We start from the raw sequence: 72089 nt of genomic DNA, 5'->3' as shown, positions 1-72089 counted from the left end.
GGACCATGCTAGATATATTCTATGATGGTTTCTTTGAATTGTCCAAGATGGCATTGGACCACTCTGCTGGTGGATCACTCCACTTGAAGAAAATGCCTGAAGAGGCACAGGAACTCATTAATATGGTTGCCAACAACCAATTCATGTACACTTCTGAGAGGAACCCTTTGAACAATGGGGTAGCCCAGAAGAGAGGAGTCCTGGAGGTTGACACTCTGAATGCCATATTGGCTCAGAATAAGATCCTGACCCAACAGGTCAACATGATCTCTCAGCATCTGACTGGATTGCAAGCTGCAGCTGGCAGCACTCAAGAAGCATCCTATGAAGGAGATGCCTATGATCCAGATCAATCCATGATGGAGGAGGTTAATTATATGGAAAATTCCTTAGGGAATTCCAACACTGAACCTTATGGAAACACCTACAACTCATCATGGAGGAATCAACCCAACTTTTCATAGAGGGATCAACAGAAGCATCAGCAAGGCTTCAATAACAATCAAGTTGGAAGAAACCAGAATAGGTTCCATAATAGACCATTTCTACCTTCTCAGTAACAGATGGAGACTTCTAAGCAGAGCCTTTCTGACTTAGCCATTATAGTCTCTGATCTCTCTAAGACTACTCACAATTTCATGACAGAGACTAAGTCCTCCATCAGGAATCTGGAGGTACAGATTGGTCAGCTGAGTAAGAGGATCCCTGAGATCCCTTCTAATACTCTTCCAAGTAACACTAAAGTAAACCCAAGAGAAGAGTGCAAGGCCCTCACTATAGGAGCTGAGGCCAAATCTGAAGGGGAGCTTCTGGCGTTGAACGCCAGCAAGGGAGTAGCTGGGCATTCAACGCCCAATGAGGAGCAAGTTGTGGCATTGAATGCCATAATGGGAGAGGATGGGTGTTCAACACCCACTAAGGACCCTCCTGTTGAAGAACTGAAGGAAATCAGAGCTCATAAGGAGACCATAAAGGTCCCCCTGAATGCCCTGTTGTAGATTATGGAGTCTAAAGAATACTCCTCCTCTGATGAGGAAGAGGAAACTAGAGAAGAGCAAGTTGTTTGGTACTTGGGAATCCTCATAAAGCTGAATGCAAAATTCTGTGGAATAGAGGCATTGAAAGAAGAACCCTCAGTATTTACCCAAGAATACAGTGCCCTAGTTCAGAGGAAGCTGCCTTAGAAGAGGCCAGACCCTGGAAGCTTCCTGATTTTCTATACCATAGGCATAATCACATTTGAGAAGGCCTTGTGTGACCTTGGGTCAAGCATTAACCTCATGCCTCTCTTTGTGATGAAGAGGCTGGGAATTCTAGAGGTGCAAGCTACCAACATTTCATTAGAGATGGTAGACATGTCACTGAAAAAGGTATATGGCGTGGTGAAGGATGTCCTAGTAAAGGTTGAAAGCCTTTATCCCCCAGCTGATTTTTAATTCTTGGCACTAGGGAGGACAGAGATGAGTTTATCATCCTTGGAAGGCCATTCCTTGCCATTGGAAGAGCCTTGATAGATGTAGAAAGAGGAGAACTAGTCCTGCAAATGAATAAGGACTGTCTTGTGTTTAAGGTTCATAAACCTCACTCTACATTAGTTGGAGAAGGCACAATTGACAAGAACTTAGTGCTTCCACCACTCCTCTCAGTACAAAGCCTAACAGAGCCCCCAAACACCAACTCTAAGATCCCTACTGAAGGCTTCTCACTTGGAATGAGAGTGGTCTTCATGGACAGTCCAGTCATTCCACACACTGTGAACAAGATCCTATCTCTAAAACATATGGAGCTCATCCATGAGAGCACAAGAAGGAAGTTCACTGTAAGGGGTGAAATTCTGAGCCCCTATCATTCTCCGTAAAGGAGCTGACCGTCAAGCTAGTGATAGTAAAGAAGCGCTTGTTGGGAGGTAACCCAACCATGAGTAGAGTATTTCTATTTTTCTTTTAGTTGTTTTCATTTGAGTTTTATTAGTTTATTTTCATAGTTGTTTCCCTTTGCTTTCTAATGATTGTGATAATGTACAATACTAAGAACAAGGACAAAAACAGAGGAAGAGAACGAGCAGAACACCCTGGGGAGACCCCTAATTGGCGTTGAACGCCACCCAGAGGGTAACAAGGGCATTCAACGCCCTACAAGGACTAGAAACCTGGCGTTGAACGCCACCCAGGGGGCATCAAGGGCGTTCAACGCCCCACAGGGAGCAGAGACCTGGCGTTGAACGCCAGGAAGGGAGTCCCTGGGCGTTGAAACGCCCCATGGGGAGTAGAAGCTGGCATTGAATGCCAGCCAGGGAGTAAGGCTGGGTGCTCAATGCCCACAAGGGGCAGGGAATTTGAATTTTCTAGCCTCTCAGGACCAGTGAGCCCCACAGAATATCTACCTACACCACCTACCCCACCCTCTCTCTCATCTTTCTATACCTTGAAACCCTCACCCCACTTTCCCTCTTCCCAATCCACACACTTTCCTAGCGCATCATAATTCCCACCAACCCCCACCCACTTTAAATTCAAAACTTTCCCACCCATATTCCTCACCCCCATAACCGAACCCTAACCTATCCTCCCCTATAAATACCTCCTCAATCACCACTTCTTACCCACACAAACACAAACCTCATACACCATAAACTCCCACTTGGCCGAATCCATCTCTCTCTATCTCTACTATTCTTTTCTTCTTCGACTCTCTTCTTCCTTTTCGCTTATATTTGCTCGAGGACGAGCAAAGTTCTTAAATTTAGTATTGAAAAAGCTTTGATTTTTGCTTTTCATTCACACTCATGGTACCCAAAGTTGGAGAGTCCTCTAGAAAGAGGTAAGGAAAAGCCATAGCTTCTGCCTCCGAACCTTGGGAAATTAAGAGATTTCTCACCAAGGCTCATCAGGACCACTTCTATGATGTAGTGGCAAAAAAAAGGGTGATTGACGGAGGAAAAATGTCGGTAAATATTTTTATAAAAATATAGCGTTGCAAGTATAGTTCTAAACTAACAAATTATCCTCGGTTAATGTTTAAATTATTTGTCACAAATACAAACCCAATAAAATTAACCGAAGTATTTAAACCTCGAGTCATCTCTCAAGGAATTGCAGGGAAGTGTAGTTTATTATTGGTTATGGGAAAGTATATTTTTGGGGTTTTCGAAATAAGGAACAAGAAAGTAAAATGGCAAAAAAAAAAAAAAACTAATAACCAAGAAAGCGCTTAGCAAGGAAAGAGAATTAGAAGTCCTATCCTCATTATCATCGTCAATTGTGATGGTAAATATAAATTGTCTTCACTTAGTTAACCTCTAACTAAAGGAGGAAGGTCAAGTGTATACAATCAACTTGAGTTCACAAGTCCTAGTCACATCATAGTGAGAGACTAGATTTAGTGAAGCTCAAGCTAACCAACAATCTTCAATCACTAATCAACAAAAGACTTTTGATAACTCAAGAGTCTCTAATTAATCAATCCAAGTCAAGAACATAAAAATATAATTTAAAATCCAACCAAACTTTTTGTCAAACACTTGGAAGGCGTAAAATAAAAACATAAAAAACTAACAAGACATAGCAAAATATAAGACTAACAATTACAAGAGAAAACAATAACAACAAATTAAAGAAAGCAATCATAAACATGGAAACATAAATTGCATTAATATGGATTAAAGGAAAGAAGAAGAATTCATAAACTAAATTGGCAACATAAAGGAATCAACGAGAGAAATAGATAAACTAAAGTACTAGAACAAATAAAAGTAGAAGAGAAACTAAATTAAAGTAAGGTAGAAATCTGAATTTGAGAAGGAACAAGACTAAAAACCCTAAAACCTAGACTCTAGAAAACTACATCTAAAACCTAATAATTGTGAATGAAAGTTGAATTCCTCTTCCAGCTCCACTCTACAGCCTCTAATCTGTATTTTCAGGCCTGAAACTGGGTCAAAAGTAGCCCAGAAATCGCCCCCAGTGAATTCTGTTAATTGCAGCACGTGACGATCGTCACGCGTACGCGTCAGCCACCCGTACACGTCGCTGGACTTTTCCTGGTCACGCGTAGGCGTCAGCCACGCGTGCGCGTCATATATCTGTTGCACCGGTAATGCGTACGCATTGCCCATGCGTGCGCGTCGCTTCCAGATTCTGAAATCCTTAATTTCTTGTGTTTCTTCCACTTTTGCATGCTTCTTTTTCATCCTCTAAGCCATTCCTGCCCTATAAACTCTGAAAATACTTAACAAACATATCATGACATCGAATGGTAATAAGAAAAGATTAAAATTAGTGAATTTAAGGCCAAAGAAGCATGTTTTCAATCATAGCACAAAATTAGGAAGGAAAATGTAAAACATGCGAATTATATGAATAAGTGTGAGAATAATAGATAAAATCCACTCAATTCAATACAACATAAACTATAAAATAGTGGTTTATCAATCTCCCCAGGCTTTAACATTAGCATGTCCGCATGCTAAGCTCAAGAGAAGCTATAAAGGCGGTGAAGAGGAATGGTAGAATTCATGAAATGCAACCTATCTATATGAATGCAACTAAATGCAAAATACTTTTACATACTTGGTTAAAAGTAAATCAACCTTCCAAAAACAAATATAAACTGGATTCCACTAATTCAAATCTCAAAATAAAGTACAAGTAGACTTGCAAGAAGAAAGCTCGTGAAAGCCGGGAACAAAGAATCGAGCATCGAACCCTCACTGGAAGTGTATACACTCTAATTACTCTAGTATTTAAGGTTCGATTCTCTCAATTTTCTACTAATCTTACTTTCTAAAGCTTGCTCTTCTACCAATAAACAAAAATTTAATGCACGAATACACATATCAAGAGGTCTTTTAAGGGTTGTAATGGGTTAGGGTCAAGGTAGGATTGTATTTGGTCAAGTGGACTAAAATCTGAATCCTTGATTAATCTAAATTTTCCACCTAACTTAAGACAATTCATGTAATCAGAATATAAAATTTAACTACCCATTAGCTATGTTTTCCACCTATTCATGCATCCCAATTTTGAGTATAGTACATATGCAATGCTATCACCATTTACTTTGGGACATTTTGTCCCCTTTTTTATTTGCTCTTTTTCTGTTCTTTTTCTCTCTCTTTTTTTTTCTTTTCTTTTTTTTTCTTTATGCATATGATTAAGGTATTGAATGCATGAACATGTCCTCAACAATATTTTCACATTTTCACAAAAATATACAATACCCAATTCTCAAACCAAATGTTCCCAAACCCAATTTCTCCACACTTAAATTGTGCACTTCCACTAGTCTAAGCTATCCAAGGATTCAAATTAAGGTCATTCATTATTTTTCACTTAGGGTTAATGATGTGCTAAAGTAAAGAACAGATGGGGTGAAATAGGCTCAACATTGGGTAGCAAAGGATGATGAAAGGTTAAGGCCATATGGGTATGTGAGCTATAGTGAAACAAAGGCCTCAATCACATAAGTGCATGCATACATCAAACAATGAAAATATAGAATCAAGCAAGACAAAGATCACAATTTTAGAGAGAACAACACACACCAAAATAAAACATTGGTTGATAAAATGTAACCAATCAAATAGGTTCAAAATCTTACTGGTTTTGTGTGTTCGAGCTCTAAATCATGTTCCAAAATAAATTTCTTCAAGCAAGTTTAGCAAAAATTTTAATTCAAATTAGTGAAATGCTCTAAAACAGTTTCTTGGAAAAGAATTCATCACTTCAACCAAGTAGTACATACATACAAGCAACTAACTACACATGCAATCTATTATGCAATGCAACAACTAACTACAAAGAAAACTAAGAATTGGTGTTGAAAAGAAAGTAACTAACCCACGGAAGTCGGTCTCGACCTCATCACACTTAAAGATTGCACCGTCCTCGGTGCATGCAAAGACGTGCAAGTGAACTAGGGTTGCTACTACTGATGCACTTTCTCCAAAGATTGTGTGGCGGCTTGATGAGAAGACTTTTGCATGGTCTAGAATTCACAATTGAAATCTCGTTGCAAGTATAGTTTCTAAACCAATAATAGTCCTTTCATACAAAAATTTGGTTGTCACAAGTAACAAACTCCTAAATTTATAAACCAAAGTATTGAACCTCAGGTCGTTCTCCCTAGGAATTGCAACAAAGTGTCCTTGTTATTGGTTATGAAGTATCTTTGGGGATTTTTGAGGTAGGAGACAAGTAATGTAAAATGCAATGAAAATAAACTAACAACTATGAAAAGCTCTTGGCAAGATATGAGAATTGGAAGTCCTATCCTAGTTATCCTCCTCAATTGTGATGAGAATTGTCCATTGCTACCACTTCGTTAACCTCTAACCATGGAGGAAAGTCAAGTGGATGAATCAACTTGATTCCACAAGTCCTAGCCAACTCCCAAGGGAAAGACTAGCTTTAGTGGTATCCAAATCAATTAGCAACTTTTAATTATCAATCGACAAGGAAATTAGATAACTCAAGCGTCACTAATTACTCTACCTAGGCCAAGAGGAACAAAATCTACACTAAAATTCAACCAAGCATTTCATCAAACACTTGGAGGGTAATAACGGAAAGCAAGGTAAATTGATCAACAACAATGAAATCTAACAACTACTTATTGCAAGGAATTAATAACAACAATCAAAGGAAACAAGATCTACATGAATTACCTCAAATTGCATTAAAAGAAAATATAATAAACAAGAGTAGATCTACAAGCAAAATAGAAGAGAGAAATAACAACAATAGAAGAATGATGAATGTAACAACATAAAATTGAAAGGTAGAAGAAGAGGAAAGCATGAATTGAAACCTAGATCTAAATTATTGAACTAAACCTAATCCTAATTCTAATCCTAGAGAGAAGTGAGAGCTTTTCTCTCTAAAAACTAAAACTAAACTAGCCTAATGTGTATGAATGAGCAAAAGATGTGTTCCCCCTCAATCCTTGGTCCTTTTAAAGCATTTTGGGCGCCAAAGTTGGTTGCAAAATGGGCCCCACAGCTCCTCAAAATCGCTAGGCACATTTTCTTTTAAAATATCATGTGCGGCCACTGACGCGTACACGTACAGCACACATGCACGTCCCTTGCCTTTTGATGTTTCTCAAATCTTTGGCTTTTCCATGATTTCTCTACTTTGCATGCTTTCCTCTTCACTCCTTTGATCCATTCCTAGCCCTTTTCAACCTGAAATCACTTAACAAACAAATCAAGGCATCTAGTGGAATCAAAGGTGAATTAAATTTAGCTAATTAAAGACCTAGAAAGCATGTTTTCACACTTAAGCACAAATTGGGAGACAATCATGAAACCATGCTATTTCATTGAATAAATGTGGATAAAAGGTCATAAAATCTCCCAAATCAAGCACAAGATAAACCCTAAATATGGGGTTTATCAACCTCCCCACACTTAAACCAAGCATGTCCTCATGCTTAAACCAAGAATGAAGTAAAGGGTATGACATTTATTCAATGTGAACCAATCTAAATGTACCTAAACTATATGTAACTATCTAAATGCAATTGCTTTGGTCAAAATAAATCAATCATCAAGAATACATATATAAGCACAAGGGCCAAAGGTATTAACAACCATACCAAACCATAATTGAATTGAGCTATTAAATATCTTTACAAACTTGCATGAAGAGTGATGATCATAGGTGCGCGCACGTGATATTTTAATAGAAAATGTGCCCAGCGATTTTGAGGAGCTGTGGGGCCCAGTTTGCAACCAACTTTGGCGCCCAAAATGCTTTAAAAGGACCAAGGATTGAGGGAGAACACATCTTTTGCTCATTCATACACATTAGGCTAGTTTAGTTTTAGTTTTTAGAGAGAGAGAAGCTCTCACTTTTCTCTAGGATTAGAATTAGGATTAGGTTTAGTTCAATAATTTAGATCTAGGTTTCAATTCATGCTTTCCTCTTCTTCTACCTTTCAATTTTATGTTGTTACATTCATCATTCTTCTATTGTTGTTATTTCTCTCTTCTATTTTGTTTGTAGATCTACTCTTGTTCATTATATTTTCTTTTAATGCAATTTGAGGTAATTCATATAGATCTTGTTTCCTTTGATTGTTGTTATTAATTCCTTACAATAAGTAGTTGTTAGATTTCATTGTTGTTGATCAATTTACCTTGCTTTCCTTTATTACCCTCCAAGTGTTTGATGAAATGTTTGGTTGGATTTTAGTGTAGATTTTGTTCCTCTTGGCCTAGGTAGAGTAATTAGTGACGATTGAGTTATCTAATTCCCTTGTCGATTGATAATTAGAAGTTGCTAATTGATTTGGATACCACTAAAGCTAGTCTTTCCCTTGGGAGTTGGCTAGGACTTGTGGAATCAAGTTGATTCATCCACTTGACTTTCCTCCATGGTTAGAGGTTAACGAAGTGGTAGCAATGGACAATTCTCATCACAATGGAGGAGGATAACTAGGATAGGACTTCCAATTCTCATATCTTGCCAAGAGTTTTCATAGTTGTTAGTTTATTTTCATTGCATTTTACATTACTTGTCTCCTACCTCAAAAACCCCCAAAGATACTTCATAACCAATAACAAGGACACTTTGTTGCAATTCCTAGGGAGAACAACCCGAGGTTCAATACTTCGGTTTAAAAATTTAGGGGTTGGTTACTTGTGACAACCAAATTTTTGTATGAAAGGACTATTGTTGGTTTAGAAACTATACTTGCAATGAGATTTCAATTGTGAATTCTAGACCACGCAAAAGTCACTACAAGAAAAAAGGCCTATGGCCACGCTTTTTTTGCCATGCTTTAAAAGCGTGGCCAAAAGTGGTCAATGGCCACGCTTTTGTGAGGGTGGCGATTGAAAAGAGATTTGGCCACGTTTTTTCTTGCCACGCTTCAAAAATGTGGCGAAAAGGGTCAACGGCCACACTTTTGGAAGGTGGCAATTGATTAGAGAAACGGCCACGTTTTTTTCTGCCACGCTTCAAAAGCGTGGCCATAGAGAGAAACAGGGACATTTTAGAAGCGTGGCGACAGAGTTTCATTACGACCACACTTACAAAATGTGGCCATATCGTAGTACTCTTTTGGCACGCTTTAAAAGCGTGGCCAAAATCTTTTTTTAAAAAAAACCCTAAAGACCCCCAACCCAGTCCCCAACCCAATTGACGTTCTTTCAACCCATCCCTAACCCTTATCGAGCTACCCTCATCGAGCTCATCACATCCCTTGGTCACTCTTTCACCCTTGCTACCCTATTCGAGCTCACATCCTCGCCGTCTCCAGCACCACCCTCGCTGCGCCGTTAGCCTCCGCTCCCTCTCTACCTCGTCTCCTCGTCGCCGTTACCAGCATCCTTACTGTCAGCGTCAGCGCCAATGGCTTTCCGTGTCTCTTGCTCGGTGTCGGAGCTCGGAGGCGGCAACTGTTTTCTGCGTCTCTTGCTCGGTGTCGATGTCGGTCTTGCCCTTGTTGAAGGAATAGTTGCTTCGTTGCGTTGTTTCAGGTTCTTCTCCTCTTTCTTTCATGTTTCAATTCGTGCCGGCAGTGCATTTGCAAATTTTAGGGGTTTTTTTAGTGTTGTGCACAATTTGGGGGAGGTTTTGGTGGGGAACGGGAATTGAAAAATAACGATGAAATAAAGGACGGTTTGTTTATGAGTTCAAGCCTCTGGAAATTTTGAATTCCATCTGCTTATAAATGCATTCATGAGCCAATTTTTTGGGGGTTCTTTAATATGATAACCTTGTTTATAGAATATTTTGTTGTTGTTTTGTGTGTTTGCACATATGGTTACATGTTTGTACCCGTGATTCTTTTTTTAAGTTCTGTATTCCTCTTTTCTTTTCTATTTGTTTTCTTCACTAAATCAGCTTCCTTTTGGTACTACTCTGTTGTATTCCTCTGCCCTTGTTTGATGTTTTTTCGATTGGAAATTTGGAATTTTGCTAGCAGGCCAGGGAAGTATGTGATTGAAACCTAAACTAGATGTAGGAATGATGTAATTTTCATTGGCTTTTCAAGAAATATTGCTTGTCATCCTTGAGTTTGTTTATTGTTCAAGTTGTGATTTTTTTCTCTGATTTAGGGACTGGTATAACCTTGAGAAGTCGAAGCAGGTGAAGGCATTTCGTTGTGGAGAGTATGATGAGTGCATCGAGAAGGCGAAGGCATCTGCTGCTAATTCGAATAAGAAGGCGGTGAAGTATGCTCGCAGGGAGGATGCTAGTTCTGGAAGTTAGTTCATCAAAACACTCAGCACCAACTTCTTCTAAAGTTTATTCTGCAATAACTTTTGGCAGTTGCTCCATCCTGGTTCATTCACTTGGTTGGTATATTCTGTTTCGTAATCATCAATATACTTGGTATGTTTCATGGTTGGCCGTAGTAAATTTGTGTACTTAGTGTTTTCGGGTTTTTTCAATTTGTTTGCAGATGGTGAAGAAATTATAGGCCTTCAATATTTTTAATCTAGAGGAATGAACATGAAATACAATGTTTCTCTTTCTTCTTTTGGATTTATTTTCTTAATAATTTGATTTCAAGGTAGCATGACTTACCACTGATGTGAAGAAAAGAATCACAAGTTTACAACTGTGTTTCTTTGTTGTTGTTGCTTCTCAAACGTTTTGCAGTGTCATATTCTGGATTTTTTCAAGGTACATCATGTTTAATGTTCTATTGATGTTTGTAATTTTGGCTTTCTAGGATTTTCTTAGCTTGGTGGAGAAATTTTACTATCTCTCTGGCAGATATGACATTGAGCTGACTGTTGGTGATGCTGTCATAGTATCTTGAAGTGTTTGCTCAGCTTAATTTCTCCTTTCTCAATTATATTGGCAATCTGAGAAAAGAATGTGTATTGTTTCAGGAGAACTCTTTCTTACGGCCACTTGGCCATCTTGAATTAGATCTTCCAGAAGTACCTACTATCAAGGCACCCCGTCTTCCTCCACTAGCTATTGATCCATACACGAGATATGGGCCCAAAGCAGAGATAACCCACTTATTCAGGACTCCTGAAAGTAAAGTTGCTGTAGAAGGGAGAGTTCAGTTTGATCTGCTCCAGGTAATATTGATTTTGCTTTTCATTAACTACCCTCTGTTTAGATAATCCAACTTTATTACTGAGTAAGTTTTTTTGGCTTTGTTTTATTTGAAGGTTATGCAAAGAGACTACAAATTAAGTTCTTATTCTTTGAATTCTGTTTCAAAAAGTTTAAGCTTTAAGTGTGTAATTGACCGCAATGTTTAAGACTACAAATTAAGTTCTTATTCTTTGTATTGATTGTATCGAGTTAAGTGTGTAATTGACCGCAATGTAACTTGGCTATAGCATTGTTTGATTTGTATAGTTAACCTCGGCTAATATTTTGATTTTTGTGCTTTATGTGTGTGCAGGTCAGCTTCACCGGTTCGATGGAGGTAGGCCATGAAATAATACATGCTGCAGCTAGCATCAACTTGAAATAAGTTTCACTTGAATTAGTAGGAAAGTCACCTCTTTTAATCTTTGATGATGCTGATGTAGATAAAGCTGCTAGCCTTGCTCTCTTGGGCATAGTATATAACAAGGTCAAATTTCTCTTAAGTGAATAATAATTAAGAAACTCAGGTTACACATTATAATGAGACTCTTTAACATTTTGTTCTTGTTTTGATTTCAGGGTGAGATGTGTTGAAAGTTCAGTGTGTTTGTTCAGGAAGGAAATGTGCTGAATAATTATATTAAAAGATGGATTTAGGCATTCTTTTCTTCCTCTTTCACACCCTGCAGATTTTGACAGCTACTAAAATTAGATATTGGAGGTTTTGTTCAATTAGATGCTAGGTTTTGACAAGTCCCCATGAGATGTAATGGCAAAAGAGAATTGATAGGCACACAGTTTCTTCTTGTTATCAAGCTATATAAAAAACATGTCTCAGTTGTGGTGGTTTGGTTTGGTTTTTATTGTTTTCCATTGCAGGAATGCTATTCATTCCTCTTTATTCAAGCAATGGTTGCATAACTTGCAAAGTGGGATTGGGATTCTAGCTGATGGCACCTTGGCTCTGAGATAAGTTCTAATTCAAGTAATTGCATCATCAGTGTTTAAAAAGTGGATATGATTTCTGATAATTAGGCCTTGTTAAGTGGTAATTTAAGTAACTGACTAACCTGTTAGTCTTCTAGTCTTATTCATGTTCTCAAATCAAAATCAACGAAACTAGTTGGACTCTTTTTGGTGTAAACAGGGTGTAGACATGTTTGGAAAGCACATTGGGTTTCTCAAATTTAAAGTTGACATTTATAAGCCAGTCTATGTTTCCATTTTCTTGTGTTAATTTTAGCAAGGGGCTATGAACTAGTAGACATTTTACCTGTTACGCTCTATATATATTATTCAAAAATAGCTTCTTGTGCTTCAATATCCAAAAATTGGATTCCTCATCATGGCAAGCAATGTATTAATAGTATTTGATTCATAAGCATACCACATTCTGAGCTATGTGGTATCTAAAATGCACAACTATTAGGATCTTTTGCTTCTTACCTTATGTTCTCAAGCATCCATCATTCCGTTTTTGCTTGTAATTTCTGTGCACTTGCACCTGATGCTGATTTCTTTCTTTATATATAATAAAGTAAACCGTGATTAGGTTCCAGGTATTGTATTTGCAAGAGGACCTGTTGTGACTGTGTTGATACTTCTGGAATCAGATGGTGAAACTTATGCTGTCCTTACTGAACAGGTTCTTAGATGTTGGATCCTTGCAGAGAGAACTATGTTTTTTTTCAAACATTTTAACTAGAGTTCCATATTATGCTTATTATTTTTTATTTATTAGGCAAGGGTTCCTACTGGAAGAATTATTTTGGAATTGCCTGCTGGAATGTTGGATGATGACAAGGGTGATTTCGTTGGCACTGCAGTTCGTGAGGCTTCTCTCTCTCTCTCTCTCTCTCTCTCTCTCTCTCTCTCCAATTCTCTTCATGGCTTAGTTGTGCCTCTGACAGGTTGAAGAGGAGACTGGCATAAAGTTCAAACTTGAAGACATGGTTGATCTCACTGCTTTCTTGGATTCTTCAACAAGATGCAAATTTTTTCCCTCACTGGTATACCTTAAGCATTCTGCATCAACCTTATTGCTTTATTGGTTTTGCAAATAAATAATTTTGTCACTTGAAAAAAGAGCTAATAATGCATCTGCTTTATAGTTGTTCAATAATTTAATTTGGTATTTTGAGCATAGTTTAGTTTCGTGTTATTGTACTTTTAGATTTGCATTACCAATCAGTGAGCATTCAATTCAACTTCTGGCTATCTGTGGTTCAATCTAACAGTATTTGATAATCCTCGCTTATGGGTCTTTTTTTTCTAAATAAAATAAAATAAGATAGTGAGAATTTATTATCTCTCTCTAAGGATCTAATTTTTTTGCTAAATGATTAACAGACAGTAGACTATAAGAGACCAACTTATGAAGAAGTTGAGAACCTCCAAGCCTTACTTCCAAGGGAGTGCAATATCTGCCAAATGCAAATCGGCAAAATGGTGAACTTTATGGATTCAAAATGTAGTTCAATCCATTTTCTTCACTAATTTTCACTTACTATGAGTTTGGAATACCACTGCCACTATTTGTAAATGGATGCTAGGTAGAAGCTGCTCATTAGGTGCGTACTACTTTTTGTAATAATAAAGATAAATAGATGTGCAAGGTGTTTGGAATTTTTATTCCTATTAGCATAACAATGCTGATGACTTTTTATAGTAGAATGTGAACCTGGTTTAATTTGGAATTGTTAATACATGCATAAATTAGATTATTTCTTATAATATTTTTATATATATCGTTTTTGTTGGTTCAATTTGTTCTTGATATTTTGCTGCAGGCTAGTATTGGAATGGATAACTTGAACCCTTAATGCACAAAGTGGAGCAGTTTTAGGTTGATTTTGATCTTTTACTAAGTATTTAGGTTGATAATCATCTCTATTAGTGTAATTTGATATATTATGAGCAGTTTTAACTTGTATTGTTTCTGTATTTTTCTTCGGTTTTTAGTTTTGGAATCTGAACTCGAGATTTATTTTGTATTTGAGTAATAGTTTTTTAATGTATAAAATAATTATAGTAAATTATATATCTCACTAATTATTGTTTGATTTGTCTTGTAATAAAAATTGCATATTATATTTGTAGGTTTGGTAATAAAAAAGGATTGAAAATTTATATTGTGTAGTAATGAAGATCAAGTAACGAAAAGAAATTATTTTTTTTAATTTAACAAGGCTTTCGCCACGCTTTTAAAGCGTGGCTGTATATTTTGCTATGGAGTGTGGCCGTATCTCCACCTATTGCCACGCTTTAAAAACGTGGCCGTATCTCCACCTATCGCCACGCTTTAAAAGCATGGCCATATTTCCCACCTACAGCCACGCTTTTCCAAGTGGCAGTTTGTAAAAAAGCATGGCAAACAAAAAGCGTGGCAATAGGCTGCAAAAAGCGTGGCGATAGAGCAACCGCCACCCTTTGATAGGTCACCCTTTCAAAAGCGTAGCGGTAGCTCAAAAAGTATGGCGAAAAGCTATCGCCACGCTTTTTTCAGCTTTTCGCCACGCTTTAAAAGCGTGGCAAAAGACATGTTTTCTTGTAGTGAGTCTTCTCATTAAAATGGCGCCGTTGTCGGGAAATTGCAATGGTGTTATGTTATTGGTTATTGTATATATGTGAATAGTGTGAATAGCTTTATTTTTTTTTGGATTGCTTGCTAGTTTTTGCTAATTTTAGGACTTTGTTTCATTCTTTCTTATTAGCTTTTGTTTCTATTTTCTCTTTCCATTATGATATCTCACTTTAGCTATGAGTGTGATTACAACTATGTTGTAGGAAATGGGAACTACAATGAAGATGTGTATCAAGGATGGGATAATCAAAGGTGGGAGGAGCCATATGCATATGATCAATCTTCATGGCAACAACCTCCACCAATGCACTATGAAGAAGGGCCATTCTATGATGCACACCAATCTAATAGTTATGGTGAGTCCCCTTGTGACTTCCAAGAACCACCACCATACACCTATGAGCCATATCCTCAATACAGCCATCAACCATACTCACAAGCCACTTTTCACCAACTATCTTCATATGACCCTAATCCATATTCATCCTACCAACAACCATATGAGCCATATGAACCACACATAGAGCCACCCCCTCCATGTTATTACCAAGATGAACCACCTCAATGTATGAAAATTTTCAACCACAAGATGAACTCTACTTTCTACCACAACCTCACATGGAAGAATACTCATGTCCTTCAATCCAAGAGCCATATGATCCTACTCATGATATCCAAGAGGAACAAGAGTTAAGGAATCGTCTCAAGGAAACATTGGATCAATTTCAAGCAACCATGGAGTGTGTTGTGCAACAAGTGGAAAGAATGAAAAATATTGAACCACCACAACTCTACCAAGAGGAACCACCTTCCTACTATAAATCCTTCCCCCCAAATTGATGAACCCTTCCATCCACCCCAACCTCCAATGGATGACATCCTTGATATTCTTGTTCAAGGACAAGAGAAGATGAAAAGGGATGTGCAACAATTCACGGCCGCCTTGGATAAGATGGTAAACCGGTTAGCATCCCAATGTTTGAACACTCAAGGAACTCTCATGGCTACATGTGGAGAATCAAATGAAGAGCATAACATGAAGGAGAGATTATTGGAGAATGAGGGAAGATGCTTTGTATTGCAACAATTGGAGGAAGCTATAATTATTGAAGAAGAGGAAGAATTGGTTGAAGACTTAGGAGATGTGGAGCCTCCATGGGAACATAGAGTTGAAGAAAACCCCTCCAAGATGATTGAAATTGATGCTAGGAAGGAAAGTGCACAACCTCCAAGGCATATTCCTTATGAAGACTTGGATGGGATAGAGCAAGAATTGAGTTCCCTTGGAATTGAAGATCAAGCATCAAGTCTTAGTGGTGAAGAATCCTTTGAGCATGAAGAACCTTTCCCCGTGGGATGTGAAGGTAATGTGGAGGTAAATTTTTCTCACCTTCCCAATTATGATTTGAGTAAGGGAAAAGGTTTAGATAAAATTGTTGAACAAAGGATTATAATTGAAAAGTCTTGTGAAGAGGTGGAAATCCTTAGAAAAATGAGGATAGGAATTGAATACGCTTTGTCAAGACCCTTAGAATCACCTTTGCCTAGGTTGCCATCTACTCCTTCATTTGAGTGGGTGAAATTCATTTCTATTAGCTTTATTATCCCACTTGAATATGGTTTTCTTGAAACGGATGGCCAACTTAGGGAGCTTTGTGGGATGAAGCATAAACGAAAAAGGTTTTGTGGTTGGCGTTGCAAATCAAGTCTCATTATGGTTGATGCATCAAACATGAGATATAAAGGTTGGAGTAGTGCTCACCTAGATGGGTCTAGGAGAATTGTTGGACATTTTATTGAGAATTCACCCTACTCACCACCCGGTTGGACTAATAATGATGATCAACTTCAAGACGGGTGTGAAAATAAAGTGTGGGATCCCGGATCACAAAAAGAGGATCAACTTTGGGAGCCTCAAGCTTGTGAAGAACTCCATCAACACTTGGTGCAACAAATAAGAAATCTTGGGGCACAATGGAGAACCAAGCGTTGGTGGGAGTTCAATGATAGCTTCAAGCACAAGCCACCTTGAGAGGAGCTCCCCATAAGTCCAACTTAAGGACAATAAACAAAAGTGCTAGGTGGGAAACACCCCACCATGGTAAACTCTTTTCATTTTTTTCTTTTGTAAATATTGGTAGAATAGGTTTGATTTCATGTTTTATTTAGTTTATTGAGTTTAATTGATAGTATAATATGTTAAATAAGGTTTTAGAGTGTTTTGGTAGCTGTTTGGACGTTCGGAATGCTTGGATTGGTGCAAAAAAATATAGAAAAATTTTGAAAAATAGAGCACCATCCACGCGTACGCGTACCTGGCGCATACGCGCGCATCAAGCATTTTTGACCATCCACGCGGACGCACCATGTGTGCGTACGCGTGGATGAGAAAACTTCACCCCAGCCAAAAACCCGAAAGTTGGGCCTGCACTGTGTAAAAATTGGGCCTAAGGCACAAACCAATCCACGCGTGCGCGTACCGTGCGCGTGCGCGTGGATGATGTTTCTCAAATCTTTGGCTTTTCCATGATTTCTCCACTTTGTATGCTTTTCTCTTCACTCCTTTGATCCATTCCTAGCCCTTTTCAACCTGAAAGCACTTAACAAACAAATCAAGGCATCTAGTAGAATCAAAGGTGAATTAAATTTAGCTAATTAAAGACCTAGAAAGCATGTTTTCACACTTAAGCACAAATTGGGAGACAATCATGAAACCATGCTATTTCATTGAATAAATATGGGTAAGGTCATAAAATCTCCCAAATCAAGCACAAGATAAACCCTAAATATGGGGTTTATCACGGCTCTTATTTGTTGCCCCATTTTGAAGTGTTCCATTTCCCTTCTTGGTGGCCACCCTGAAAGAAGAGAAAAAGGAAGGAGAATAACCCACAAACAAAGATATGCAAACAATTAAAATATGGGTGTGCTAATGCCAAATAATAATGAGGTTCTCAACTACATGGTAGCCACAACATGCAAGTGAAAAAACAAAATAGGAGAATGACATATCAATAGTGCAAGAATCACAACAATGAGGGAGAGAGAGTGGGTCATAAAAGACAATATAAGTTCATATCAATGCAAAAGGAATATAAGTGTCTTAAAAGATTAGCATTGACCTATAAATAATATCACCCAACAATATAAAACAAGTCACTAAGTACCAAAATAATGGAAGAAATATTTGACAGACGAGTAAGAACATTTAACACCAATAGAAAAAATAACAAACTTAGAAAAGGAAATAAAAACATGCACAAAGTTAAAATGCAATGAATGCAAGGATGCAAATGTGATAAGTAAAAGAGAATGGAAGAGGATAAGGATGAGAAGGTAGGAGAAGAAAGTGAGACAGGAAGAGGAAAGAATAAGAAAGCAGAGAAGAAAGAAGAAGTGACGCGTAAGCGTCGCCCAAGCGCACGCGTGGGTTACAGAATGAGGAGGTGATGCGTACGCGTCAGTCACGCTGACGCGTACGCCTAGGTGTGAATTATGCTCCTCGCACCACACTCGCGCAGTTCCCGCGCAACTCTCGGGTTTTAGTATTGAACCATCAAAATATTGGCGTCGACGCGCACGCGTCGTCCACGCCTACGCGTGGGTGGTAAAAAAAACGCAAATGACACGTACGCGTCAGCGACGTGCACGCGTGGGTTGGGTTGTGCGCCTGACACCCCACCCGCACGGTTCCAGCATAACTCTCGGGTTTTTTGTACCAGAGAGTGAAATTGACATCGACACGTACGCATGACAACCTCTTTTTTTTTAAAGCTGATCGAGAAGCTAATAGCTACCAAAGTAATGTCAAAGCTTATTAAACAAGCTAAACTATAACTCAAAATAAATAAATCTAACTAAAATTGAAAATTCAACTTATGACTAATATAAATAAAAGAGAAAATAGGAAGAATTTACCATGGTGGGGTGTCTCCCACCTAGCACTTTTAGTTAAAGTCCTTAAGTTGGACATTTGGTGAGCTCCTTGTCATGGTGGCTTGTGCTTGAACTCATCTTGAAACTTCCACCAACGCTTGGACTTCCAATAAGCTCCAACATTTCCAAGTGAATTCACCAAGCCTTGATGAAGTTTCTCACAAGCTTTGAGCTCCCAAAGTTGATCCTCTTGTATGTTGGGATCCCAAATCTTGTTTCTACACCCATCTTTAAGTGGATCATCATTGTTCCAACCGGGTGGCAAGCAATCCAAATTCTCAATGAAGTACCAAACTCTTCTCTTAGATCCAACTAATTGATCAGCAGTCCAACCCTTGCATCTAGCTCTTGAAATCCCAACCTTGATGAGTCTTTCTGAATTAACTCTGGTATTACTACTCTCTTTGCTTGTGAATGATTTCTTCAATGGAAGGCTGTATGTGATTGATACTGGTTTGAGCAACTGTCAATACTCCTCTGGATCTGAACCCCAGGTTTAGTGTGGATCCATCTATACTTGAGGGTGAAGTTTCTGCAGGCTATTCTCCTTAATAATCCTACTCAAAACACCACAGACAAGGTCGGATCTTCCGGATCAGAGAATGCTTCTTTTATGGATTCTAACCTCTACCACAGAGACCCTAATCTCCCTGGAAATAGGCTGAACTGATGTCTTGAGAAGCTCCCAACGAAATCATAGATTAGCCGTCTGAGAGATGTATATTCAAGCTGTTGGTCGTCCTTATCCGGTGAAAGACGCACTCTGACCCAAGTAGACACGAATGTTTGTCAGGCACGTTCGTCTTAATGTGATGAACAGAGCTAATTGGTTAGATCATCCTATTCACCATGATGAAGTACGAATATACATCTTAGAATTAATCAAACACGGATCAAAGAGAAATAGTAGTACTTTTATTAATTCATACGACTCAGCAGGACTCCTCCCCTCAACCTAGGAGGTTTAGAAACTCATACTGAGGTAAAAACAAAACAAAAATGAAAAAATGGCAGACTTTCCCTCGTGAGAGGTGTAAAAGTTCTTTAAATACTAGGTTAATGAGTAAGGATTACACAGAAAGGGTAAAACAGTCTATTTAGTGCTAAAATTCACTTTTGGGGCCCACTTGGTAAGTGGTTGGGCTGAGCTTTGATGAGATCCACGTGCTATAAGGCTCCTTGGGTGTGGAACGCCAGCTAGGGGATCCTCTCTGGGCCTTTGGATGCTGGGCTTTACTCTTTGGGCGTTGGACGCTTGGAAGGGGGTAGGAAGCTGGCATTGGATGCCAGTTTTGGGCCTTCTAATCTGAAGAAAAGTGTAAGAACAAAATTTTTCACGAATAAAATCTTTTAAATTGCCCAAATTAAATTTTGGAAAATTAGTATGAGAATTTAGGGATTTAAATATGATTTTTGGACTCAGTAGATCTTTCGGAGTCAGAAAATGTATTTTCTGCGAAAAATAGCGAAAAATCGCTAACCGGCAGTTGAACCAGTTGAACCGGTTCAAGTCTGTCCGGTACCGCACAAGAAAAAGTAAAAACCATCAAAAACCTTAGAAAATTATTAGAAATGGAAAACCGGGCGTTAATTTTAAAGGTTTGGCCCGAAGTTGGGCCAAACGGGCAAAAAACGCTAGCGGGTTGGACCGGGCCCAAGTCCAACATATATAAGGTTCATTTAATGAACCCAAACAACCATAACACACTCAAACACACCCACAACCAGCTGAGAAGAGAAGGAGAAGAGAACTCCATTGTCACTATTCACTTCCAACTTCTCAAGCTCATATCTTGAGCTACCGAGCTCCGATCGCCGCACCGTTTGCGGCCATGCGTTCCTTGTGAAGAGCTTTACAAAACCCAATCAAGAAACCGGAGAGGCAACCACGAAATCTTCTCAGCTCTTCTCTTCAAAGTTTTGAAAATCTAGGGTTTTGGCTAAGTGAGGTTTTGTGATTTTTGGGGGTTTAGGTACACTCTAGCCTTTGATTGATGTTGGTTTTGGCTTCCAAAACTGTTGGAAAAGATAAGAGGCATTGAAAATCTTGTGAAATTTCAGTTATAATGAGCCCTAGGTTGATTTATGATGATTTGTGTATATATAGCTTGATTATGGTGAGTTTGGAGCTTGTTGATGCTTGTTGGAGATTCTTTGTGGCTTAGATTGCGATTGAAATCTTATCTTGGGCTCAATTTGGGGTTTTCATGCATATAGGAGATCGGCCAAAGTATGGTTTCAGTTTCCTCTATGTAGTATATAACATTCATGGACACTTAGGCTAGTGACCTATAGGATAGGTTGGATTTATACGGTTGTTGATGATAGTTGGTTGATGTTGTATGTTGGGTTGATGTTGCTATGTTAAGAAATGATGATGCTGAGATATGATGGTTTATGATTTTGAATGATTGTATATTGATGGATATTAATGTAATGTATGAATGAGGATGAAAATGAGAATTTATAGAGATAAAGTGATGATTGGTGAATGTGTTGATGGAGGATTGATTTTAGAGCTATATACTTGGGGTTTGGAGATTGAAAATGGTGAGTGGTAACCCAAGAGGGTAAATTGTACTGAAAATGGACTTTTGGTATTGATCTAGTTGGATGTGGCTTGTGGATTTGGTAGATTTGGGTGTATGTGAAAGTTGGGTAAAAAACGGATTTTTGGTGAACCTTGTCTGATCATAACTTTTGTCTTGGTTTTCAAAATTTGATTAAATTTATTTAGAATTAAAGATCTTTGAAAACTCTTTAAATTGATATACTGTTTGTAAAATTTGGAATTTTGTAGAGTAAGTTATGATCATTCAAAGTTGGTGTTAAAAATCTGAAATGCTGCTAAGTTGCAGAATTTTATGATTTCTGATGTGTGCGCACGCACAGCCTTGTGCACGCGCACAACCAGGAAAAAATCTTACTCTGTGCGGACGCACATACCTGTGCGCACGCACAGGCAGGGAAGTGCCTACTGGTTGCAGCGCTAGCACAGCTGGTGCGCGCACACATCAATGGAGAATTACAACCTGTGCGGACGCACACACCCCTGTGCGCACACACAAGTCGGGAAGGGGAGTCTGTTGGGGGCACTAGCACACCCTGTGCGAGCAAACAGACCTTATGGATTTCAGTAATCTGTGTGTACGCACACACCCCTGTGCGCACACACACTTTTAAAATCTCCTGGCGTGCGCACGCACACACCCCTGTGCGGCCGCACATGCCCTGTTTCTCAAATTTTTCTTTTTTTTCAACTATTCTACCTTCCCAACAAGGTTGTAAGCTTCTTTAACACCATTTTAGGACTCTTGGGCCTAGTTTTAAATATTTAAAACATGGGAAAGAATTTATGGGATTTATATTATATTATTTGGAAAACTTAGAAGATGGAGGTCTAGGTTTCGGGTGTACTGGTACGGTTGATGGTATGTGACGAATGGTTGATGTATGAGATGAGAATTGAGGAACTGATGAGTTCGAAATGGAAATGTTAATTGATAGTGGTTGAGGTGAGTCGAGGACTCAGAATGAGATGGTCGATCCATGACACACTGAAAATGTTTTCTAAAAACCACTGATGTATAATTTTGATATTGAGACTATGAGATGCTATGCGCCCGGCAAAGGCTATGGTTGGATCCCGTCTGTCGAGGTAGCGGCGGCGGTGTAAGGGTGGTGGTTCGTCCCGCTTGCGCTTAGATGCGAGGTCGGTGGCAAGAGTATCCCGCTCGCATCCCTTTGGATCATCAGAGTGTGCAAGCACAAAACCCTGGACAGTGATCCGAGCACTATATCTCGGGGGTTCCCAATAATGAACCCAAAGGGCAATATCTCCATAGAGATGTGTCGGGTTGGCATTTGAGCCGACAATGTTATATCACAGCCAGTAGGACAGGCATTCATCATATGCATTTTCTATCTGTTTGTATGCTTTGACTACTTGAAATGGCTTGCCTATTTGTATAACATGCCTATTTGCTATTTGAATTATTTGCCTTATATGTTTCTACTTGTCATTTACTTGCATTGTAAGCAATTGTGTTTTATACAGGGATTGAGGAGGTTCGGAAGGCGGTGGTGATGGGATCGCATGGGGGATAGGTTGGTAAAGGCTGTGGGACAGCGGTGTTTGGTTAGAATAGAAATCTCCTAAGATAGAATTACCCGGTTTAGTTATGTTAAGGTTTATATTTTATGCTTATTTGTTTTAGTATGCTTTAAGTTTGAACTCTTGTGATGGATATGGAGCTTAGGATTGCCTTTGGCATCCCAGGGTCTTATATCCTACATCACTGTGCACTGTTACCATACTGAGAACGTTCGGTTCTCATACCATATTTCTGTTGTGTTTTTCAGATGCAGATCGCAACCCACCTCAGTGAGTTGTTTGGTTGGTGAAAGAAGCGGAGGATCCGGACTTCCTTTTTGAGTCTTTGTGGTTTATTTTGTATATGTCTCTCACTTTTGTATTTTATTTTTCCTAGAGACTTGTATTGAGAGAATAAACTTGTATAAGCTGTTTTTACTGTCTTGTTCTTTTGGTCTGTATATGGCTAGCCGGCTTAAACTCTGCGAGCCGTGGCTAGATTCTTATAATCTTACACTATTATATTTTGATACACCTTATCTATATCTTGTGCTTTAAGTTAGAATCTTCTTTAGTATGTTTTGCGCTTTTGAAATCCTGTCTTTGAGCTATATTCTTCATCAGGCTTCTAGATTATACTACTCTTCTATATAACATATGAGCTTAGAACTTTCGTAATCTCTGATTAACCTTTGCTTTAGGATGCGAGGTAAAGCTTAGGCTAATTAGGGTGTTACATTTAGTGGTATCAGAGCGGTTCATCCTCGTGAGCCTGAAGGATGGACCGATTGTGCTTCATTACATACTCTGGGTCATTTTTCTTTCATGCTATTTAGGTTATCTACTTGATATTTCATAGCATGCTTGTTTGTGAGTGCCTATTTTGGGGGTAATTGAAACACTAGGCTTTTGATATTGAGACTGATCACCTTGATATCGACTGTTTGGTGTAGACAGAAAACCAAATGGCCACTCACGGACAAGGTCGAGCACGTACACGAGAAAGTAGGAATGAGCAACCAGCTGATAATCATGCCGAATTCATGATGGTGATGACGAATCTGGCGAACACCATGGAAGCGAATGCTGTTGTGACTTTGCAAGTGGTGCAGAGGTTAGTCCAATCGGTCGGAAGCAGAAACGAACATGGAGAGCGTGTTGAGGGAAAATTAAGAGGTGTTCTGAAAACTCTAGCTATTTTTTGAAAAGCTGACCCGCCGGTTTTCACTGGTTCAACAAACCATACTGAACCAAACAACTGGTTCCAAGCTGTGGAGCGTGCATTGCTAACTCAACATGTACCGTATGACCAATTTGTAGAGCATGCGGCTTATCAACTAGTGGGAGAAGCTCAGCAATGGTGGCAAGGAGAGCGTCGACTACTACACCAATGGAACATGAGCATTACTTGGGCGTTATTCGAGGAAGCCTTCTACAAGAAGTACTTTTTGATTCGATAAAGGAGGCCAGAGAGTTGGAGTTCTTACAGTTGAAGCAAGGGTCCATGACTATAGCTGAATACACCAGCAAGTTTGAGGAACTTTGTAAGTTCTCGAGGATAAGTAAGGGTTCCCCTAAGTCCTATGAAGGCTAGAAATGCGTTAAATATAAAGTAGGGCTGAGAGAAGATATCAGGCGTGCTGTGGCTCCATTGGAGACTAGGAGATTCTCTGAATTGGTGGACGGTAGCCTCATTGAGGGACACTCATGGAGGAAACAATAGTAGGGAACGTGATGATTACCTTGGACCAAGGGGACAGAACTTCAAGAAAGATGGATATATTCCTCAGCATCTGCAAGGTCAAGGGAACTTCAGAAAGGACAACAAAAAGGCCCAGTTTCACATGGCAAAAGGAGATGGTCGATGCTATACTTGTGGAACCCTGGACATATATCTAAGTATTGTCGCTGCAGGAGAAACCGAGATGAGGGTCAGAATCAACAGTCAGGCCATGTGTGTACCGTGGATACACGTGATCCGCCGGGGTCGAACCTTTCGACGAAAGGTAAGCGTATGCCTTGAGTATTACATTGCATGGATTTGAGGGTAACCTAGTTCTATCTCTGTAAAGTCGCCGTTAGGATTACAAGGGCTTAGAGTTGTGTTGAGAGTAAACCATGGGAAAAGAAGGATACTAGTGGCAGTAGCCAAGGATTTCAGACTTGTGATGATGAACAATCAGAGTGGACGTGCCGGAATGGTTACCAGGCATGAGTAGAAGCCTTGTCGGCTCCCTGTAGGGATGAAGGGTGTGATTCAGCACTAGTGGCAATGGAAATACCGACTGACGCCTTTGCGGTTTTTAACTGTGATTTTGCGGTTTTAAGGTTTAAAATGATTTTCAAATCTGGTTTGGAGCTTTAATTTAAATAATTCGGTTTTGAAATTAGGATTAGAACTTTGATCAAATGATATAATTTAAAAAGGAAAGCGAGTTCTAAGATTTTGTGAACTTGTGATTTTGGTTTGTAAATTTTAGCTTAACAAAAAGGGGTTTAAATGGAAAGGTTTTTACTTAAGGGTTTCAATGAATTTAGGAAAATCATGCTTTACGATGATTGATTTACAAATAAAACATTTTTGACTCTTTTAATAAGGTTTTAACAATGGACTAATTTAGATTGAACTTATTTTAAAGGTTTTGAAAAATACTACAAACCGGTATTTAGTTTAAGGAAAAATCTTCGGATTCTTAACGACGATAATCAGAGTGACGCAGCGGAAGGCGAGAGAGTTTTTAGACTTTGAAGTAGAAGTTAACTTCAGCACCTGTTTTAATCTTACCGAAATTGCATGAACCATTTGAAGTATACTATGATGCTTCGTTGAAGGGTTTGGGTTGCGTGTTGATGTAACATCGGAATGTGGTGGCTTACGCATCGCGTCAGTTGAGACCGCATAAGGTGAATCACCCCACTCATGACCTGGAATTAGCGGCGATTGTGTTTGCATTGATGATTTGGAGACACCACTTGTACGGAGTAAAGTTTAGTGTCTTTTCTGATCATAAGAGTCTCAAGTACATCTTTGATCAGAAAGAGCTTAATATGCGCTAGAGAAGGTGGATGGAGTTGCTTAAAGATTATGATTTTGAGTTGAGTTATCACCCTGGAAAGGCGAATGTGGTAAAAAACGCTTTGAGTCAGAAGTCCTTGACAATAACTTGGATGAGAATCAAAGAAGAAGAGCTGGTGGATAAGTTTGTGGATCTTAAGCTGGACATTGGTGAAGTTGCCGGAAGAGCTTGTTTGAACCCGTTACAAATCTCAAGCACGTTTAAATCAGAGATACAAATAGCTCAGCAAGATGAGCAGAAGTTTCAGCAACTATTCCAACCAGTTGGTGAAAAGAGGCTTAGAGATTACACCAAGGATGATGAAGGCTTCTGGAGATACAAGGGGAGAATTTGCATACCAGATGTCTGAAATTTGAGGCAAGACTTTTGTCGGAGGCTCACATCAGTGGGTTTTCTTTTAATCCAGGAAGCACGAAGATGTTTTAAGACAAAAAGAAGATGTTCTGGTGGCCTGGGATGAAAGGTGATGTAGCTTCAACGGTGTCCAAGTGTTTGACGTGTCAGAAGGTGAAGGTAAAGCATCAGAAATCGTCGGGGACGCTACAGTCTCTTGGAATTCCTCAGTGGAAGTGGGGAGGAATCGCAATGGATTTTGTGACCGGTTTACTGAGGACTAGGTCGGGATTTGATGCGGTTTGGGTGATCGTGGATCGTGTAACCAAATCTGCTCATTTTCTGCCTATCTGAGTGAACTGTTCTATGGAGGAGTTAACGAGGTTGTATATAACGGAGATAGTAAGGTTGCATGGTGTACCGTTGAGCATAGTATTAGACCGTAATGCTTGATTCACTTCAAGGTTTTGGGGAGTTTTCCAAAGAGCTTTCGGTACGAGGCTATGTCTTAGTACCGCATATCATCCACAAATAGATAGACAGTCGGAAAGGACCATTCAGACGTTGGAAGATATATTGAGAGCATATGTTTCGGATCAACCCAGAAGTTGGGACCGCTACATGCTATTGGTGGAGTTTGCGTACAAAAACAGCTTTCATGCGAGCATAGGGATAGCTCCGTATGAGGCCTTGTATAGACAGAAGTACCAGTCTCCACTTTGTTAGTATGAATCTGGTGAAGCAAGTGTATTGGGTCCAGATTTAGTAGCAGAGACTACGGAGAAGATTAAGAAGATTTGGGAGAGAATTCTAACTTCCTAGAGTCGACAGAAGAGTTATGTAGACCAGAAAAGGAAACTTTTAGAGTTTGGAGTGAGAGAGCATGTATTTTTTAGGGTTACACCGACAACTGGGGTTGGAAGAGTAATTAAGACCAAAAGTTGAATCCGAGATATGTAGGACCATTTGAGATTCTAAGGTGATTCGGGTCGGTGGCGTACCAAGTAGCCTTGCCACCCCATCTGTCTAACTTGCATGACGTATTCCAAGTGTCACAACTCTGTAAGTACACATCGGATGCGGCTCATATGTTAGAACCTGAGTCGGTCGAGTTGAGAGAGAACTTGACATTCCAAGTGACACCAGTAAGAGTCGATGATACCCGTGTGAAGAAGCTGTGAGGAAAGGAAGTTTCATTGGTCAAGGTTGCTTGGAGGAGAGCAGGAGTTGGAGAGCATACTTGGGAATTAGAGAACGAGATGCTTTGGCAACTTGTTGAGTAAGTAACGTTGAAAGTAGGATGCTTCGTGGAGAATATGTAATATATATCTATTACATCGCGTGGATCGGATTTTTGAGGGAAAAAATCTTTTTAAGGAGGGAAGAATGTAAGAATCGAATTTTTCACGAATAAAATCATTTAAATTTCCCAAATTAAATTCCGGAAAGTTAGGATGAGAATTTGGGGATTTAAATATGATTTTTGGACTTAGTAGATCTTTCGGAGTCAGAAAATGTATTTTCTGCGAAAAACCGTGAAAAACTGCAAACCGGCAGTTGAACCACTTGAACTGGTTCAAGTCTGCCCGGTACTGCACGAGAAAAAGTGAAAACCATCAAAAACTTTAGAAAAATATCAGAAATAGAAAACTACGCATTAATTTTAAAGGTTTGGCCCGAAGTTGGGCCAAACGGGCGAAAAACGCTAATGGGTTGGGTCCAAGCCCAACATATATAAAGTTCATTTAATGAACCCAAACAACCATAACACACTCAAACACACCCACAACCAGCTGAGAAGAGAAGGAGAAGAGAACTCCATTGTCACCATTCACTTCCAACTTCTCAAGCTCATATCTTGAGCTACGGAGCTCCGATCGCCACACCGTTTGCGACCACGCGTTCCTTGTGAAGAGCTCTACAAAACCTATCCAAGAAACTGGAGAGGTATCCACGAAATCTTCTCAGTTCTTATCTTCAAAGTTTCGAAAATCTAGGATTTTGGCTAAGTGAGGTTTTGTGATTTTTGGGTGTTTAAGTACACTCTAGCCTTTGATTGATGTTGGTTTTGGCTTCCAAAACTATTGGGCAAGGTAAGAGGCATTAAAATTCTTGTGAAATTTCAATTATAATGAGCCCTAGGTTGATTTATGAAGATTTGTGTATATATAGCTTTATTATGGTGAGTTTGGAGCTTGTTGATGCTTGTTGGAGATTCTTGGTGGCTTAGATTGTGATTCAAAGCTTATCTTGGGCTCAATTTGGGGTTTTTGTGCATATAGGGGATCGGCCAAGGTATGGTTTCGGTTTTTTCTATGTAGTATATAACATTCATGGACACTTAGGCTAGTGACCTATAGGATAGGTTGGATTTATATGGTTGTTGATGATAGTTGGTTGATGTTGTATGTTGGATTGATGTTGCTATGTTGAGAAATGATGATGTTGAGATATGATGAATGATGATCTTGAGATATGATGGTTTATGATTTTGAATGATTGCATATTGATGGATATGAATGTAATGTATGAATGAGGATGAAAATGAGAATTTATAGAGATAAAGTGATGATTGGTGAATGTGTTGATGGAGGATTGATTTTAGAGCTATATACTTGGGGTTTGGTAATTGAAAATGGTGAGTGGTAACCCAAGAGGGTAAATTGTGCTGAAAATAGACTTTTCGTATTGATCTAGTTGGATGTGGCTTATGGATTTGGTAGATTTGGGTATATGTGAAAGTTGGGTAAAAAGGGAATTTTGGTGAAATTTGTCTGATCATAACTTTTGCCTCGGTTTTCAAAATTTGATGAAATTTCTTTAGAATTAAAGATCTTTGAAAACCCTTTAAATTGATATAAAGTTTGTAAAATTTGGAATTTCGTAGAGTAAGTTATGATCATTCAAAGTTGGTGTTAAAAATCTGAAATTCTGCTAAGTTGCAGAATTTTATGATTTCTGATGTGTGCGCACGCACAACCAGGCAAAAATCTTACTCTGTGCGGAAGCACACACCTGTGCGCACGCATAGGCAGGGAAGTGCCTACTGGTTGCAGTGCTAGCACAGCTGGTGCGCGCATACATCAATGGAGAATTACGACCTGTACGGACGCACGCACCCCTGTACGCACACACAAGTCGGGAAGAAGAGTCTGTTGGGGGCGCTAGCACACCCTGTGCGAGCAAATAGACCTTATGGATTTCAGTAATCTGTGCGTATGCACACACCCCTGTGTGCACGCACACTTTTAAAATCTCCTGGGCATGCGCACGCACACACCCGTGTGCGGTCGCACATGCCCTGTTTCTCAAATTTTTCTTTGTTTTCAACTATTCTACCTTCCCAATAAGGTTGTAAGCTTCTTTAACACCATTTTAGGACTCTTGGGCCTAGTTTTGAATATTTAAAACATGGGAAAGAATTTAAGTGATTTAGATGATATTATTTGGAAAACTTAGAAGATAGAGGTCTAGGTTTCGGGTGTACTGGGGATGGTTGATGGTATGTGACGAATGGTTGATGTATGAGATGAGAATTGAGGAACTGATGAGTTCAAAATGGAAATATGAATTGACAGTGGTTGAGGTGAGTCGAGGAGTCGGAATGAGACGGTAGATCCATGACACACTGAAAATGTTTTCTGAAAACCACTAATGTATCATTTTGATATTGAGACTATGAGACGCTATGCGCCTGGCAGGGGCTGTAGTTGGATCCCGCCTGTCGAGGTAGCGGCGGCGGCGTAAGGGCGGTGGTTCATCCCGCTTATGCTTAGATGCGAGGTCGGTGGTAAGAGTATCCCGCTCGCATCCCTTCAGATCATCAGAGTGTGCAGCCACAAAACCCTGGACAGTGATCCGAGCACTATATCTCGGGGTTCCCAATAATGAATCCGAAGGGCGAAATCTCCATGGAGATGTGTCGGGTTGGCAGTTGAACCGACAATGTGATATCACAGCCAGTAGGACAGGCATTCATCATATGCATTTTCTATCTGTTTGTATGCTTTGACTACTTGAAATGGCTTGCCTATTTGTATAACATGCCTATTTGCTATTTGAATTATTTGCCTTATATGTTTCTACTTGTGATTTACTTGCATTGTAAGTAATTGTGTTTTCTACTGGAATTGAGGAGGTTTGGAAGGCGGTGGCGATGGGATCGCATGGGGGATAGGTTGGTGAAGGCTGTGGGACAGCGGTGTTTGGTTAGAATAGAAATCCCCTAAGATAGAATTACCCGGTTTAGTTTTGTTAAGGTTTATATTTTATGCTTATTTGTTTTAGTATGCTTTAAGTTTGAACTCTTGTGATGGATATGGAGCTTAGGATTGCCTTCGGCGTCCCGGGGTCTTATATCCTACATCACTGGGCACTGTTACCATACTGGAACCTCCGGTTCTCATACCATATTTCTATTGTATTTTTCAGATGCAGGTCGCAACCCACCTTGGTGAGTTGTTTGGTTGGTGACAGAAGCGGAGGATCCGGACTTCCTGTTTGAGTCTTTGTGGTTTATTTTGTATATGTCTCTCACTTTTGTATTTTGTTTTGCCTAGAGGCTTGTATTGAGAGAATAAAATTGTATAAGCTGTTTTTACTGTCTAGTTCTTTTTGTCTGTATATGGCTAGCCGGCTTAAACTCCACGAGCCGTGGCTAGATTCTTATGATCTTACACTATTATATTTTGATACACCTTATCTATATCTTGTGCTTTAAGTTAGAATCTTCGTTATTACGTTTTGCACTTTTAAAATCCTGTCTTTGAGCTATATTCTTCATCGGGCTTCTAGATTATACTACTCTTCTATATATATAAGAAAAAAAATATATAGAAAAAGAAAAAAGAGAAAAAGAAATAAAAAGGGGACAAAAATGCCCCAAAGTAAAGTTCAATAAAAATTAATGCATATGGAATGTGAATAAAAAAAATGCATGAGTATGTGAAAAAGTGGGAATCATGGGTAGCTAGGTGTTGTATTAGAATTATATAGGTTGTTATATGTGTTTGGTGAGAGCTTAGGTTAATCAAAGATACAAATTTCAAGCTCACTTGACCATATGCATCCTTACCTTGACCCTAGCCCCATTACAACCTATGAATAAGTCCTCATGATGAATGTATGGATGCATTGAATAATTGTCGATTGTTAGATGAAAAACAAATCTTGGAAAGCATGAGTAGAAGAGAATTGAGTGAATCGACCATATACACTTGAGCGACTAGAGCGGATACACATCCGGTGAGGGTTCGATGCTCAATTCCTTGTTCCCTGCTTTCATGAGCATTCTTCTCGCAAGTCTATTTGAACTTTATTTTGATATTTGAATTGGTAGGATTCATGAGTTATCATATTACTTAGCCCTACTCGCTTATATATGTTCTTGGAGATTGATTTGCTTTTGACCAAGTAGGTAGAAGCATTTCGCATTTAGTTGCATACATATAGATAGGTGCGTATAGTTTATTTGCATTGAATAAATGTTCATACCCCTTTTCTTGTCCTTCTTTATTCTTAGCATGAGGACATGCTTGGTTTAAGTGTGGGGAGATTTGATAAACCCCGATTTTGTGGTTTATCTTGTGCTTATTGATGAGACACAGAAGTTGGTGAATTAAAAATTATTAAAATAGTTATGTTGCAAGTATATTTCTTAACTCACCGAAAATCTGCCTATCAATTTAGAAATATGTCACAGAGAGTTTAAATTAAAAATTACTGGGAGTTGGAGTCCCAGGTCGTCTCCCAACGAGTTGCAGAAAAGTGTGCTATTTTATTAATCAGATGTTCCAAAAGGTTGAGTTAAGTAGATGGAAAATTAAATTGAGAAAATTTTTAAATAATATGAATAAAAGCCTTGACTGGGAGTTGATTAGTTGGAATCTCTATTATTGATGGGATGATTTCAAGATTAATTTATAATTAATGGTTATTCTGTTTAGTTATCCTTTACTAGGTAAAGGAAAGTCAAACAAGTTGGAATGCTAGATCTATTCACGAGTTGCAACCCACTTAGTTCAAAGGGATTGGTGTTAGTGACTGGATAGCAATCCAACAGTTAACCCAATTACAAATTCTCTTTCAATCCTTCCAACTCAAGAGTTCCTTTCAATCAACTCCCCATCAAGTGAAGAAACTACTCGCTCATTGTAAATAATAAATCCATAACATATGAAAGAGAATTAAAAGAAGACATGATTATTGGAATGGAAAATAAATTAACATGGAAGAAATAATCCTTGTATTAAATAATCATGAAAGTATTCAAATGACAAAATTGAACAAAGCAAAGAACATGGAAGAATAAAATCAAGTTAAGAGAACGAACTAAAATGACGAAGTCTTGATGAGGAAATAACTCTTCTCAATGTTCCAATGCTAAGACCAATTAAAAATTAAAATTTTAAAACCTAGAGAGAAAAACCTAAAGGAGTAAAACTAGATCTAAAAACTGAAAACTGTTTAGAATGAATGTTGTATTTTGTTTCTGCATATTCTCTGGCTCTAGTCTGCTGTTTCGGGCCGAAAACTGGGTCAAAATAAGGTCCAAAATCGCCCCCAGCGAATTTTGCAGATTATGCAGATCGCACATGTCACGCGATCGCGTCATCCATGCGGACGCGTCATTCGCGCTTTTCTTTGCCACGCGTTCGCGTCGTCCACGCTACCGCGTCGCTTGAGCTTTTCCAATCCGCGCGGTCACGTGAGCCATGCGGCCGCGTCACTGCGATTTGCTCTCCTTCACGCGGTCGTGTGAGCCATGCGACCGCGTCACTTCTCGCTGGTTATCTCCTCAAATTCTTGTGTTCCTTCCATTTTTGCTAGCTTCCTTTCCAATCTCCAACTCATTCATGCCTTATAAAGTCTGAAACACTCAACACACAGATCACGGCATCGAATGGAATAAAGGAGAATTAAAAATACATAATTAAAGTCTCTAGGAAGCAGTTTTCAAACATGTTATAAATTCAGGAAGGAATTATAATTTCATGCTAATTTAATGAATAAGTGGGTAAGTGATGAGCGGATAATTTATACGCTTTTTGACATTGTTTTTAGTATGTTTTTAGTAGGATCTAGTTACTTTTAGGGATGTTTTCATTAGTTTTTATGTTAAATTCACATTTCTGGACTTTACTATGAGTTTGTGTGTGTTTCTGTGATTTCAGGTATTTTCTGGCTGAAATTGAGGGACTTGAGCAAAAATCAGATTCAGAGGTTGAAGAAGGACTACTGATGCTGTTGGATTCTGACCTCCCTGCACTCAAAGTGAATTTTCTGGAGCTACAGAATTTGAAATGGCGCGCTTCCAATTGCGTTGGAAAGTAGACATCCAGGGCTTTCCAGAAATATATAATAGTCCATACTTTGGCCAAGAATAGACGACATAAACTGGCGTTCAACGCCAGATTTCTGCCTAAATCTGGCGTCCAGCGCCAGAAAAGGAGCCAAAACCAGAGTTGAACGCCCAAACTGGCACAAAAACTGGCGTTCAACTCCAAGAAGGACCTCTACACGTGCAACACTCAAGCTCAGCCCAAACACACACCAAGTGGGCCCCGGAAGTGGATTTATGCATCAATTACTTACTCATGTAAACCCTAGTAGCTAGTTTATTATAAATAGGACCTTTCACTATTGTATTAGACGTCCTTTTGACCATCCTGGATCCTGGATTATATTTTGATCCTGTGATCACGTTTTGGGGGCTGGCCATCTCGGCCATGCCTAGACCTTTCACTTATGTATTTTCATACGGTAGAGTTTCTACACTCCATAGATTAAGGTGTGGAGCTCTGCTGTTCCTCAAAGATTAATGCAAAGTACTACTGTTTTCTATTCAATTCATCTTATTTCGCTTCTAAGATATCCATTCGCACCCAAGAACGTGATGAAGGTGATGATTATGTGTGACGCTCATCACCATTCTCCCTTATGAACACGTGCCTGACAAACACTTCCGTTCTACATGAAATAAGCTAGAATGAATATCTCTTAGATCTCTTAACCGGAATCTTCGTGGCGTAAGCTAGAATGATAGCGGCATTCAAGAGAATCCGGAAAGTCTAAACCTTGTCTGTGGTATTCCGAGTAGGATTCAATGATTGAATGACTGTGACGAGCTTCAAACTCGCGATTGTTGGGCGTTAGTGACAGACGCAAAAGGAGGGTGAATCCTATTCCAGCATGATCGAGAACCGACAGATGATTAGCCGTGCTGTGACAGAGCATGTGAGCATATTTTTCACTGAGAGGAGGGGATGTAGCCACTGACAACGGTGATGCCCTTGCATAAAGCCAGCCATGGAAAGGAGTAAGACTGATTGGATGAAGATAGCAGGAAAGCAGAGGTTCAGAGGAACGAAAGCATCTCCATTCGCTTATCTGAAATTCTCACCAATGAATTACATAAGTATTTCTATCCCTATTCTATTAATTATTATTCGAAAACACCATTATCAATTTATATCTGCCTAACTGAGATTTGCAAGGTGACCATAGCTTGCTTCATACCAACAATCTCCGTGGGATTCGACCCTTACTCACGTAAGGTATTACTTGGACGACCCAGTGCACTTGCTGGTTAGTTGTATCGAAGTTGTGAACCATGGTATTGGCACCATGTTCTTGGCGCCATTGCCAGGGAAAGAAAGAGCCATGAATTTTACATAATTAAGGTGTAATCATGATTACGCATACCAAGTTGCTCACGTTGCCAGGGATTGTTCGAGCCTGGACATCACAATTTCGTGCACCAAGTTTTTGGCGCCGTTGCCGGGGATTGTTCGAGTTTGGACAACTGACGGTTCATCTTGTTGCTCAGATTAGGTAATTTTCTTTTTATTTTATTTTCAAAAATTTTTCAAAAATATTTCTAAAATTTTCTCATCTGATTTCGAAAATAATATAAAAATGTTTTCAAAAATTTTATTCAAAATTTTTAAGAATGAATTCTAGTGTTTCATGAAGCATGTTGAAGTCTGGCTGGCTGTAAAGCCATGTCTAATTCCTTTGGGAATGAGTATGTCAGGCGTGTCATGTCTGAATTACATGCTGAAGCTTGGCTGACCATTGGCCATGTCTAGTGTTTTGGACCGGAGCTTTCATTGAAAGCTTGGCTGGCTAGTGAGCCATGTCTAATTCCTGGACTGAAGCTTTAGACTAAGAATGCAAGATTCCTGGAATTCATATTAAAAATTTTGGAATCCTTATTTTCCTTTTTCAATTAATTTTCGAAAAAAAAAATAAAAAAAAATTAGAAAATCATAAAAATCAAAAAAATATTTTTCATGTTTCTTGTTTGAGTCTTGAGTCATGTTATAAGTTTGGTGTCAATTGCATGTGCATATTGCATTTTTCGAAAATTCTCATGCATTCATAGTGTTCTTCATGATCTTCAAGTTGTTCTTGGTAAGTCTTCTTGTTTGATCTTGATGGTTTTTTGTTTTGTGTCTATTATTGTTTTTCATATGCATTCTTGAATTCTTAGTGTCTAAGCATTAAAGAATTCTAAGTTTGGTGTCTTGCATGTTTTCTTTGCATTAAAAGTTTTTCAAAATTGTGTCTATGATGTTCATCTTGACATTCATAGTGTTCTTGGTGTTCATCTTGACATTCATAGCATTCTTGCATGCATCACATGTTTTGATCTAAAAATTTCATGCATTGCATCTTTTTAGTGTTTTTCTCTCTCATCATAAAAAATTTCAAAAATAAAAAAAAATATCTTTCCCATTTTCTCTCATCAAATTCGAAAATTTGGATTGATTTTTTCAAAAATTTTTAAAATCAAATTGTTTCTCATGAGTCAAATCAAATTTTCAGTTTGAAAATCTTATCTTTTTCAAAATCTTTTTCAAAAATCAAATCTTTTTCAAAATTCTTAGTTATTTTCGAAAATTCCAAAAATATTTTTCAAAAATATTTTTCTTATTTTTATATCAAATTTTCGAAAATAACATAATCAATTAATGTTTTGATTAAAAAATTTGAAGTTTGTTACTTGCTTGTTAAGAAAGATTCAAACTTTGAATTCTAGAATCATATCTCGTGATTTCTTATGAATCAAGTCATTAATTGTGATTTTAAAAATCAAATCTTTTTCAAAACTAATTTCAATCATATCTTTTCAAAAATATCTTCTTATCTCTTTCAAAAATTTGATTTAAAAATATCCTCTCTAACTTCCTAACTTCTTATCTTTTCAAAATTGATTTTCAAATTTGTTTCAACTAACTAACTAACTTTTTGTTTGTTTCTTAACTTTTTCAAAACTACCTAACTAACTCTCTCTCTCATTTTCGAAAATATCTTCCCCCTTTTTCAAAATTTCTTTTTAATTTATTAATTATTTTAATTTTTAATTTTTAAATCTAATTTTCGAAAATTACTAACATTTTTCAAAAACTATTTTCAAAAATCACTAACTCTTTTTCAAAAATTATTTTCGAAAATTCCTCCTCTCCCATCTTATTCTATTTATTTATTCATCTACTAACATCTCATCTCACATCTCAACCCTCCTCACAGTTGTGTTTCTTCCATTATATTACATTCTTTGTCTCCCCCTCTTCTTCTACTCACACAAAGATCCCTATACTGTGGTATAAAGGATCTCTATTATTATTATTATTTTTTTTTTCTGTGCCCTCTTCTTTGTCATATGAGCAGGAGCAAGGACAAGAATATTCTTGTTGAAGCAGATCCGGAACCTGAAAGGACTCTAAAGAGAAAATTAAGAGAAGCTAAATTGCAACAATCCAGAAATAACCTTTCAGAAATTTTCGAACAGGAAGAGGAGATGGCAGCCGAAAATAATAATAATGTAAGGAAGATGCTTGGTGACTTTACTGCACCTAATTCCAATTTACATGGAAGAAGCATCTCCATTCCTGCCATTGGAGCAAACAACTTTGAGCTGAAACCTCAATTAGTTTCTCTGATGCAGCAGAACTGCAAGTTTTATGGACTTCCATCTGAAGATCCTTTTTAGTTCTTAACTGAATTCTTACAGATATGTGATACTGTTAAGACTAATGGAGTAGATCCTGAAGTCTACAGGCTCATGCTTTTCCCTTTTGCTGTAAGAGATAGAGCCAGATTATGGTTGGATTCTCAACCCAAAGACAGCCTGAACTCTTGGGATAAGCTGGTCACGGCTTTCTTAGCCAAGTACTTTCCTCCTCAAAAGCTGAGCAAGCTTAGAGCTGATGTTCAAACCTTCAGACAGAAAGAAGGTGAATCCCTCTATGAAGCTTGGGAAAGATACAAACAGTTGACCAAAAAGTGTCCTTCTGACATGCTTTCAGAATGGACCATCCTGGATATATTCTATGATGGTTTATCTGAGCTATCAAAGATGTCACTGGACACTTCTGCAGGTGGATTCATTCACCTAAAGAAAACGCCTGCAGAAGCTCAAGAACTCATTGACATGGTTGCTAATAACCAGTTCATGTACACTTCTGAAAGGAGTCCTGTGAGCAATGGGACGCCTATGAAGAAGGGAGTTCTTGAAGTTGATACTCTGAATGCCATATTGGCTCAGAATAAAATATTGACTCAGCAAGTCAATATGATCTCTCAGAGTCTGCATGGAATGCAAGCTGCATCCAGCAGTACTCAAGAGGCATCTTCTGAAGAAGAAGCTTATGATCCTGAGAACCCTGCAATAGCAGAGGTGAATTACTTAGGTGAACCTTATGGAAACACCTATAACTCATCATGGAGAAATCATCCAAATTTCTCATGGAAGGATCAAAAGCCTCAACAAGGCTTTAATAATGGTGGAAGAAACAGGTTTAACAATAATAAACCTTTTCCATCATCCACTCAGCAACAGATAGAGAACTCTGAACAAAATGCTTCTAATTTAGCAAATCTAGTCTCTGATCTATCCAAGGCCACTGTGAGCTTCATGAATGAAACAAGGTCTTCCATTAGAAATTTGGAAGCACAAGTGGGCCAGCTGAGTAAAAGGATCACTGAAATCCCTCCCAGTACTCTCCCAAGCAATACAGAAGAGAACCCAAAAGGAGAGTGCAAGGCCATTGACATAAGCACCATGGCCGAACCTACAAGGGGAGTGGAGAACGCAAATCCTAAGGAGGAGGACCTCCTGGGACGTCCAGTGGTCAATAAGGAGCTTCCCTCTGAGGAACCAATGGACTCTGAGGCTCATCTAGAGACCATAGAGATTCCATTGAACCTCTTTATGCCCTTCATGAGCTCTGATGAGTATTCCTCTTCTGAAGAGAATGAGGATGTTACTGAAGAGCAAACTGCCAAGTTTCTTGGTGCAATCATGAAGCTGAATGCCAAATTAGTTGGCATTGATACTTGGGAAGTTGAACCTCCCTTGTTCATCAATGAGCTAAGTGATCTGGATCAACTGACATTGCCTCAGAAGAGACAGGATCCTGGAAAGTTCATAATACCCTGTACCATAGGCACCATGATCTTTAAGGCTCTGTGTGACCTTGGTTCAGGAATAAACCTCATGCCCCTCTCTGTAATAGAGAAACTGGGAATCTATGGGGTGCAAGCTGCTAAAATCTCATTAGAGATGGCAGACAGTTCAAGAAAACAGGCTTATGGACAAGTAGAGGATGTGTCAGTAAAGGTTGAAGGCCTTTACATCCCTGCTGATTTCATAGTCCTGGATACTAGAAAGGAAGAGGATGAATCCATCATCCTAGGAAGACCTTTCCTGGCCACAGTAAGAGCTGTGATTGATGTTGACAGAGGTGAAATAGTCCTTCAATGGAATGAGGACTCCCTTGTGTTTAAAACTCAAGGATCTCCCTCTGCAACCATGGAGAGGAAGCAGAAAAAGCTTCTCTCAAAGCAGAGTCAACCCAAGCCCCCACAGTCAAACTCTAAGTTTGGTGTTGGGAGGCCACAACCAAACTCTAAGTTTGGTGTTGAACTCCCATATCCAAACTCTAAGTTTGGTGTTGGAGAGTTTCAACAATGCTCTGCATATCTGTGAGGCTCCATGAAAGCCCACTGTCAAGCTATTGACATTAAAGAAGCGCTTGTTGGGAGGCAACCCAATTTTTATTTATCTAACTATATTTTTCTTAGTTATATGTCTTTGTAGGTTCATGATCATGTGGAGTCACAAAATAAACAAAAAAATCAAAAACGGAATCAAAAACAGTAGAAGAAAAATCTCACCCTGGAGGAGCATCTGTCTGGCGTTCAAACGCCAGAACAGAGCATGGTTCTGGCGCTGAACGCCCAGAATGGGCAGCATCCTGGCGCTGAACGCCCAGAACAAGCATGGTTCTGGCATTCAACACCAGAAATGGCAGCAAATGGGCGTTGAACGCCCAAAATGGGCACCAACCTGGCGCTGAACGCCCAGAGTTGTGTGCAAGGGCATTTTACATGCCTAAATTGGTGCAGGGATGTAAATGCCTTGACACCTCAGGATCTGTGGATCCCACAGGATCATCTCAGGATCTGTGGACCCCACAGGATCCCCACCTACCTCATCATCTCTCTTTCCATTCATGATCATCCCTTCTGTTTTCCATTTACCACTCACATCCATACACCCACTACCTTCAAAATTCAACATCTCTCTCTCACCCAATCCCACCCATATGGCCGAATACACACTCCCATCCATCTCCTCCATATCTTCTTCTTATTCTTCTATTCTTTCTTCTTTTGCTCGAGGGCGAGCAACATTCTAAGTTTGGTGTGGTAAAAGCATAGCTTTTTTGTTTTTTCCATAACCATTGATGGCACCTAAGGCCAGAGAAACCTCTAGAAAGAGGAAAGGGAAGACAAAAGCTTCCATCAAGGGTCTATAGCTCAGTGGTAGAATATTTGACTGCAAATCAAGAGATCCCTGAGATACCTCAGGGGATACATTTTTTTCCACACAATTATTGGAAGCAACTAAGGGTGGAACATCAAGAGCACTCCATCATCCTTCATGAAATCAGAGAAGATCTAAAAGCAATGAGGGAGGAGCAACAAAGACAAGAAAGAGACATAGAAGAGCTCAAGGACATCATTGGTTCCTCAAGAAGGAAACGCCACCATCACTAAGGTGGATTCATTCCTTGTTCTTATTTTCTTCTGTTTTTTGTTTTCTATGTTATGTGCTCATCTATGTTTGTGTCCTCATTACATGATCATTAGTAGTAGTAACTATGTCTTAAAGTTATGAATGTCCTATGAATCCATCACCTCTCTTAAATGAAAAATGTTTTAATTCAAAAGAACAAGAAGTACATGAGTTTTGAATTTATCCTTGAACTTAGTTTAATTATATTGATGTGGTGACAATGCTTCTTGTTTTCTGAATGAATGCTTGAACAGTGCATATGTCTTTTGAAGTTGTTGTTTAAGAATGTTAAATATGTTGGCTCTTGAAAGAATGATGACTAGGAGACATGTTATTTGATAATCTGAAAAATCATAAAAATGATTCTTGAAGCAAGAAAAAGCAGCAAAGAACAAAGCTTGCAGAAAAAAAAAATAGGCGAAAAATAAAATAAAACTATAGAAAGAAAAAAAAAGCAAGCAGAAAAAGCCAAAAGCTCTTAAAACCAAGAGGCAAGAGCAAAAAGCCAATAACCCTTAAAACCAAAAGGCAAGGGAAATAAAAAGGATCCCAAGGCTTTGAGCATCAGTGGATAGGAGGGCCTAAAGGAATAAAATCCTGGTCTAAGCGGCTAAACCAAGCTGTCCCTAACCATGTGCTTGTGGCGTGTAGGTGTCAAGTGAAAACTTGAGACTGAGCGGTTAAAGTCAAGGTCCAAAGCAAAAAAAGAGTGTGCTTAAGAACCCTGGACACCTCTAATTGGGGACTTTAGCAAAGCTGAGTCACAATCTGAAAAGGTTCACCCAGTTATGTGTCTGTGGCATTTATGTATCCGGTGGTAATACTGGAAAACAAAGTGCTTAGGGCCACGGCCAAGACTCATAAAGAAGCTGTGTTCAAGAATCATCATACTGAACTAGGAGAGTCAATAACACTATCTGAACTCCGAGTTCCTATAGAAGCCAATCATTCTGAACTTCAATGGATAAAGTGAGATGCCAAAACTATTCAAGAGGCAAAAAGCTATAAGTCCCGCTCATTTGATTGGAGCTATGTTTCATTGATAATTTGGAATTTATAGTATATTCTCTTCTTTTTATCCTATTTGATTTTCAGTTGCTTGGGGACAAGCAACAATTTAAGTTTGGTGTTGTGATGAGCGGATAATTTATACGCTTTTTGACATTGTTTTTAGTATGTTTTTAGTAGGATCTAGTTACTTTTAGGGATGTTTTCATTAGTTTTTATGTTAAATTCACATTTCTGGACTTTACTATGAGTTTGTGTTTTTCTGTGATTTCAGGTATTTTCTGGCTAAAATTGAGGGACTTGAGTAAAAATCAGATTCCGAGGTTGAAGAAGGACTGCTGATGCTGTTGGATTCTGACCTCCCTGCACTCAAAGTGGATTTTCTGGAGCTACAGAACTCGAAATGGCGCGCTTCTAATTGCGTTGGAAAGTAGACATCCAGGGCTTTCCAGCAATATATAATAGTTTATACTTTGGCCAAGAATAGATGACGTAAACTGGCGTTCAACGCCAGCTTTCTGCCCAAATCTGGCGTCCAGCGCCAGAAAAGGAGCCAAAACCAGAGTTGAACGCCCAAACTGGCACAAAAACTGATGTTCAACTCCAAGAAGGACCTCTACACGTGCAACACTCAAGCTCAGCCCAAACACACACCAAGTGGGCCCCGGAAGTGGATTTATGCATCAATTACTTACTCATGTAAACCCTAGTAGCTAGTTTATTATAAATAGGACCTTTCACTATTGTATTAGACGTCCTTTGGACCATCCTGGATCCTGGATTATATTTTGATCCTGTGATCACGTTTTGGGGGCTGGCAATCTCGGCCATGCCTGGACCTTTCACTTATGTATTTTCATACGGTAGAGTTTCTACACTCCATAGATTAAGGTGTGGAGCTCTGCTGTTCCTCAAAGATTAATGCAAAGTACTACTGTTTTCTATTCAATTCATCTTATTTCGCTTCTAAGATATCCATTCGCACCCAAGAACGTGATGAAGGTGATGATTATGTGTGACGCTCATCACCATTCTCCCCTATGAACACGTGCCTGACAAACACTTCCGTTCTACATGAAATAAGCTAGAATGAATATCTCTTAGATCTCTTAACCGGAATCTTCGTGGCGTAAGCTAGAATGATGGCGGCATTCAAGAGAATCCGGAAAGTCTAAACCTTGTCTGTGGTATTCCGAGTAGGATTCAATGATTGAATGACTGTGACGAGCTTCAAACTCGCGATTGTTGGGCGTTAGTGACAGACGCAAAAGGAGGGTGAATCCTATTCCAGCATGATCGAGAACCGACAGATGATTAGCCGTGCTGTGACAGAGCATGTGAGCATATTTTTCATTGAGAGGAGGGGATGTAGCCACTGACAACGGTGATGCCCTTGCATAAAGCCAGCCATGGAAAGGAGTAAGACTGATTGGATGAAGATAGCAGGAAAGCAGAGGTTCAGAGGAATGAAAGCATCTCCATTCGCTTATCTGAAATTCTCACCAATGAATTACATAAGTATTTCTATCCCTATTCTATTAATTATTATTCGAAAACACCATTATCAATTTATATCTGCCTAACTGAGATTTGCAAGGTGACCATAGCTTGCTTCATACCAACAATCTCCGTAGGATTCGACCCTTAATCACGTAAGGTATTACTTGGACGACCCAGTGCACTTGCTGGTTAGTTGTATCGAAGTTGTGAACCATGGTATTGGCACCATGTTCTTGGCGCCATTGCCAGGAAAAGAAAGAGCCATGAATTTTACATAATTAAAGTGTAATCACGATTACGCGTACCAAGTTGCTCACGTTGCCAGGGATTGTTCGAGCCTGGACATCACAATTTCGTGCACCAGTAAGGATCATGATAAAACCACACAATTAAACACAATATAAACCATAAAATAGTGGTTTATCAACCTCCTCACACTTAAACATTAGCATGTCCTCATGCTTAATTGAAGGAGACAAGTAAATAAGTATGAACATGTAGAAACTCATGAAATGCAATGTAATCCTATATATATAAATAAATGCAACTATATGATTCTTGCCCACTTGATCAAAAGTAAATAAGCTCTTCAAAACAATTACAAATCAAATTCCACTAATTCTATCATTATACAATAAAACAGATAAAAGTGCAAGAAGATAGCTCATGAAAGCAGGGAACATGAAAATTCAAGCATTGAACCCTCACTGATAATGTATGTACGCTCTAATCTCTAGTGTATAGGGTAATCACTCTATCCTTCTCTAATCATGCTTTCTAACTTTTGTTTTTCTCCTAACCAATCAACAACAGTTAATATACCAATGCAAACATCATGAGGTCTTTTCAAGGTTGTAATGGGGCCAAGGTACAGGTAGGGGTATACATATGGTTAAGTGAGCCGATAAATTGAATCTTTAATTAACCCAAGTTTCAACCCAACCTATATATTTTTAATGTAATCTTAAAGTTCATACCTAGCTACCCAGAATTCCCTTTTTCAATCCATACTCATGTATCAACTTTGTATTTGATTCTATCATATGTGCATTGATCTTTGAGTTCTGAATTTAACATTGGGGTAATTTTGTCCCCTTATTTATTTATTTATTTATTTTTAAATTGAAAGAAATATAGCTTATCAATGCACATAGATTTTTAATTCTTATAGTTTCACATGAGTAGGTATCCAAATTCCCATTAAATTCTCATGACATATTCCCTTAACAACTTTTGTTCCCACAATTTCCCATACTTAACTAGCACACACAATTCTATCTTAAGCTAACCAAAGATTCAATTTGGGATATACAATTGTTTTTCAGCTTAAGGTTAGTAATGTGGTAAAATATAGAACAAATGGGATTTAAAGGCTCAAAGTGGTTAACAAAGGTAATTGAAAAGGGTAGGTTTAATTTGGATAAGTGAGTTTAAACAAATAATGGCCTCAATCATGTGCAAGCATGCAAATATAATAAATATTGGACATATAAGATAAAACAAAATATAGATTACAATCATAGAGAAGTAAACACACAAGAATGAAATAATTATATTTAAATAATGTAACCATACATAAAGGCTCAAATCTTTCACAGGTTGTGTGTTCTTTAGCTCGAATGTCATGTTCCAAATACAACTCAAGCAAATTTATCATAAAAATTTTGAAAAATTAGTGAAATTTTGTTCCAAAGATAGAGTCTTAAAAGAAACTTATTGTCTTTTCAATCAAGTAGAGCATGCATGCAACTATCCTAACCTATGCAATTTATTCTATTCTATAAAAGAAAGAAAATCTAACTAAAATATCCTAATTATTGGTGCTAGAGAAGAGAAATTACCTCCGAAAGTTAGGTACTGACCGACCTCCCCACACTTAAGGCTCTGCACCGTCCTCGGTGCCGTCTGTCAGGAACAAGGGTGGACTGGTAGCAGTATCTCCACCATCGGGACCGTCATGGCTCTCTGTGCTAGTAAAACAAGTGGATTCCGGGGTGTCTGAGTCTTTGCGATCTCCTCTAAGTAGCTCCCTGAGGTGTTTGAATCTTCGGTTGTTACGGCGCTCTCTCAACTTAGCTTTGTGTTCTTGCCGATCCAACCTCTTGATTATTTGCTGGAGCAATTCATCAGTTGTAGGTGCTTGTGGTGTTGAAGAAAGATTATCTTTAACTGGAGTAGTAGGAAGGCTTGTAGTGGCTGCTGGGAGTCTGAGGTATTTTCCGTTAGGGACATACTGATCATCCCATGGAAGCACGGCTTTGGTGTCTCCAGCTCTGTAGGAGACTCCGGCGGCTGAGACAAGATCTGAGACCAAGGCGGGGAAAGGTAAGTTACCCGCAATTTGTACGTGTTCCATAGCATTCCGGATATGTCTTGAGAGATTCAGAGGTTGGTCTGAAAGGATGCACCATAGTAGAACAGCCATGGCCGCAGTGAAGGAGGACTCATGAGTGCTCGGAAAGACGTAATGGGACATGATCTGTGCCCATACGCGAGCCTCCAAGGTAAGTGCTGAAGCCAAGATTCCCTTAGGGCGGGTACGGTGGTATCCGTAGATCCAACGGCTGCCAGGTAATGCGATAACTCCGAGAACGGAGTCCCAGTCAAATTGGTACATCTGGCGCTTAAGTGTGGCTTCTTGGAAGGCGTCCATTCCTTCTGGAATAGGGGGAAGACTCAGAGCTTGCTGAATGGCCATTTCTGTAATGGGGACTTGCTTCTGCCGGACATAAACAGACTGCAGGGTTGGCATCTAGAAGTTAGAGTAGAACTCAACTACCCAAGAATGATTGACCTGCCTTGGCTGTCTCCGTAGGAAACCCCATTGTCTTCGTTCAATTTGCGGCTCAACAAAGGTAGGAATATTGGATGGGAGGATAAGAAGGTATTCATTGTTATAATTCCTTTCTGCCAGGATAGGGAACATCTGCTCACAGTAGCGATTGAGAAATTGCGCAGTTTCCTTTGCTGGAAAGGCTTTCTCTTTGTCATCAACCTTTATTATCCTCTTAACTCTTTTTGTTGAGGGCTTGACTGCAGTTGAAGACGGCTCTGCCACTGATGCTCTTTTAGTGCCTCTTCTTGCTGGGGGTTTAGGAGTTGCTTTCTCCTTTCCTTTCTTGGTGGCCATCCTAAAAAAATAGGAGAAAGTAAATTAAATTCAAATAGATATATAGCAAGGAAGAGAACAGAAGAGTGGTGATGGATGCACATTAGGATGTAGTTGACATTAACACATGCTCTCGAGTACATGTGAAAAGCCAACAATGAAAAATAGTCAGTGCATTGAAAGATAAGTGGATGCAAGGTGTTTATTGGCATGCCAGAAAAGGGCATGAGTAGCATAGACCAAGCATCAGTTGTAACAAGCCAAAATGTTTGTATTGACAATTAAATTCAATTAAAACAATAGTAAAGAGAATTTGTGAAAAGCAAGCATTGAATAGTAGAGTAAAGTAATGTAGAAAAGTGCATAATGCTATATGGGCTTTTTCACAAACACATGGCATGCATGGTAAATAAGATATAGAAAGTATGAAGGTGAACATGCAAGCAATCCCTTAAAAATAATTATTGTCAAACAAATTGCAACAATCCACAAGCACATAATGAGGGATAATGACTCAAATAAATTTCTAACACCATGTAAAAAGGAAAAGAAGAAGAAGGAAAATATGAATAATAAAAAGAAAAAGAAAAGAAAAAGAAAATAACATATAAAATAATAATAATGATAGAAAAGAGAAGAAGGAAGAAGAAAATAGAACCTTGGTAATGGAGGTGAGAGAGAGAGAGAGAGAGAGAGAGAGAGAGAGAGTGATAGGTGAGATAGAAGGAAGAAGGGAGAAAGAAGAAATAAGGAAGGAAAAGAAAAATTAGGATTTGGAGGAGAGAAAGATAAGATATGTGGCAATTTTAGGTTGAGCTGTGCGACGCATGCGACGCGGCCGCGTGGGGAACGCGTTCGCGTGGATGTGCTTCAAGTATGGTGACGCGATCGCGTCGGTCACGCGGTCGCGTGACCCATGTTATGCTTCTGGCGCGAGTGCAGCCTCGCACCAGCACAACTCTCTGTTCAAATTAATTTATTTGCCAAAATTGGGGTGGCGCGATCGCGTGGGTCACGCGATCGCGTGAGTGTGCGTCAAAAAACGGATGATGCGGCCGCGTTGGCGACGCGGTCGCGTGATAAGGATTGTGCTTTCAGCACCAATCCAGCACCACTCTCGCACAATATTTCATTGTGCACCCTTTTACGTCGAAAACTCAGGGGCACGCGGCCGTGTGGGGCACGCGGTTGCGTGGGAGGCCATGATTCCCATGCGACGCGAACGCGTCAGCGACGCGGTCCCGTGGGTTGATTTGTGCCATTGGCACGCCTCCAGCCACGCTCCAGCGTGACTTTCTGTTCATCTTTATTTTCTTTACTCTCCTTACGACGCAAACGCGTCGCTGATGCGATCGCGTTGCGTAGCGAAAATTTTTTTTTTTGAAAATAAAAACATGTAAATGCAGATGCACGAAAGTACTAAGAAAGAGAAGAGTTATTGAATAGGAAAAACTAAAAATAAAGAAAAGAACGATCATACCATGGTGAGTTGTCTCCCACCTAGCACTTTGCTTTAACGTCCGTAAGTTGGACGCTCCACTAGCTCAATTTTCTGCTATGTGGGGATCTTCCAAGAGGAAGATCTCAAGCTCCTTGTTTCTCTGCATCTTCTCGCCATGGTATAGCTTCAGGCGTTGTCCATTAACCTTAATGAGTTCAGAGCTTGAGGGATGGCTTAGGTGATAAACTCCGTACGGTTCGGCCTTCTCTAATCTGTATGGACCTTCCCATCTTGATCTCAACTTACCTGACATGAGCCTCAGTCGAGATTTGTAAAGGAGGACTAAATCCCCAGGTTGGAACTCTTTCTTCTTGATGTTTTGATCATGTACAGCCTTCATCTTTTCCTTGTATATTCTGGAGTTTTCATAAGCTTCTAGGCGAAGGCTCTCTAGTTCCTGCAGTTGCAACTTCCTTTCAGCTCCGGCTTTCTCAATTCCCATGTTGCACTCCTTAACTGCCCAAAAAGCTCTGTGTTCTTCTTCAACTGGGAGATGACAAGCTTTTCCATAAACCAAGCGGAAAGGACTCATCCCAATGGGTGTCTTGTATGTTGTTCTATATGCCCAGAGTGCATCTTGTAGCCTGGTGCTCCAGTCTTTTCTATGAAGCTTTACTATCTTTTGCAAGATACGCTTAATTTCTCTGTTTGACACCTCGGCTTGCCCATTAGTTTGGGGATGGTAAGCTGTTGCAACTTTATGAATTATCCCATGCTTCTTCATTAATCCTATCAGTCTCCTGTTACAAAAATGGGTGCCTTAATCACTCACGATTGCTCGTGGTGATCCGAAGCGACATATAATATGGTTTCTCACAAAGGAAACAACAGTGTTAGCATCATCAGTGCGGGTAGGAATTGCTTCCACCCATTTGGAAACATAATCCACAGCTAACAATATATAAAAATATCCATTAGAATTTGGAAATGGACCCATGAAGTCAATGCCCCAAACATAAAAAATTTCACAGAAAAGCATAATTTGTTGAGGCATCTCATCTCTCCTGGATATATTGCTAAATTTCTGGCATGGGGGACAAGATTTACAAAACTCAGCAGCGTCTCTAAAAAGAGTAGGCCACCAGAATCCACAGTCTAAGATCTTTCTAGCTGTTCTTTGAGGGCCAAAATGTCCTCCACTCTCAGATGAGTGACAGGCCTCTAAAATGGACTGGAATTCTGATTGAGGCACACAACGTCTAATTACTTGATCAGCGCCACATCTCCATAAATATGGGTCATCCCATATATAATATTTAGACTCGCTTTTCAGCTTGTCTCTTTGATGCTTAGAAAAATTTGGAGGAAATGTGCGGCTAACTAAATAATTAGCAACAAGTGCATACCAAGGGACTACCTCAGATACTGCTTGCAGGTTATCAAAAGGAAAATTATCATCTATAGGAGTAGAATCATCCTTAATATGCTCAAGGCGACTCAAGTGGTCTGCCACTAAATTCTGATTACCACTCCTATCCTTTATTTCTAAATCAAATTCTTGTAACAGCAGTATCCAACGTATAAGTCTTGGTTTAGACTCCTTTTTAGCTAATAGATACTTTAAAGTTGCATGGTCCGAATATACTACTACTCTAGTACCAAGTAAATAATCTCGGAATTTATCCAGAGCAAAAACAATAGCAAGAAGCTCTTTCTCAGTAGTAGTATAGTTGGACTGGGCATTGTCTAAAGTCTTAGACGCATAAGCAATAACGAAAGGATCCTTACCTTCACGCTGAGCCAGCACTGCTCCTACTGCATGGTTGGAAGCATCGCACATGATTTCAAATGGCTGGCTCCAGTCTGGGCCTCTCACAATTGGAGCTTGATTCAGAGCAATCTTCAGCTTATCAAATGCTTGTTTGCAATCCTCACTGAACTCGAACTTAATATCCTTCTGCAGTAATCTGGATAAGGGAAGTGCGACCTTACTAAAGTCCTTAATAAATTTCCTGTAAAAACCTGCATGGCCAAGGAACGAACGGACTTCCCTCACAGAAGAGGGGTAAGGTAAACTAGAAATAACATTCACCTTTGTTGGGTCTACAGAAATGCCATTATTAGATACCACATGTCCTAATACAATTCCTTGTTTTACCATAAAGTGACATTTTTCGAAATTTAATACAAGATTTGTAGTAACACATCTATCTAATACTCTAGATAATCCATCTAAGCAAAGGCTAAAAGAATCACCATAAACGCTAAAATCGTCCATAAAAACTTCCATACAGTCCTCAATAAGATCAGAGAAAAGACTCATCATGCACCTTTGGAAAGTAGCTGGTGCATTGCACAAGCCAAAGGGCATTCTCTTGTAAGCATAAGTCCCAAAAGGACATGTAAAAGTAGCCTTTTCCTGATCCTCAGGTGCTATATGAATATGGAAATAACCTGTGTAACCATCTAAAAAGCAATAATGTGATTTACCTGACAGGCGATCCAGCATTTGATCAATGAATGGAAGTGGGTAGTGATCCTTATGGGTAGCTTGGTTGAGACGCCTGTAATCAATGTAGACTCTCCAAGCATTCTGAAATCTAGTTGCTATGAGCTCTCCATGCTCATTCTTCACTGTAGTGACTCCAGACTTCTTGGGCACCACTTGTACTGGGCTTACTGATAAACCCATATTTTATGATATATTTTGTGCTTAATTTGAGTGATTTATTCAATCCTTCACCCACTTATTCATATTAATTGCATGGTTTTACTTTCCCATCCTTATTATGTGATGTATGTGAAAAACATGTTTCCTAAGCTTTAAAATTAATTATTTTAATTACCTTTATTTCCATTCGATGCCGTGATTAGTGTGTTGAGTAGTTTCAGATTTTCTAGGCAGAATGACTTAAAGGAGGGAAAATGAAACATACAAAAATGGAAGGAAAGCACAAAACGGAGCTTCTGAAGAAACTGGAACCCACGCGATCGCGTTGTCCAGCAGCGAATCAGGAGCGACGCGGTCGCATGACTGACGCGACCGTGCGCCTTAAGCAGAACGCACATGACGCGGTCGCATGACTGACGCGACCGCGTGACGCACGCGGACGCGTGACAGAGGCCACGCACCAGAAATTGCAGAAAACGCTCATAGCGAATTCTGAAGCCCTTTTTGGCCCAAATCCAAGTCCAGAAGGCATAGACCAGAGGTTACAAAGTGGGGGAACGCATCCATTCAGGGGGAGCTCGCCAATTTTCACTTTCCATGATTTAGATTTAGTTTGAGAGAGGTTCTCTCCTCTCTCTCTTAGGATTAGGATTAGGATTTAGGACTTCTCTTAGTTTGTAAGAGTGACTCTCGATCCAGGTTTAATATTTACTTTAAAGCTTTTATTCGTACCTATAAATGTTGCCAACTTGACTTATGAATCCTTCCCATGTTATGATTTGAATTAATGATTATTTGAGGTATTTTAGTTATTGATTGCTTTCTCCTTAATTTGTGTTACCATTGCTTCCTATCTAAGGACATTTTTATTCCAACAATTTAACTTTTTCACTTTTGATCTTGGTTAAGAAATCAGTAACTCAACATTATTAAACTCAGCATAATTGATAATCGTTATCTTGATAATTGAACTGAACTTCAATAATCCCAACTTTTTCTTAGGAAAATAAATAGGATTCGAAGGTCAAACTAATTAGTCCCTTGACTTTCCTTTACTTTAGTAAAGGTTAACTAAGTGGAATTTAGATTCAACTTTCATTATTGTTGAGAGAGATAACTAAGTTGGACTTCCAATTTCTCTTACCTTGTCAAAAGATTGCTTTACAGTATTTATTTATTTTAATTGCCATTTAAATTATTTGTCATATCTACTCTTCACTCTCAACCCCGATTTTACAACCTCCATAACCAGTAATAAGAACATACTTCCTTGCAGTTCCTTGAGAAGATGACCCGAGGTTTGAATACTCGGTTAACAATTTTTAAAGGGGTTTGTTACTTGTGACACCCAAAACGTTTGTATGAAAGGACTTTTGAAGTTTTAGAAACTATACTTGCAACGAGGATATATCCGCAAATTTCTAGACCACGCAAAAGTTCTCTCATCACTTACCCATTCACTGTCTGAAATGGGATATATGATACCTGCTTCCAATAGTCTGGTCACTTCCTTTTTGACAACTTCCAAGATGGTGGGATTCAATCTTCTTTGGGGTTGACGGACAGGTCTTGCTCCCTCTTCTAAAAATATTCTGTGCTCACATACTTGAGGGTTGATGCCTACTATGTCTACTAAGCTCCACCCGATTGCCTTCTTATGCTTCCTCAGCACATCAAGTAACTGCTCTTCTTGTTGAGAAGTAAGTTCCCTTGCAATGATAACTGGAAACCTCTGCTCATCTTCGAGATAAGCATATTTGAGATGCGGAAGGAGGGGTTTCAATTCTAACTTCTGATCATGAGCAGGCTCTGGATTATCTGGGGCTTGTGAAAATGGCGAAGTGCCCTCATTGTCAATTAAAAGGGTCTCCACACTTGGACCTTGTCCAGTATGCCTCTCTTCAAACTCTTCCTTGTGAACTTTAGCTACACTTTCATCTATGACATCACACTGGAAGATAGAACAATCTTCTGGGGGGTTGTCAATGACTCCATTCAGATTGAAGATTACTATGCGGCCATCTATTTCAAAGGAGTATGTTCCTAAAAAAGCATCCAATTTGAATTTTGATGTCTTCAGGAATGGTCTTCTGAGTAGGATTGATGATGGCTTATCTGAATCATTATGGGGCATCTCCAAGATATAAAAATCAGTGGGAAATGTAAGCCCTTTAATGTTCACCAAAACATCTTCAGCAACTCCAGCCACTGTAATAATGCTTTTATCTGCTAACACAAAACGAGCTGCCGACCTTTTTAAGGGAGGGAGCCTCAAAATATCATATATAGACAAAGGCATTATACTGACACATGCTCCTAAATCACACATGCAATCATAAATTACTACACCACCAATAGTACAGCTAACTATACAAGGACCTGGATCACTACATTTTTCAGGTAATCCTCCCATTAAAGCAGATATAGAACTACCTAAAGGAATAGTTTCTAATTCATTAATTTTGTCTTTATGGATACATAAGTCTTTTAGAAACTTTGCATATTTAGGTACCTGTTGAATAACATCAAAAAGAGGAACAGTTACCTCAACCTTTTTGAATATTTCTACCATTTTGGGGTCGGGTTCCAGCTGCTTCCTGGGCTTCCTTGCAAGTTGTGGAAATGGAATAGGAGTAGTGTTTTCTGTGGTGTTTGCGCCTTTTAGTGCTTCCTCCTGTGGTTGAGCTATTTCTTCTTCAGCTATGTCCTGTATGTCCTCTTCCTCTTCAACCTCTTCTATTTCTACTACCCCTTCAGCTGAGGTGTGTTCTGGTGGGCTTGGTTCCTCCTGATTCCTCTCCTGCAGTGTGGTTCCAGACCTTAGGGTGATGGCATTAATGCCTCCTTTTGGATTGGGTAATGGTTGAGAGGGGATTCCAGTGGAGCTTGAAGGTTGGTTACTAGAATTTTGCATTGATCCAATCTGTGACATAAGAGCTTGCAAAGTAGAGGTGAGACCATTCAGACTGGCATTAATACTATTCATGATGTTATTTTCCATGGTCTGTTGTCTTCGCTCAAAAGATTGTAGTAGCTCTTCATTAGGAGATAAAGAAGAATGAGTAAATTGAGAGGTCTGCTATTGATTGTTCTGTGGTCCTTGGTTTTGCCTCAGCTGAGGTGCTCTGTAAGGTTGATTCTGCTGCCTGTTGTTGTTATTATTCCACCTCTGATTTCCCTGATTATCTCGGTCTCCTCTGTTATTGTTGTTCCTCCAATTCTGGTTAGAATTGTCCTGCCATCCATGGTTATTATTTCCACTTTGATTGTACCCTTGGTTGGGGCGGTCATAGAAGTTATGAGTGGATGCCACCATGTTGTCTTCTTGTTGGAGCTGCGGGCATTCATCAGTGTAATGGCTATAATCAGCACAGATTCCGCAAATTCTTTGCGGGACTAATTGTTGGTTTTACTGTGGTGGAGGAGGTTGAGCTTGCTGAGCTTGTTGTTGATTCAATTGCATCTGCTTCAGCAAGTTGGTCATCTCACATATACTCTGAGCTAGAGCCGCAGTCTCTCTGTTAGAGGATACTTCTGCAATGGCTTTTGAACGGCCTTGCTTTTGCCTGTGGTTCCTAGTAGATTCAGCTAAATCATTGATCAATTGCCAAGCCTCATCAGTGGTCTTGTACTTCTTCATAGACCCATTGCTAGCACTTTCCAATGTGGTCTTATCTTGGGGCCTCATGCCCTGTGTGATATAGCTAAGTAACACTATCTTGTCAATCATGTGGTGGGGGCATGCTTCCAGAAGATTATTGAAGTGCTCCCAGTATTCAAAGAGAGTCTTATTGTCATCCTGAACAACTGTGGAAATGTCTTTCCTCAGCTTATCAGTAACTTCAGATGGAAAGAATTTCTCCAAAAACTCCTTTCTGAGTGTATCCCAGTTGGATACATTTGCTAGAGGTTGAGTGTAGTACCACTCTCTTGCTTTTCCCTCGAGAGAAAATGGGAAAGCTTTCAGCAAAATTGAAGTTTCATCAGTACCATCACGCCTGACAGTAGAACAGGCTGCCTGGAAATCTCTCAAGTGCTTGATAGGCTCTTGAGCAGGTAGGCCATGAAACTTGGGCATCAAATTTAGCAGTGCGGTCTTTATTTCAAAATCTGTAGCTACCGCTAGATGATGCGCTTGAAACGGTTGCATTGTAAAATCAGGGACTCTTTCCTCCTGGATGGTAACTCTCCTAGCTGCCATGTCTTCTGCACGTAAAACAACCGAATCAGTAGAACGGGGCTGGTTTCTTTCTCAAGTTCACTTTCAGATCCACCCTCAGAGCGGACTAACCGACGCTGATCTCGCCTTATTCGTGAAATAGTCCTTTCAATTTCAGGATCGAATATTAGCAAGCGCGAATCAGGAAGTGAACGCGTCATTTGATGAAAGAAACATGCAGCTCATAGTAGCAAAATAAAATAAAATGCAAATAAATAAATTCTAATTAATAACTTTAGCACTCTATTGCAAGTCCCCGGTAACGGCGCCAAAAATTGATGAGACACAGAAGTTGGTGAATTAAAAATTATTAAAATAGTTACGTTGCAAGTATAGTTCTTAACTCACCGAAAATCTGCCTATCAATTTAGAAATATGTCACAGAGAGTTTAAATTAAAAATTACTGGGAGTTAGAGTCCTAGGTCGTCTCCCAACGAGTTGCAGAAAAGTGTGCTATTTTATTAATCAGATGTTCCAAAAGGTTGAGTTAAGTAGATGGAAAATTAAATTGAGAAAATTTAAATAATATGAATAAAAGCCTTGACTGGGAGTTGATTAGTTGGAATCTCTATTATTGATGGGATGATTTCAAGATTAATTTATAATTAATGGTTATTCTGTTTAGTTATCCTTTACTATGTAAAGGAAAGTCAAACAAGTTGGAATGCTAGATCTATTCACGAGTTGCAACCCACTTAGTTCAAAGGGATTGGTGTTAGTGACTGGATAGCAATCCAACAGTTAACCCAATTACAAATTCTCTTTCAATCCTTCCAACTCAAGAGTTCCTTTCAATCAACTCCCCATCAAGTGAAGAAACTACTCACTCATTGTAAATAATAAATCCATAACATATGAAAGAGAATTAAAAGAAGACATGATTATTGGAATGGAAAATAAATTAAAATGGAAGAAATAATCCTTGTATTAAATAATCATGAAAGTATTCAAATGACAAAATTGAACAAAGCAAAGAACATGGAAGAATAAAACCAAGTTAAGAGAACGAACTAGAATGACGAAGTCTTGATGAGGAAATAACTCTTCTCAATGTTCCAATGCTAAGACCAATTAAAAATTAAAATTCTAAAACCTAGAGAGAAAAACCTAAAGGAGTAAAACTAGATCTAAAAACTGAAAACTGTGTAGAATGAATGTTGTATTTTGTTTCTACATATTCTCTGGCTCTAGTCTGCTGTTCCGGACCGAAAAATGGGTCGAAATAAGGTCCAAAATCGCCCCCAGTGAATTTTGCAGATTATGCAGATCGCACATGTCACACGATCGCGTCATCCATGCGGACGCGTCATTCGCGCTTTTCCTTGCCATGCGTTCGCGTCGTCCACGCTACCGCGTCGCTTGAGCTTTTCCAATCCGCGCGGTCGCGTGAGCCATGCGGCCGCGTCACTGCGATTTGCTCTCTTTCGCGCGGTCGCGTGAGCCATGCGACCACGTCACTTCTCGCTGGTTATCTCCTCAAATTCTTGTGTTCCTTCCATTTTTGCTAGATTCCTTTCCAATCTCCAACTCATTCATGCCTTATAAAGTCTAAAACACTCAACACACAGATCACGGCATCAAATGGAATAAAGGAGAATTAAAAATACATAATTAAAGTCTCTAGGAAGCAGTTTTCAAACATGTTATAAATTCAGGAAGGAATTATAATTTCATGCTAATTTAATGAATAAGTGGGTAAGGATCATGATAAAATCACACAATTAAACACAATATAAACCATAAAATAGTGGTTTATCACTTATTTTGGGGGATTTTATCAACTTTTCTCACATTTATTCAATGAAATAGCATGGTTTTGCAATTCTCCCTTGATTTGTGCCTAAATGTGAAAACATGCTTTTTAAGCCTTAAAATAGCTAAATTCAATTCACTTTAATTCCATTCGATGCCTTGATATATTTTTTGAGTGATTTCAGGTTCATAAGGCAAGTATTGGATGGAAGAAGTGAGGAGAAAAGCATGCAAAGTGAGAGAACTCATGAAGAAATGAAGGAACCGTAAAGCTGTCAAGCCTGAACTCTTTGCACTCAATCAACCATAACTTGAGCTATAGAGGTCCAAATGAGGCGGTTCTATTTGCATTGGAAAGCTAACATCTGGGGCTTCAAAAGGATATAAAATTTGCCATATGTTACTTCACGCTCAGGGGCGCGCACGCGCCATGTACGCGTGCGCGCCGATGCTGCTCGTGGCCCACTAAAGTGAAATCGCCCCCAGCAATTTCTGAAGCACTTTGGGCCCAACCCAACTCATTTCTGATGCTATTTCATGCAGAATTCAAGCTTGGGTAAGGGAGGAGCAGTTGTTTGTAGCATTAACATCATGTAGGTTAGTTTCTAGAGAGAGAAGCTCCCTCTTCTCTCTAGAATTAGGTTAGGTTAATCCATCTTAGATCTAGGCATGATTCTTGATTTCATCTTGTTTCTTTTCCAATTTCTTTTTCTACTACTCTATTCTTCTTAGCTCTTTTGTCAATTTACTTTTATGTCTCTTTTATGTTTATGAACACTCATGTTGGATCTTGTTTACATTTGATGAAATTTAATGATGATGTTTCTTTTATTGATGATTTGAGTTGTTGATTTACTTTCCTTACAATTTGTAGTTGATAGATTTTACTATTTCTTATCATTTATTATGCTTCCCTTTATTACCCACCAAGTGTTTGACAAAATGCTTGGTTGGACTTTAGAGTAGATTTTGAACATTCTTGGCTTGGGAAGAGTAATTGGGCAATCTTGAGTCATTAATACCCAATTTACATTGGTGATCTAGAATTGTTAGTTAATATCATTTTCAATGACGCTAATCTTTTGCTAATTCAATTAGTGAGTTTATTAGGATTTTTTATTTGAGATTAACTAGTCTTGTTTGACTTTCTCTCATGGAAGATAACTTATACCTTCTTCCAATGTTGGAGATGACGAAATAAGATAAATTCTTGTTTATTATTGTGATATGATTGATTAGTCTTGTTTGACATTCTCCCTATGTAAAGATAACATGATACCTTCTTCTATTTGTTAGAGTTGACTAAATAAGATGAATTGATCATTGTATGACTAGGATAGAAAGCCTAAGAACTCAACCTTTGCCATGAATGTCTCTCTTTATTAATTGCCTTCTTTAGTTACTTGCTTGATTTACTTTTCTTGTCATTTAATTTCTTGCCAAACACAAAATCAAAACCCCTTACCCCTTTATAGCCAATAATTGAGCACTTCATTGCAATTCCTTGTGAGACGACCCGGAGTCTAAATACTTCGGTTAATTTTCATTTGGGGTTTGTTACATGTGACAACTCAATATTTTTTATTGGGAGGATTGTTTGTTGGTGTAGAACTATACTTGCAACCAGAATTCATTCATTTGAAGAAATTCTATACCATCACAACAATTCGCTTCAAATCACCTTCCCAAGCCAAGAACATAAAATTCTATTCTAACATCCTCTCAAGCATTTTGACAAACACTTGGAAGGAACAAAAGAAAAGCATAGTAAATTAACAACAAGAATGAAATCTATCAACAATTATTGCAAGGAATTAACAACAACAATCAAAAGGAACATTATTGACATGAATTACCACAAATTAAATTGAAAGAAAATAGAAGAAACAAGAGTAGATCAACAACAAGTATGGAACCAAAGTAGAAGAAATTACAACAAAAGAATAGAAGAACAACATGTAACAACAAAGAATTGAGAGGTAGAAGTAGAAGAGAGCATGAATTAAACCTAGATCTAAGATTATTGAACTAAACCTAATCCTAATTCCTAGAGAGAAGTGAGAGCTTCTCTCTCTAAAACTAACTAAAACTAATCCTAATGTGTGTAGAATGATGGAATCCCCCCGTTTTTTAATCCTTGCCTCTTTTAAGTGTTTTTGGCGCCAAAGTTGACTTAGATTGGGCCCCACGACTTCTCAAAATTCGCTGCGCATGTTTTCACTTTAAAATCTTGTGCCAGCATCGATGCGTATGCGTACAGCACGTGTGCGTGTCCCTTGAGTTTTTGCGATCCACGCGTGCACGTACACTGCGCGTGCGCGTCCATGAGCTCATCCAATTCTTTGGCTTTTCTATGTGTTCTCAATTTTGCATGCTTTTCTCTTCACTCTTTTGATCCATTCCTAGCCTTTTCAACCTGAAATTACTAACAAACACATCAAGGCATTTAGCGGAATCAAAGGTGAATCAAAATTGTCAAATTCAAGGTCTAAAAAGCATGTTTTCACATTTAAGCACAAACGGAGGGAGAATAACAAAACCATGCTATTTCATTGAATAAATGTGAGAAAAGGTTGATAAAATACTCTAAATTCATCACAAGATAAACCCTGAAAACGGGATTTATCAGAGCAATTTCAATTTAACTAGATAACATCCAATGTAATTCTACTCTAGAACTAAACAAGTAACTATAACTAAAGTCAATACAATTGAAATTTTTTGTTTTCAAATGTGAATAATAAAGGGAACTCTTGGCTAGGCATAGGAATTGGGGTCACCATCCTTGTCTAATGACCATATCTTGACAATTATGAGGAACCAAACTCACTAAGTCTACCTCCAAGAGCTTTAAGTACGTAATGTTTACTCCTAAGCTTGAGGTACGTCAAGTGGCTTGATCAATCTCAACTCATAAGTCCCAATCCAACTACCAATTGACTTAGTAGTGGATTAGTGTCAATGGGTATCAACTTGACCACTAAGGGTTCTCAAATCACCAAATCAATTAGACCCAATGACAAAAGTTTACCCAATTCCCTTAGCCTAGGCCAAGAGGCAAGAAAACTACTCCATAATCAAAGGAAACATTTCATCAAACACATGGTATGCATTAATAAAAGACATTTTCAAATTGCAAATAAATTGAAAATTAAAAGCATCCACTTACAATTATCAAAGGAGAACTACTCAAACAACACTATTAATCATGGAGAACATCAATGTATCATTAGAAATTCAAGATCCACAAAGTTCATAAGATGAATAGAAAATGGGAAATAACAAGAGAACAACAATCTAACATAAGATCTAAACAAAATTATACTAGAAAAGTCAAATTAAGTAATCAAAACTAGAAATCAACAAAATCCAATTCAGAATTTAACAAGAAAAGATCAAATCAAACTAGATCTAGAGAGGAATAATGGTTTCTCTCTCTAGAAGAACAAGAACCAAAGAAAACTAGCCAAAATTAAGTCTAAGTGTGTAATGAATGATCCCCCCCTTTCCCCTTAGAATTCTTGGGTCTTTTCCATGCAGATTCAGCTTGAATTTGGGCCTCTAGAGCCTCACAAATTGCCAGGCACGATTTCTTTAATGAGGTCACGTGCATCTCGTCACGCGTACGCGTCATGTATGTGTGCGCGTCGCCTGAATTTCGCGATCCACGCGTGCGCATGATGCACGTGTGTGCGTCGATGAGGATTTCACCAATCCACGCGGATGCGCCACTCTTCGCGCGCCATACTCAACTCCTTGCATCCACATGTGAGCGTACGGTGCACGTGCGAGTCAAGGTTGATTTCCTAAAGCCCAATTCTTCATGTTCCTTCCACTTGTGCATGCTTCCTTCCTCTTTTCTAGGCCATTCTTGCCCTACAAACTCTGAAATCACTCAACAAACATATCACGGCATCGAATGGTGATAAAAGAGGATCAAAATATGGCATTTTTAAAGCAAAATAAGCATGTTTTCCATCATAAAGCAATATTAGGAAGAGAACACAAAACCATGCAATTTCTGTGAATAAGTGTGGAAAATAATTACGAAAGCCCCAAATTCTACACAATATAAACCACAAAATTGAGGTTTATCAAACCTCCCGACACTTAAACCTAGCATGTCCTCATGCTAAAGATAAAAGACCAAAGACATGGGAGAAAAGGGTCATGAAGTACAAACTACCTAACTAAATGCATGTAACCAATGTAAATACGTCTATCTACTTGCTCAAGAGTAAATCTATCCTCCAAGAACACATATGAGCATATAGGGCTAAGGTGACATGTAGTCCATGAATCCTACCAATTTGAACATCAGAATGAAGTGCATATAACTTGCGAGATGACCGCTTGTGAAAGCCAGGAACGAGGAGTTGAGCATCGAACCCTCACCGAAAGTGTATCCGCTCTATTCGCTCAAGTGTATAGGGTTCGTCACTCAATCCTCTTCTAATCATGCTTTCCAAGATTTATCTTTCATCTAACAATCAACAGTTATTCAATGCATGCATACAAGTATCATGAGGTCTTGTTCATATGTTGTAATGGGGCTAGGTAAAGGTAGGGGTGTATATGGTCAAGTGAGCTTGAAATTTGAATCTTTGATAAACCTAAGACTTCACCAACACATACAACAACCTATATAATTCTAACACAATACCTAACTACCTATGATTATCACTTTTTTACATACTCATGCATTCTCCTTAATTCACCTTCCATATGCATTGTTATTGTTACTTTGCTTTGGGGCATTTTTGTCCCTTTTTTATTGATTTTATTTTTTTTCTATTTTCTCTATTTTTATATATATATATATATATATATATTTTTTTTTTTCTACAAACGTATCAATGCATATGGTTTAACATATTTAATGTATGAGTATGTGCCCAATCCCATGATTTTCAACAAAAATACAAAATACACTTTTACCTCAACCAATATTCCTAGTTTCTCCTACCCAAATGATACACACCCTCACTAGCCTAAGCTAATCAAAGATCCAAATTAAGGGATATTTATTGTTTTTCACTTAGGGGTAATGATGTGCTAATATTAAGAACAAAAGGGATTAAATGGCTTAAAATTGGCTAACAATGGTTGATAAAAGTTAGGCTATTTGGGTAAGTGAGCTAAATGAATTGATGGTCTCAATCCTATAAATACATGTATACATGGAATAATAGATATAAAGAATCGAACAAAGCAAGGATTACAATCATAGAGAGAGAATAATGCACACAAGAATGGGAATAAGTGGTTAGAAGATATAACCACACAATAAGGCTCAAAACTCACATGCTTGTGTTCTCAGCTCAAACACCATGTTCCAAAATACATTCTTCACGCAAGTTTATCTTAAGAAAAATTTTTCGAAATTGGTAGGGTACCATGAAAATACAGTTTCTTGGGAAAGATGTCATCACCCTAACCAAGTAGTACTAACAATAAAAACTAACTAAACATGCAAGGTGTCCTAATTAACAAAACAATAGAGAATTAAAGTCCATAGATGTTGAAAAGAGGAGATTATTACCTACAGAGATCGGTCGAACGACCTCCCCACACTTAAGAATTAGCACGGTCCTCCGTGCTACTAGCAAGGTGCAATGGGTGGTCGGGTTTGGAACTTCCACTATCCCGTTCGCGAGTGCTCTCTTCACTTAAATACGAGGTGGATGTGGAGATCTCTGGTTCCTCCATAGAAGGGGTCACACAACTCAAAAGCTTCTTTATGTAAGCGTACCGGCGTTGGTTCTGTCGTTCATATCTATCTATCTTCCTATGGAGGTCCTCAAGTCGTTGGTGGAAAGATCTTTGTGATGTAGAAGAAGTGGTAGGGATATCTAAGGGAATAGCTATCTCAAGATTTCCGGGTTCCGCTGGGGGCTTGAGATATTTTTCGGTTGGGACCACGTCGCCCTCTACCAGAATCATTGCTTTTCGATCCTTAGGCTCCCGGGGAACACCAGTAGTAGCAATTAACTCCATCACCAAGGCGGGAAAAGGTAGGTTACCCTTAGCATGAACACGACCCACGGCTTGGTGGATGAGGCGAGCAATGTTAACCGGCCGCTCTGTGAGTATACACCAAACTAGCAAGGCTAGATCTGCGGTGATCAACGTCTCGTGAGTGCTGGGAAATACGTAATGAGACAAGATCTGGGTCCATGCTCAAGCCTCTACAGTTAAAAAATATGCAAGAATGCCCTTAGGTCGGGGCCTGAGTCTCCCTCGGGTCCAAAATGTATCCAGTTCGGCAATAACCCGGCGGACAGCTTCCCAATCAAAAACAGAATTGAATTCATCACGCTGACGGAAGGCCTCTTGGTAACCATCTACCTTATCCGGTACGAGTGGGACTCGGAGTACTTCTTGAATAGCTTTCTCGAAAATTGGAACTTGCTTCCAACGCATGAAAACAGTCTAAAGAGAAGGTGAGAATTAATTGGTGTAGAACTCTACCACCCATGAGAGATTTGCCTCTTGTGGTCTCCTCATAAGAAATCCCTATCCTCGTCGCTCAATGCGAGGTATGACAAACTGAACTAAATGACCCGGAGGGTTAAGAAGGGGTTCAAAATGATAATTCTGTGCAATCATGATGGGAAATATTAGCTCGCAATAGCGGTTGGGAAACCTAGTGGGATCTCTCGAGGGGTTGTCCTTCTCTAGGTCATCAATCTTAATGATGCTTCGCGCCTTATTGGGGAGAGGTTTAGCCTTGGGCGCGTGTTACGCTTTGGTGGTGGCTTTTTGAGGTGCCCTTTTGGTAGGCGGCTTCTTCTGTGCCTTTTCCTTGTTCTTTTTGATGGCCATCTTAAAAAGGAGAGGAAAGAGAAGACACTAAACTCAAAGAGACCACACTCAAAGTATAACATGCTAGCGAGAAAAGTGCCACCAAAGAATATGTATTTTGGAAGCATGACAGCTGCAACATGCAAACAAGACAACTATTGAAATTCAGAGCAATGCACTAGCATGTGATGCAAGAGTGAAAAAGGCGTGCAAGTAAGGCATGAGAAGAATAAACTCAAGCATCGCTAACAACCTCAAGTGACATATGCAAGAAAGATAAAAAGCTTAAGAAAATCAATTACCTAATCTAACTCCAAGACAATAAGGCATGCAAAAGGAATAAAGTGGAGTTAGAGAGGGTTGGAATACAATTCTTGCAATATGACCTAAGGAAGCAAGGAATGGGTATACACATATGAGTGGTAGAGATGAAGTGCAATGAGTTCAATGTACAATAAGAAGGCAAGTGTATTGATAGAAGAGCACCAATTTGAAAGCATAGTGTCAAAATTGACTAAAAATGTGATAGGTGCAATTCAACAAACACTTGGTGTGCAACATCCAAACCATAAGCACATTGAATAAATGCAAAAGTACAATACTCCAAAATGATATACCCAACATCAGAACACCATCACATAATCACAAAAGATTCAAAAGATAACAAACCAACCCATCAAAGCAAGAGGTAACTCAAATTTTAACATCCATAGAAAATGTCAAGAAAAAGAAGAAAGAAATCAAATAAACAAGAGTAAATTAAACAAGTGCAACTAAGAGAAATAAGAGAAAGTAAAGACATGCAATTAAGAAAGAAAGGCATAAAGTAAAGACAAAGAGAATGGAAAAGAATATGACCTCGAGAGGAATGGAGAAGATAAGGTGCAAGTAAGAGAAAGGGAAGGAGGGAAGAGAGAGAAGAGGAGAGAGAAAGTGGGGACCGCCGGAGGTGGTGGTCATCGGTAGGTGAAGTTGTCGGTAGTGGTGGGCGAGAGAAGTGGTGAAGAGGGAAAGGGAAAGAAGAGATGAGAAGAGGAAGAAGAAGGTGGAAGAAGGAGGTGAGAAGAAAAATTTGAAACAGGGCGCGCTAGTGCATACCTGCGTCCGAGGATCGACGCGCGCGCATGCTACGCGTACGCGTGGAATGACGAAAAGAAGAGGGGCGCGCGAGCACCACCCACACGTACGCGTGGGTAAGGGAACAGGTAAGGGATGCGTATGCGTTATAGCGCACGCATAAGTGAAAGCAACTGCGCATTTCTTGCATTGCTTGCGCAATGCTCGCGCAAGTCTCGGGTGTTGTGTACTGGGAACGCAGGTAAGGCGACTGATGCGTACGTGTCATGTGCGCGCACACGTGGGCGGGCAAGATGGAAAAACGACGCGTGAACATGCTATGCGCGCACGCGTGAGTAGGAGTTGCGCGGTTTGCGTATTGCTTGTGCAATGCTTGCGCAACTCTCAGGAAAAATGTACCCAGATTGTCATACATAGCGACTGTTGCGTACGCGTCATGTGCGCGCACGCATGGAAAAGCAAGGGAGCAAAACGACGCGTGAGCATGCTATGCGCGCACGCGTGAGCAGGAGTTGCGCGTTTTGCACAATGCTTGCGCGATGCTTGCACAACTCTCGGGAAAAAGTGCCCAGACTTGCGAAAATGCAGGCGATGCGCACACATCTTGTATGCTTACGCATGCACCCCCCTTTTTTTTTCAACATAGTGAAAGGTATTTTAACACATTCCTGGCAGGTATTCAAGCTAGATAGTGAAGAAAACACTCACAAATTCATGCACCACTCAAAATAAAGCATTTTCTTTAACCTTATCAATTCATCCATACCAAGATTAATGAAATCTACATGAATATCATAACAATTCAACAAAATCAACAAAAGCCAGCATACCTAAGCAACTCAACAACACCAAAAAATCACAAAATTCACAAGAATCTAAAGCTAGAGGCAAGAAAGTATACATAAGGAAGATCTTACCATGGTGGGGTGTCTCCCACCAAGCACTTTTCTTTAACGTCCTTAAGTTGGACGGTCTTGTGCTTAAGCCTCCTCTCCTTTTGGTGCATCCTCATGCAGGAGCACATCCACTTCCCTTGGTGATTTGTAGTCATGGTACTTCTTCACTCTATGTCCATTCACCTTGAAAGTAGTATCACTTTGAGGGTCAAATAATTCCACTACCCCATAGGGCTTAACCTCATTTACTTTGAAGGGTCCTTCCCACCTTGAACGGAGCTTTCCAGGCATGAATTTGAGCCTCGAGTTATAGAGGAAAACTTCGTCACCTTCTTGAAAATCCTTCTTTCGGATATGGTGATCATGAAATGCCTTAGTCTTTTCCTTGTAGATTCGAGCATTCTCATATGCCTCCATCCTAAGACACTCAAGCTCCTCTAGTTGCAATTTTCTGGCCACACCCACCTTGGTGATGTCCATGTTACACTACTTCACTGCCCAATAGGCCTTGTGCTCAATTTCCACTGAAAGGTGGCATGCCTTGCCATAAACGATCCAGAAAGGACTCATCCCTAACGGGGTCTTATAGGCCGTCCTATATGCCCATAGTGCATCTCCAAACCGAGAGCTCCAGTCTTTCCTTTGTGGATTCACAACTTTCTCCAAAATTCGCTTAATCTCCCAGTTGGACACCTCCGCTTGCCTATTCGTTTGGGGGTGATAAGCAGTTGAAACCTTATGTAGTATCCCATAGTGCTTGAGCAGTGCTTCTACCTTCCTGTTACAAAAGTGGGAACCTTGGTCGCTCACGATTGCTCGCGGCGACCCATAGCGGCACACAATATTATTTCTAATGAAAGAAATCACGGCATTAGCATCATCAAGGTGGGTAGGTATCACTTTCACCCATTTTGATACGTATTCAACCGCCAACAGAATATATAGATACCCACTTGAGTTAGGAAATGGCCCCAAAAAGTCTATGCCCATACATCAAAGATTTCACAGAACAACATAGGTTGTTGAGGCATTTCATCCTTTTGGGATGCATTTCCTGACTTCTAACATTGGTGACTGGTCCACGAAATTGTGATCATCAATGGCGCCAACAACTTGGTACGCACTATTGTAATCTCAACTCTTTATCACAACTCTGCACAACTAACCAGCAAGTGCACTGGGTCGTCCAAGTAATAAACCTTACGTGAGTAAGGGTCGATCCCACGGAGATTGTCGGCTTGAAGCAAGCTATGGTCATCTTGCAAATCTCAGTCAGGCAGATTCAAATGGTTATGGAGAATTGATAATTAAAAGATGAATAAAATATAAAATAAAGATAGAGATACTTATGTAATTCATTGGTGAGAATTTCAGATAAGCATATGAAGATGCTTTGTTCCTTCTGAACCTCTGCTTTCCTATTGCCTTCTTCCAATCGTTCATACTCCTTTCCATGGCAAGCTTATGTTGGGTTTCACTGTTGTCAATGGCTACCTCCCGTCCTCTTAGTGAAAATGGTCCAAATGCACTGTCACCGCACGGCTAATCAGCTGTTGGTTCTCGATCATGTTGGAATAGGATCCATTGATCCTTTTGCGTCTGTCACTACGCCCAACACTCACGAGTTTGATGCTCGTCACAGTCATCCCTTCCCAGATCCTACTCGGAGTACTACAGACAAGGTTTAGACTTTCCGGATCTCATGAATACTACCAATTGATTCTAGCCTATACCACGAAGACTCTGATTTCATGGAATGGAAGGCTCGGTTGTTAGGCGAGGCAACCATGTGTCATGAACCAGAAGGCTAAGAGATACGCACTCAAGCTATTGCAAGTAGAACGGAAGTGGTTGTCAGGTACGCGTTCATAGGTGAGAATGATGATGAGTGTCATGGATCATCACATTCGTCAGGTTGAAGAACGAGTGTATATCTTAGAGAAGAAATAGGCTTGAGTTGAATAGAAAAACAATAGTACTTTGCATTAATTCATGAGGAACAGCAGAGCTCCACACCTTAATCTATGGTGTGTAGAAACTCTACCGTTGAAAATACAAAAGTGATAATGGTGGTCATTGGCTTCGGCCCCAGAGAGGGAACCAGAAGAACCAAGATGATCTGAAGATGAAAATACAATAGCAAAAGGTCCTATTTATAGAGAACTAGTAGCCTAGGGTTACAGAAATAAGTAATTAATGTAGAAATCTTCTTCTGGGCCCACTTGGTGTGTGCTTGGACTGAGCATTGAAGCTTTCACGTGTAGAGACTTTTCTTGGAGTTAAACGCCAGCTTTTGTGCTAGTTTGGGCGTTTAACTCCAGCTTTTATGCCAGTTCTGGCGTTTTGACGCCAGAATTTCTATGCTGACTTGGAACGCCGGTTTGGGCCATCAAATCTCGAGCAAAGTATGGACTATTATATATTGGTGGAAAGCCCAGGATGTCTACTTTTCAACGCAATTGAGAGTGCGCCAATTGGGCTTCTGTAGCTCCAGAAAATCTACTTCGAGTGCATGGAGGTCAGAATCCAACAGCATCTGCAGTCCTTTTTCAGCCTCTGAATCAGATTTTTGCTCAGGTCCCTCAATTTCAGCTAGAAAATACCTGAAATCACAGTAAAACACACAAACTCATAGTAAAGTCTAGAAATGTGATTTTTATTTAAAAACTAATAAAAATATAATAAAAACTAACTAAAACATACTAAAAACATACTAAAAATAATGCCAAAAAGCATATAAATTATCCGCTCATCACAACACCAAACTTAAATTGTTGCTTATCCCCAAGCAACTGAAAATCAAATAGGATAAAAAGAAGAGAATATACTATAAACTCCAAAATATCAATGAAACTTAGCTCCAATTAGATGAGCGGGACTAGTAGCTTTTTGCTTCTGAACAGTTTTGGCATCTCACTTTATCCTTTGAAGTTCAGAATGATTGGCATCTATAGGAACTCAGAATTCAGATAGTGTTATTGATTCGCCTAGTTCAGTATGTTGATTCTTGAACACAGTTACTTTATGAGTCTTGGCCGTGACCCTAAGCATTTTGTTTTCCAGTATTACCACCAGATACATAAATGCCACAGACACATAACTGGGTGAACCTTTTCAGATTGTGACTCAGCTTTGCTAGAGTCCCCAATTAGAGGTGTCCAGAGCTCTTAAGCACACTCTTTTTTTTTGCTTTGGACCACGACTTTAACCGCTCAGTCTCAAGCTTTTCACTTGACACCTTCACGCCACAAGCACATGGTTAGGGACAGCTTGGTTTAGCCGCTTAGGCCAGGATTTTATTCCTGTGGGCCCTCCTATCCACTAATACTCAAAGCCTTGGATCCTTTTTATTTTACCCTTGCCTTTTAGTTTAAAGGGCTATTGGCTTTTTCTGCTTGCTTTTTCTTTTTCTTTCTTTTTTCTTTTTTTTTTGCCAATTTTTTTCTCTTCTTTTTTTTTCCGCAAGCTTTTCACTATTTTTCTTGCTTCAAGAATCATTTTTATGATTTTTCAGATTATCAATAACATTTTTCCTTTTTCATCATTCTTTCAAGAGCCAACAATTTTAACATTTATAAACAACAAATTCAAAAAATATGCACTGTTCAAGCATTCATTCAGAAAACAAAAAGTATTGTCACCACATCAAAATAATTAAACTAGTTTCAAGGATGAATTCAAAATCATGTACTTCTTGTTCTTTTGTGATTAAAACATTTTTCTTTTAAGAAAGGTGATGGATTCATAGGACATTCATAGCTTTAAGACATAGACACTAAGACACTAATGATCATGTAATAAAGATACAAACATAGATAAACATAAAGCATAATTTTCGAAAAACAGAAAAATAAGAGCAATGAGATTAAAGAACGGGTCCACCTTAGTGATGGCGGCTTGTTCTTCCTCTTGAAGATCTTATGGAGTGCTTGAGCTCCTCAATGTCTCTTCCTTGCCTTTGTTGCTCCTCCCTCATGACTTTTTGGTCTTCTCTAATTTCATGGAGGAGGATGGAATGCTCTTGGTGCTCCACCCTTAGTTGTCCCATGTTGGAACTTAATTCTCCTAGGGAGGTATTGATTTGCTCCCAATAGTTTTGTGGAGGAAAATGTATCCCTTGAGGCATCTCAGAGATTTAATGATGAGGATTTTCCTCATGCTCTTGTCCATGAGTGGGATCTCTTGTTTGCTCCATCCTTTTCTTAGTGATGGGCTTATCCTCATCAATGAGGATATCTCCCTCTATGTCAATTCCAGCTGAATTGCAGAGGTGTCAAATAAGATGAGGGAAGGCTAACCTTGCCAAAGTAGAGGACTTGTCCGTCACCTTGTAGAGTTCTAGGGATATAACCTCATGAACTTCTACTTCCTCTCCAATCATGATGCTATGGATCCTGATGGCCCGTTCTATAGTAACTTCAGACCGGTTGCTAGTGGGAATGATTGAGCGTTGGATGAACTCCAACCATCCCCTAGCAACAGGCTTGAGGTCATGCCTTCTTAGTTGAACCGGCTTCTCTCTTGAATCTCTCTTCCATTGAGCGCCCTCTTAATAAATGTCTATGAGAACTTGGTCCAACCTTTGATCAAAGTTGACCCTTCTAGTGTAGGGCTGTGCATCTCCTTGCATCATGGGCAAGTTGAATGCCAACCTTACATTTTTCGGACTGAAATCTAAGCATTTCCCCCGGACCATTATAAGCCAATTCTTTGGGTTCGGGTTCATACTTTGATCATGGTTCTTAGTGATCCATGCGTTTGCATAGAACTCTTGAACCATTAAGATTCTGACTTGTTGAATGGGGTTGGTGAGAACTTCCTAACCTCTTCTTCAAATCTCATGTCGGATCTACGGATATTCACCCTTTTTGAGCTTGAAAGGGACCTCGGGGATCACCTTTTTCTTGGCCACAACTTCATGGAAGTGGTCTTGATGCACCATTGAGATGAATCTCTCCATCTCCCATGACTCGGAGGTGGAAGCTTTTGCCTTCTCTTTCCTCTTTCTAGAGGTTTCTCTGGCCTTTGGTGCCATAAATGGTTATGGAAAAACAAAAAACAATGCTTTTACCACACCAAACTTAGAAGGTTTGCTCGTCCTCGAGCAAAAAAGAAAGAAAAGAGTAGAAGAAGAAGAAATAGAGGAGATGGAGGGGGCTTAGTGGTTCGGCCAAGGGGGAGAAGGAGTGTTTATAATGTGTGAAAATGAAGGAGTGAAGATTGGTTTATATAGGAGTGGAGAGAGGGGTAGGGTTCGGCCATGTATGGGTGGATTTGGGAGGGAAAGTGGTTTGAATTTGAATGGTGAGGTAGGTGGGGTTTTGTGATAGATGGATGTGGATTGGTGAAGAGATTATGGAGAAGAGGGTAGGATTTGATAGGTGAAGGGTATTTGGGGAAGAGGTATTGAGGTGATTGGTGGAGGGTATTTGGGGAAGGTTGTTATGGAGTGGTGTGAAGAAGAGAGAGAGAGATGAAGTAGGTGGGGATCCTGTGGGGTCCACAGATCCTGAGGTGTCAAGGATTTCTCATCCCTGCACTATGTGGCGTGTAAACGCCCTCTTGATTGCCAATCCTGGCATTTAAACGCTAGGTTGTTGCCCATTTCTGGCATTTAACGCCAGATCTGTGCCCATTTCTGGCGTTTAAACGCCAGCAAGCTTCTCCTCCAGGGTGTGCTGTTTTTAATGCTATTTTTCATTCTGTTTTTTCTTTTTCAGTTGTTTTTGTAACTTCACATGATCATCAACCTACAGAAAACATAAAATGACAATGGAGAATAAATAGATATACTTAAATTGGGTTGCCTCCCAACAAGCGCTTCTTTAATGTCAATAGCTTGACAGTGGGCTCTCATAGAGCCTCACAGATACTCAGAGCATGATGATGGCCTCCTAACACCAAACTTAGAGTTTGAATGTGGGGGCTCTATTTGACTCTGCACTGAGAGAAGCTTTTCATGCTTCCTCTCCATGGTTACAGAGGGAGATCCTTGAGCTTTAAACACAAGGGAGTCCTCATTCACTTGAAGGACCAATTCTCCTCTGTCAACATCAATCACAGCTTTTGCGATGGCTAGGAAGGGTCTGCCAAGGATGATGGATTCATCCATACACTTTCCAGTGTCTAGAATTATGAAATCAGCAGGGATGTAATGGCCTTCAACCTTTACCAAAACATCCTCTACAAGTCCATAAGCTTGTTTCCGTGAATTGTCTGCCATCTCTAGTGAGATTCTTGCAGCTTGTACCTCACGGATCCCTAGCTTCTCCATCACAGAGAGTGGCATGAGGCTTATACTTGACTGAAGAACTGAAGATTGATGGTTTAAAATTCAGAATAAATTCTCGTTGCAAGTATAGTTTCTAAACCAAGCAATCAACCTTTCTTACAAAAGTTTTGGTTGTCACAAGTAACAAACCCCTTTTAAAATCGATAACCGAAGTATTTAAACCTCGGGTCGTCTTCTCAAGGAACTGCAGGGAGGTGTTCTTATTATTGGTTATGAGTTTTGTAAATTGGGGGTTTTGAAAGTAAGGAGCAATTAATTTAAATAACAAGTAAAATAAATGAATAACTGTAAAATAAACTCTTGGCAAGGTATGAAAATTCGGAAGTCCTATCCTAGTTACTCCTATGAGAATGGAAGTTAATCCCACTTAGTTAACCCTTATGAAAGCAAGGGAAAGTCAAGTGAACTAATTAGTTAGATTCCCAAGTCCTAGCCAACTCCTAAGGAAAGACTAGAGTTAGTGGAATACCAGTCAATTTAGCTGACATAACAACCAATCACGGATAGTTGATAACTCAAGAGCTTCCAGTTAATCAATTAAAGCTAATAACATAAAAAGCTAAATAAGATTCAATGATCTGAAATACCTCAATTGCATTAAATAAGAGAAAATTAATCTAACCATAAAGAGTTCATAAATCAATCTGGCAACATAAGTAATTGAATGATAGCATTAAAATATCTGAAAGTAAAGAGAAATATAAAGTAAAAGGAATATTGAACCTGATGAAGAGTTGAAATTCTAAATCCTTTAAGAGGAATCCTAATCCTAAAAACCTAAGAGAGAGGAGAGAACCTCTCTCTCTAAAAACTACATTTTAAACTATGAAAAGTGAATAATTAAAGACATCCCCATGAATGAATACATTCCTCCACTTTATAACCTCTAATCTGTGCCTTCTGGACTTGGATCTGGGCCAAAAAGAGTTTCAAAAATCGCTGGGAGCATTTTCTGTAATTTCTGGTGCGTGGCGTCTGTCACGCGTCCGCGTGGGTCACGCGGTCGCGTCATCTGGAGTTTTCCTTGTCACGCGTTCGCTTCGGTCACGCGTACGCGTCATCTGTGTTCTGCTCATGGCGCGCGTCTGCGTCAGTCACACGTTTGCGTCGCTGCTTTTCGTGCTAGGCATGCGGCCGCGTCGTCC

At 39.3% G+C, this 72089-nt stretch overlaps 1 protein-coding gene and 1 non-coding gene across 2 annotated transcripts; both read right to left on the bottom strand.

Annotated features, from left to right (window-relative positions):
- Positions 1-37288: 37288 nt before the first annotated feature.
- Positions 37289-37396, bottom strand: LOC148548360 (small nucleolar RNA R71). The gene has a single exon (XR_015897438.1). It is a non-coding gene; the product is annotated as a small nucleolar RNA R71 (small nucleolar RNA).
- Positions 37397-64736: 27340 nt separating this feature from the next.
- Positions 64737-65132, bottom strand: LOC148548359 (uncharacterized). Its single transcript, XM_088495606.1, has one exon. The coding sequence runs from the start codon at positions 65130-65132 to the stop codon at positions 64737-64739; it is 396 nt and encodes a 131-aa protein (XP_088351732.1).
- Between the last annotated feature and the right edge of the window lie 6957 nt (positions 65133-72089).

This window comes from Arachis ipaensis, chromosome B8, assembly GCF_059453495.1.
Source record: "Arachis ipaensis isolate K30076 ecotype BB chromosome B8, ASM5945349v1, whole genome shotgun sequence".
Classification (NCBI taxonomy): domain Eukaryota; kingdom Viridiplantae; phylum Streptophyta; class Magnoliopsida; order Fabales; family Fabaceae; genus Arachis; species Arachis ipaensis.
The sequence above is the reverse complement of the archived record's forward strand: the minus strand, read 5'-3'. Positions and strand labels throughout refer to the sequence as shown.

What these genes read in the sequence shown, in the direction of transcription:
- LOC148548359 (XM_088495606.1), bottom strand. Translation starts at nt 65,132, where the DNA reads ATGGACATCACCAAGGTGGGTGTGGCCAGAAAATTGCAACTAGAGGAG.